This window comes from Papaver somniferum, chromosome 9 (assembly GCF_003573695.1).
Source record: "Papaver somniferum cultivar HN1 chromosome 9, ASM357369v1, whole genome shotgun sequence".
In the NCBI taxonomy this organism is placed as follows: domain Eukaryota; kingdom Viridiplantae; phylum Streptophyta; class Magnoliopsida; order Ranunculales; family Papaveraceae; genus Papaver; species Papaver somniferum.
Window position 1 is genome coordinate 47333172 of NC_039366.1, and position 72089 is coordinate 47405260.

The 72089-nt window shown below is 38.7% G+C and overlaps 4 protein-coding genes across 7 annotated transcripts; 1 reads left to right on the forward strand and 3 right to left on the reverse strand.

Annotated features, from left to right (window-relative positions):
* Positions 1-25521: 25521 nt before the first annotated feature.
* LOC113310524 (auxin response factor 4-like) lies at positions 25522-30550 on the reverse strand. 4 transcript variants are annotated; one of them, XM_026559221.1, is made up of 12 exons: positions 29590-30550; positions 29429-29485; positions 29041-29229; positions 28857-28941; positions 28686-28776; positions 28440-28604; positions 28031-28150; positions 27874-27943; positions 27090-27249; positions 26257-27014; positions 25972-26162; positions 25522-25858 (listed from the first exon to the last, which is right to left on the reverse strand). In XM_026559221.1, exons 1-12 carry the CDS (start codon positions 29929-29931, stop codon positions 25702-25704), a joined length of 2385 nt encoding a protein of 794 aa, XP_026415006.1. In that variant the 5' UTR covers positions 29932-30550; the 3' UTR covers positions 25522-25701. The 4 variants fall into 4 exon arrangements, with proteins under 4 accessions (XP_026415006.1, XP_026415005.1, XP_026415007.1 ...); XM_026559220.1 differs by having other exon boundaries at positions 27874-27949; positions 29590-30549; XM_026559222.1 differs by having other exon boundaries at positions 26257-27008; positions 27874-27949; positions 29590-29931.
* Positions 30551-41072: 10522 nt separating this feature from the next.
* On the reverse strand, positions 41073-42329 carry LOC113311917. The gene has a single exon (XM_026560702.1). The coding sequence runs from the start codon at positions 42327-42329 to the stop codon at positions 41073-41075; it is 1257 nt and encodes a 418-aa protein (XP_026416487.1).
* A 2377-nt stretch (positions 42330-44706) lies between these two features.
* On the forward strand, positions 44707-47605 carry LOC113311918. Its single transcript, XM_026560703.1, has 4 exons — positions 44707-44796; positions 45721-46287; positions 46391-46690; positions 47063-47605. Exons 1-4 carry the CDS (start codon positions 44707-44709, stop codon positions 47603-47605), a joined length of 1500 nt encoding a protein of 499 aa, XP_026416488.1.
* Positions 47606-55035: 7430 nt separating this feature from the next.
* Positions 55036-59625, reverse strand: LOC113311919. The gene is made up of 3 exons (XM_026560704.1): positions 59470-59625; positions 58905-59100; positions 55036-58604 (listed from the first exon to the last, which is right to left on the reverse strand). The coding sequence occupies exons 1-3, from the start codon at positions 59623-59625 to the stop codon at positions 55036-55038; spliced, it is 3921 nt and encodes a 1306-aa protein (XP_026416489.1).
* Between the last annotated feature and the right edge of the window lie 12464 nt (positions 59626-72089).

Genomic DNA, 72089 nt, shown 5'->3' on the forward strand with positions numbered 1-72089 from the left:
TGAGGAGGTGTTTGGAATCAGGACAAGATCCTTGTAAAGCTCTTGACTGAGTCTCCATGGATGGCCAGTAGTACCCCATTCTTTGAAGCTTTCTGTAAAGTGTTACCACTAACGTTTGCCCACAGACTTCTCATGTATGCGCTTGAGTTGTTCTTCCGCTTCGTGCTCCCAAGACATCGTGATAGAGATCCATCAGGGTTTCGATAGTATAGCCTCCATGAAGCAAGAAGTAGTTCTTCAATTCCTTGAGGCTGACTTGGCCTTCTGAAATAGAGCTGCTCAATTCATGAATGATGGGTGCTCGCCAATCGTTCGCTGGAATGTCTTCGATCTGAGTGAGCCAAGTTGAAGATACGTACGCCTTGTACAGTGATCGTTTTCTGTGCTCCTTTCGAATTGCAGCTTGGAGGCGAGAGTTGCTAGGCAATCAACATGCCTATTGTTAGTCCGTCCAGTATGGACGATCGTTGCGTCAGCAAAATAGGTCAACAGTCGCTGAGCTTCGGTTCTGAATGGAGCAAGTGTGATTTCTTTGAGAGAATACGTTCCATTCATCTGGTTGACCAATAATTTTGAATCTCCCCTTATCTCGAGGTGTGTTGCTCCTGCTTGCTTGGCCAAGGATAATCCTAATAGGAAGGCTTCATATTCCGCTGAGTTGTTGGTGCAGTGGAAATCCAACTTGAACGAATGTGAGAAAACTTCACCAGATGGAGACACCAGCACTATGCCCGCTCCTCCGGTGTCACTACTAGGGGTGGCAGATCCATCAAAGTATAGAAGCCATGTTTCTTCCTTGATGACCAAGATGTCTGGGAATTCGCCGGGACTTCTTCATGTATGTTGTTGTGTCTTCCCCTGGAAAAGCAGCGAGCAAGTCTGCGACCGCTTGACCTTTGATGGCTTTAGGTGGCGTGCAAGCTATGTCAAATTCTGACATCTGGAGTAGCCACTTCGCTGGTCTCCTATCAAGGCTGGCTTTGATAGCAAGAACTTTATGGGATCAGCTTTGGAGATGAGTACGACCCTGTTAGATAGTAAGTAATGTCTGAACTTCTGGATTGCATGTACCAATGCCAGGCATGCCCTTTCGGCCTTTGGATATCGGAGTTGAGCATCTCTCATTGTGCGGCTGAAGTAGTAAATCGGTCGTTCGACGCCTTCGTCGTCTTCCTGAGCGAGGAGTGCGCCGATGGCGACGTCACTGGAGGCTTGTAAAGAATCAGAGGTCGTCCCTGCACTGGAGACCTCATGACGGCCGGTGACAATAATATCTGTTGTATTTTATGGAAAGCTTCTTGTTGAACAGCTGTCCAGGTGAAGCTTGCTCCTTTCTTCAGCAGAGGTGTGAACGAAGCAATGAGTTGAGCTAATCCAGGAATGAAGCGTCGAATATAATTTACCTTGCCCATAAAGCTCTGTAGTTCCTTCACGGTACGTGGAGGAGGCATGGTGGTAATAGCTTTTGCCTTGTCGGGGTCGACTTTGATCCCTTCAGCCGTGACCAGGAATTTTCCGGAAGAAACTCCGAATGCGCACTTTAAAGGATTCATTTTTAATTTGTATTCTCTGCACCTTTCAAACACCTGCCTTAGAACTTCGAGATGAGATGCTCGAGTCTTCGATTTTACCACCACATCATCAACATAGTCTTCTACTTGCTTGTGCATCATGTCGTGGAATATGGCAGTCATGGCTCGTTGATAGGTGGCACCAGCATTCTTTAATCCAAAGGGCATCACAGTGTAGTGAAAATTCCCAATGGGAGTACGGAACGCAGTCTTGTTGGCGTCATGTTCATACATCTTGATCTGGTTGTACCCACTATAGCCGTCCATGAATGAGAACATACCGTGACCACTGGTTGCATCGACGAGCATGTCAATGTTGGGTAGAGGAAAATCATCCTTTGGACAACATTTATTCAAGTTCCTGAAGTCGACACAACATCTGATTTGACCATTTTTCTTCTTAACAGGTACCACATTTGCTAGCCACGTTGGATGAAGAATAGGCTTGATGAACCCTGCTGCCAACAGTTTCTGGATTTCGACCTTGATTTGCTCCTCGACTTCGTGTCTAAATTGTCTGGGCGGTTGTTTGACAGCTTTGGAACCAGGGACGATGTGCAGGTGATGGGTGACGAGTTTGTCATCCAGACCCGGCATTTCTTCGTACGTCCAGGCGAAGACATCTTGATATTCTTTCAATAATTTTACCAGCTCGGTCCGCTCCTCTGGTGATAGCGCTGAACTGATCAGGATTGGCCTTGGATCGTCTTCAGTCCCAATGTTGATTGTTTCAAGATCGTCAGTGGTAGAGTCAGTGCGTCCTGTAGTTGTCGTGGGGCATCTTGGACTTCTTCTTCAAGTGATGCTCACTCTGACACGATTCTTCATGGTGGGGAGACTTTTCATCGTTCTCCCCGATTAATTGCTAATCTTTCCGTCGGCGATAAATGACTCTCCCTTCTACGTCTCGATCGGTCGTGAAGTTTGTCCCTGGAGTTGAGACTTGATCATTATGGCGTTTAGTCGGTGTAGTAGGTGACTTGATCATTTTAGCAGCTGAGGATGACGGATCGTTATCAGCCTTCTCGATAGTCTTCCAGCTTGGAAGTGGAGTACTGCGAATCCTGCTTGGAGGTTCCGGGACGCCTTTTTGAGATTCAAGGAACTCAGTATCATAGACGGGAGCATAAGGAGATGATGAAGCCGGAATGCGAACGATCTTGTTGTCGAGCAGGGCCTTCATGCATTGATGGTATGTTGAAGGAACCACCTTGTTATCATGGAGCCATGGGCGTCCCAGTATTATGTGGTAGTCAGGTTCTTGCTCGATCACATGAAACTTTGCTTTCGATCGAATCGGCCCCACCCTCAAATCTATGTATGCATATCCATATGTATGGCTTTGACTTCCTTCAAATCCTGTCATTAGGATGGGATAGCGAACGATTTTACCTTGTGGGAATCTGGCCATCCTGAGAGTCTTCATAGTGACAATGTTGGTGGAAGCACCGGTGTCAACAAGAGCTCTTCTAAATTCGGTGCCTTTGATGAAACCAGTGACATACAATGCTCGGTTGTGTCCTTCATCCGTCATGCGATCTTCTTCTCCAAAAGAGATGTTGTCGATCGAATGCCCAGGCACTAGGGAGACTTCTTCAACTGATGGTGTTGGTGGCGTTATTTGCACGCTGGATGATATCTGGTTGAGTGCTGAAAATGTGTCTGTGCGCTGATCCCTGGAGAAGTGTAGGAGTTCACATAGATTTTCGATCAAATGTGTGACCTCTTGTTCCACTGGCTTCTCGTATGTGGTGAAGCTGTTGATTTGAGGGTTAGATGACGCTTCAGTCCCCGCTGTTGAGGCTTCTGGAGCGGAGATACCGCCTAACTCGGATGTTAATCTGATGAGAAAGTCGAGGATGTGGTTTATAGTCTCCTTCATCAGGTCCATGTTCCTGGTATGGACCTCTAGGATTTTAGCCAACTCTGCCAAAGTCGGGATCCCTCTACCTTCCATGCCGCAGGTGTAACATGAGGAATGTTGTCGTTTGAAATATTCTGATCTGAATTAGTTGAATTAGTCCTAAGACCAACCATCTTGTGAGACTGTTAGATTGCAACCGAGAGATTAATCTCCCACTATGGTCGCCAATCTGTAGATGGGGAAAAACGATTTGCTGGTTTTTAAGGAATTGAGGAGACGACCGTACGGAGGAGACTCCTCGAACCGAGCGAAATGTTAAACCTCACACAGATGCACCGCTGCAAAGTGGGTGCTTTATATTCGAGAGATCAATCTGTAGTACTCCGGCCTAAATCAAGACAATGAACGTTCCAGAGTAAATTCGGTCACAAGAGAGGGTGGGTTGATATGTAGGAGGGAAGCTGAGAAATGTGTGGAATCAATGGTAATCAAAGATTGTGGGTGTGTGAATTCTGAATACGATAAGCTCTGAGTGATTGAAATTGCTCAACTGAGAGTAGTTGCTCAATTGATGAGTTGATGATCTCATGTTGTCAGTTTGACGTGATATTGATGATACTGATGATGCCGATGATTCAATCATGATTCAGAGACTTATTTATATTTCTGGAATTTTAGACACCATGATTCCATGAAGTGTGACAGTTGATGGAATCAAGGAGTGGGGAAGTGGAGATCGTGTTTGAAACCAATTTCTCAACGTGTGGAGACTTGGTCGATTTTCCACCCACTACCTCGTGAATTCCTTCAACTGATTGCACGACTTTCTCACATTCCATCGTGTGTTTGAACACACGTGCCATAGACCGCCAGACCAAAACCCTAAGTGATATCCCCCAAGTGACACGATTGACGTCTCGTGGTTTGTTAGTCAATTGATGACTTCGTGGTTTGATGGGACGATGAGTCCATGTAGTTTCTGAGTTGAACATGATGTTCTGAAACTCATGAATTGAACATGTCATGAGACAGAGGTATAATTCTTACGATGAAGTGAGCAAGTATTGCTCATTTGATGGATCGTTGAATATTGATTGTTGAACCAATATTCCTTGGTTTGAGCAAATATTTATCATCTGAGCAAGTGTTGCTCATGTGATGAATTTTTGAATATTTGATCGTCTGAGCATGTGTTGCTCATCTGATGGATTATTGGCAGCGTACCAAAAATATTAATTAGAATACTGGTTTTTGAACCGAGTATAATTAATAAAATTAATGACCATGAGGCCGTCGTAAAATTACTAAGGTTGGAATCTGGAATGATGATCCTTGGATTCAGAAACCCTAATTTGATCAATTGATGATCAATTCATGGTTCGTCATAAGTTTAACCATGGGATGAAGGAGGGAGCGACTATATGGGACCGTGGATCAACCATGCAGTGTCCATATGCTCACGTGAGAAAACACGAAGAACTCCTGAAGAGTTGACGATTTGTTGGTGGGAGAATGATTAAATGCTGGCTTAATCATTTATTCAAAAATGCTCGTCTGAGCCTTAGGTGAGAAAACCTAATTAATTATGACGAGGCAAGGGACCGACCATGGAGTCATGAAACGAGCCCTGGGTTATCACGTGACTTCCTGACGATCACTTCATGAAAATCCAAAGTGTTTGGAAGAGTTAGCTCAGACTCCCGGTTGTTGATTATTTATTACTAATTGTGGAATTCGGTGGAGAATAATTCACAAAACTGAGCAATAAGATGTTTATTATTAATTCATAAGATCAGCTGAGGATTCGAATACGAATTCAGAATAATAAAGTGAGCATTACCATTCCATGGGATCGTGGATTCGACCATAGAATCGGAGTAAGTAAGATTTATCTATCACCATTTATGAGACCAGTTGTGGATTCGATCACGAAATCGGAGTAATGAGATAATATAGTTATTGCTATTCTATGAGATCAAGTTGTGGATTCGATCATAAAATCATAACAATTGTTTATTGCCATTCCATGGGACCAGTCGTGGATTCGACCATGGAATAGGATCAATTGTTATTGTCATTCCATGGGACCAGTCGTGGATTCGACCATGGAATAAAAGCAATAATAGATTATTCTGGGAATTCAGTAGTGAATGTCACGACAGAATTAATCTTAATTAGAAATAATTAGCTTTGTGGCTCTATACTAGCAGAGCAAGCTGTCTAGGAGCATTAATTATCTCGATATGAGCTTGTCGGTAAGTCATATCCTTTATATAGTCAGGGTAAACTTGTTGTTTGTTCCTGAAGACGTTATCGCTCTATACTAGGAGAGCAAGCTGTCTAGGAGCCGTCCATCTCGTGATACTATATAGAAATAATCACTGAAAGTATTCAGTATTCATGAGATATGTCGTTGTCCAGTCGTGAGCTACATATCTACATGTACTCTGAGAGAAAGTACTCTCCGTTGAGAATTCGATGAGAGACACTGTCTCGATACTCACGTCTGATTGCTGAATCAGAGCTTCGTATGATTATGAGCTTAAGATTTTATCCTTTGTCGAAAATCCACCATCTACAGTTGGGAATTGGCGGAAAACGGTAATGAGACCGAACCAAACTTTCTCAGAGGTCATCGAAAGTACTCGCATCCTTATATTGTACGCCCGTCTACTGTAGAAGTTCCTCCACAACCAGATCCTCCCTCCACTACTCCGGCTGAAAATACTGTACCCGGACTACAAAAGATCCTTACGTTGTTGGTACGTACTTCTTGTTCATTTCCTATTCTTTCAATCTACATCTATGAACTTATATAAGTGTACATACTAAGTACATGTTTAAAAATATGACCACAGCGTCAGCGGATAGGAAATTTGTCAAAGTTCTTTAAGAAAAAGAACAAGAAAGGAGAGCTGTTGACCCAAAAAGAAATGGAGAAAGTCGAGCAAAAGATAGAAAAAATTGAAGATCCAGAGGCAAAAGACTTGTGGGGCGAACGGAAGAAGAGGGTACACAAGAAGCCAAGGACCGAGTAATCGTGTGTTTCTTGTGTAATATTAGTTTGGTCTTGAACAATCTAGTGTTGGTTTATGTTTGTTTGTGTGTCTTGAACAATGTGTTTCTTTGTGTGTCTTGCTAAACTCTTTGCTTGATTTGGTTTATGTTTGATTTGTTTTCATTTTGGAACCTCTTAACTTTGGAGATTGTTTTTTTATACAATCTAGTGTTGTTATTTGATTTACTATGTTGATAAACCAATGTCAAATTACCTTTTTTACAGAGTTTGAATGTGCCAAGATCACATAAATTTCTAAGTTTTTCTTAAGTACCGGCATGGTCGAAAAGCGTAATTCAATGCCGGCACCTTGAATTTTCAAAATCACAAAAATTACAGAGTTTCAGCATTAAAGATTTTTTTTTGGATACTACGCCGGTAGTCTGCAATTTCCAGGTGCAAAATATTTTTGTAAGAGTACCGACACTATTTTTAGTTTAATTTCAATGTCGGCACATTTAATAATTTCTCTGGATATTTTTCTGAATTTCCGGCACCGTTTCAAAAGTTAAGTTCTATGCCGGCACAGGTGTTCCGACGTTGTAATGATGAAACATAATCATGCCGGCATTGCCATCAAAATATGATTTAATATTTACAATTCACACTTCCAAAAAACAAAACAAAATGTTGTGTATTAGTGGACCACATATATCCAAATTACTCATCATCGCTTCCACACGTATGAAGTTGCATATTCTCTTGGAGAGGTTTTTTCGATAAGGCCAACGCATCCCAAAATTGGTGATTCTCCTCATACAATGCAATCCATTCCTTCCAGATATTGGGATCTATATCCTTGTTTTTAATCATCCCACAAACAGGTGGCAATGGAAAATTTTTCTTGAGTTTTAGAATAATGAAATGATTACCGTTCACGAACGCCAAAAAAACTCTTCTCTTCTTAAGGGATCCTTCGCATTTTTGCCACTTTGGTGTAAATGTTACTTCTACGGTGGGGGTAAAATAATGAACAACACAATTAAATGTATCCGCCACTAGATGAGCACAAAGCGGCATTCTCATCCAATATTGAGAAGGAAGGAACTTCATCTCATGCTCGGGCCCTAACACTTGAGCATACATATTATCAAACCCTTCATCATAACCAACCAATTGCTCATAAAAGCTCTTCTTTTTCATAAGTTGTTCGGACATCCTCTTTCTAGCATATCAGCATGGTGTCATCCCTTTACTAACCGTTGTCTCAAAGATTCCTAATTGTTCGGTCACGGCATGATAGCCACAATTTCCATCTCCATCGACATGATCCGTATATACAATATACTCGCGAATAACCTCAGGAAGTTGCTCTACATAAGACTTTATTTTGGTATGGTAATGTTTATAAGTCTTACCTGTTTTGGAATCCTTAAACATCTTCATGTTACCAACTTTTAGCTTAATTATATCCAATCCATCCTCTGCAATCTCTACACTTCCAATATCTTCAGTATGTGATGGGAGTTCGTACTTCCTTGGCCTACCCCTTCGCTTTGGAACCGAAACTACATCAACTTTGGTCGTGACTATGGAGTTGTCACCATCATGTTGTTGTTGACTAGATATGGGTCGCTTATCTTTGCTATCACTTATTTTTGGTGTGGCTACGAAATTTTCACCTTGATTTACTAGACTTGATGTAGGTTCCCTATTCGGCCTTCCCTTTTTGTTTGGCACCGCCGCCTCGTCACCTTGTTGTTCTTTGTCGCTTGATGTTGGCACCTTTGGCGGCCTACCCCTTTTCTTTGGAACCTCCACTACATAGACTATGAGTGTGGCTTCGGAATGCTCACTTTGTTGTTCTTTGTCGCTTGATGTTGGTACCTTTGGCGGCCTAACCGCTTTCTTTAGAACCTCCGCTACATCGACTACGGGTGTGGCTTCGGAATGCTCACCTTGTTGTTCTTTGTCGCTTGATGTTGGCACCTTTGGCGGCCTACCCCTTTTCTTTGGAACCTCCGCTATATCGACTATGGGTGTGGCTTCGGAATGCTCACCTTGTTGTTCTTGTTCAATCGATGTGGGTACCTTCTTCAGCCTACCCCTTTTCTTTGTTACCTCCGATCCATCGGATTTTGGTGTGGATAATGAATCCGTCGTTTGTTGTTGACTTGATAGCGGTTCCTTTCTCGGCCTACCCCTTTTGTTTGCAACCGGCGCTTCCGTGAACCTTGCGTCTGAAATCTCACAAGCGGTTGGATCTCGTTTCTTACTTTCCTCGAGTTCACATTCACGTTGACTCATCTCTTTTAATTCTTTCCTTTGTTTTCACCTTGCCGTTTTGGTTTGTGGTCTTCCGGGAGGATCTCCCTTTGTTGGATCTTCACTTTGTGCGATCCAGGAGAGTAATTAGCCTTAGTTGGCTCAACAAAACTTGCTTGCTAGCCGAGTTGCCACGTGAGTAAGCTTCGTAGAATTCCTTTGCTTCGTTAGTATCCCATGGTGATTATCTGGAAGCTTCCGTTAGGGGATGGGTGAAAGATAGTTGCTTCCAAAACGGATCAATAACCTCAATAGGTATTACTTCTTCATACTTCACAAGCATATGAAGACATGGAAACCACAATGAAGACATGTCGGGACAAATACAAACATCACCCAGTTTTCCGTAGTTTATCTCCTTTTCCATTTCTCTCATCATATGTTTTATTGCCAATGAGAGACATTGAATTCTATTACTTGGAGCAACTTACCATATTGAAGAAATGGAGTCATCCTTTCCATTGAGCTTTTCCCAAAAGCCTGCTTGATCCTATCGATATCAATCTTAAAGTATTGCTCCATTTCCTCGGTGACCGTAACCACGTTTCCTTGGTTAGACTCTATGATACATTTAAATCTCCCATGAGCGGATTCCGCTATACTATTTGCCTCATTCCCGTAGTGTCTATACCAGTTTGTCCATACACGCACAAATTTTTCCTTGAACTTATCCAACCATTGATTCCGAAAATACGAGATGGCAGTGGGATAAACTTCGTTCAAATTGGAAATAAACTTGTCCAATTTCTTTTCGTACATATCCTCGGTAAGAGACCAATAAACTTTCTCCCAATCTCTTAGAAATTCTAACAACTTTTTATGATTTTCATCACGTTCTTTGTCCACTCGCTCTTTGATCTTGCCTCTTTCATCTTCTTCTTCTTCGGGTGATATTTTGTTCGTGCGAACGTCTTCCTCTAGTTGAACAATCATTCTCTTCTAAATATCCGTCTTAGTAGGTTCAAACAAGGCATGATAAGCTTTTATCACATTTTGTCGTATATGATATGTACATAGGAAATTTTGTGCATCCGGGAAGACGTCGGATATTGCGTCATCTTGATCGGTTATGGTGACCCTCGGAAGATGATTTTCCTGGAAGAGTAATTTCAATTGTCGTAATGCCCAAATATAATTGTAATCCCTCTCGTTTTCCATTAAACACCAAGCCAATGTGAATGATACCTTGTCCGATGTTCGCCCCACGATGTTGAACAACGTCATATTGTATTTATTTGTCTTGTAGGTACAATCCATCATAAGAACACCAAAACATGTATGAGCTAATTTTGCAAGCAAAGGATGCGAAATGAATATTTGAAGGGGCTTGTTGTCCGACCCTCTTTTTATGATAGTGTGTAGTTGTGATCCCAAGCAATCTTCTCAAATTCTTGCATAACGTTCCTCCCTTCCCATTCCACCCTTCTAATACTTGCTTGTGCACTATAAATTGTATTTAGAGAAGACACGTTCGTCTCATCCTTTTCCTTGAAGTATCTGAGAATTTGTCTTGGTTTGATACATGCTTTGGTCAATCTCTTTACATCCTCCAATTCATGAGGTTTTAGCTTCGCAACAAGGGAGTGACCAACAAAATCTTTCGGATCCGGGTGATTATGACAGCCGAACCACACCTTACAATCCCATTCATGTCCTTGTCTCTTAATTTGAACACAAGCTTAAAGGGACAATTATCCTTCCTCGTACGAGTCTTGTCTACCCTATTAGTCTTCTTTGGATATACATAACCATTTATCTTGTGGATATTCTTCTCCTTGTATACCCCACTTCTCTCGTAAACCATCTCAAAACGGAACTTTGAACCTTGGGTATTCCTCACCAACACACACATGTTCTTAAGAGCCGTCTCTTTAGCCCAAGCAATTGCTTCCTCTTTAGATTTTATTCTCTACATAAGGACAACATTATAAGGTTCATTGCAAGCAATCCATTAGTAAAGTTCAAGATACTAGGTGAAAAGTATTCTTTAGTAACATACCCGAGGCATTTTATAGTATTCCGACGTATCCCAACCAAACGGTCTTGCATTTTTTGGATCAATATATGTCACAACCTAAGGATCGAATGAAAAGAAAATAAATTAGTTCAAAAAAAAATTAAAACACTATGTCGGACCACAGTTCCGGCATGCTCGACCAATGTTCTGGCATGGTCGAACTGAACCGAAACTGAAAATCAAATTTGAAACTTTTTCCGGCATACAAATTTCATCTGAAATCAACGCCGGAAGAATATGTGTCGTCATTATTGTTATCCATGGTTCCACGCCGGTACCTGTTTCCGGCGTAACCTATAATTCATATACCATGCCGGTATTTAGCTTTGGAAAACACTCCTTCTTGTATGTTTTTTTTTGTAGGTACCGGCATGGTAATGTTATAAATGAACAATGCCGGTGGGTGTGCCGGCATGTTTGTTATCTATGGTTCCATGCCGGTACACGGTTCCGGCGTGGTAGTTAATTAATTTACCATGTCGGTATTTAGCTTTGGAAGACACTGTTTCCTGTATATTTTTCATGCAGTACCGACATGGTAACTTTACAATTAAACTATGCAGGTAGCATATTCCGTAGAATATTTCGTGGAAGGTAAAAAGTAACTTTTGTACCGGTATAGTTTTTTGGTTGAATACTATGTCGGATTGTATTTCAAAAAGGGGGATAACGGGCTGCCGGCATGGTCGTTGTATGAATATTATGCCGGTATTGGTGTTTCCGGCATTGTATTCATACCACGTTCATGCAGGCACCGAGCTTTTTCAGCTGTAAAAATGGTGGATTCAAAGAAAAAAAAATCAATTTTTCAACCTCTTAGCAGCTTTACCTGTGTATTGGGGATACTTGTATGTTGTGCTAGTTTACTTTCTTGTGTAGGCTCTTCAAAAAACTCTCCATGCACGTAAAAATCATCATTCAAGGGTGTTGGCTCAACAAAGATTTGCAATTGTGAGTTGTTGTCATTAGCTGAAGATTCAAGATATGCTCCTTGTTGTAGTTGAGCTAAAGATTCAGTAGCAACAATTCTCTCTTCACAATCATCCTCCATTTTCACCAAAAAAAATTCCCTCTCAAATATTTTTTCCCTCCTTCTACTCTCACCTCACTCACCCAAATACAAACAAAAATACACACTAATCATTTAACAAATACTTAAGATTTTTTCTAATTATAATTAAACACTAAACCTGATTAGTGAGGGGTAGATTAGGAATTAAATAAAATACTTAGATAAGGGGTGACCCTGATTTGATATTTGGATTCAGTTTTTGTCCTCTTCCTCTATCCCCTAATCGCGCGTTCTTTAAATTCCAGTGTACAATCTCAAATTCGAAATGATCCACCCATGCCAAGACTAAGCCTCCAGCTTTGCCTGTTGGATCTATTAGGTATGTGTTCGAGTAATCTGATAAAAGTTTTTAAGGAAGGATTTTTTAGATTTAGTTTCAGGTGTCTAGTTTTCTTACTGCCACACCCGTGTGTTCCAAGATATTATAGTCATATTTATCCGATGTTTTGATTGAAAACAAAAGGGAGGATTATTTTAGATACCTCTCTTTTTCTTTTGTTTGTAAAAATACCCTTAAGGCGTATATTTTAAGTGGAAAATGAAAATGAACTAGTATGTTCTTGACGCGTGAAAACGTCAACCCAACCTCCCACGGAGATTGAATTGACTTGATATAATTTTAAATGTGCCAAAAACTAGACCCTACAAACTTAAAATATACCCCTTAGGGATATTTGTGAATATCAAAGAGGGATATTTATTCAATTTCCACAAAAAGAAAAAAAAAGGCCTAAACACCCCAGCAGGTGTCTCAATTTAATACTTTAACTTGGAGACTTCCATGTGTCTAATCCTAGTAATACAGAAAACAGTAAGTAAAGTAGCTAGGTAAAGCCCACAAAGCAAGAACAATACTCAGTTATTTTTCAGATACTAAAAGTAAAAAATGGATCCTCAAAAGCAGACATAAAATAGGAACGGTATTTTGGGGACCAAACTTTTTTGGGGGACTATTGTTTTATTTTGGGTAAGATATTAGAAGTAAATCTAGGTCACCCCTTATCTAAATATTTATATTAATGCCAAAATTACCCTCCTGATTTTTTTCTATAATGATTAGTTAGTGTGATTATTCATTGATTAAGGTTAAATTAATAGATGATTTTTAAAATAAGTAGAATTATTGAGTGATTAAAGTAATAGAAGAAGAAGAAGATGGAGAAAAATATTATTTTGAGATGGGTGAATATGGAGAAAAAACCATCCTCTGGGTACCGAAGTATGCTTGTAACTTAGTGAGTGTTGCTATAAATGGCCTAAAATATCTTCAAAATCAAAATCGTAACAAAAAATTTCAACCAGGTCAACAAAGTTAGGTTATATTATATGAAGAACAGAAAACCGAACTTTTTGCAAATACAGTTCGGTTAATAAATCCAAAATCACAGGCAACCGAACCAGAGCTTTAATGGAGTTTTTGTTTGTTCGGCTAGCTGATGAAAATCAAATGTAACCGAACTACTATGCTTGAGTTTACAGAGTTTTGTTCGGTTCAGGCGACTCGACCACGTTGTAACCGAACTTTAAACAACAGGATTCGGTAGGTTCGCAAAGTCTCTACGAACCAGTCATTTAGTCGAACCCTTAGTTTTTTCAGGCACTTAAAATCTATAGTTTCGGCATGATCACAACGTTTATAAAACATTGCCGAACTCTACATTCGGTTAACAGAAAAAATTGCGAGTTAACCGAACTCATTATATAGGTTTTCAGAGTAAAGTTCGGTTAGGATTTTTTTTTTTTTTTTTGCGATTAAACAGAACTCAACATTTGGCTATATAGAGAATAGTTCAGTTTTGAAATTATTTTTGCGACTCAACCGAACTCAGGTGCTCGGTTAGGCAAAAAAAAAATCTTAGCCAAAGTGTTCTTCATTTTTAAAAGTTCGGTTGTAAAGCTAAGGTTTTTTTCAAAATTATCCTAACAAAACTTACTACTGTAACCTCCAAATTCAACAAATTTTGATGGCTACGGCTCAAAATTTCAATCAAAAACGAATTAGAAGTAATGGGTTTGTGCGAACTTATGGACAGGTTTGTTTATAAAAAATTGATTAATCGACGACGAAAATTTCAACGACGATGAAAATTTGATGATTTTGATTAGATTTGTATATGATCAGGTTTAGATGATCATAAATTAATGAAGAAGAGAAAAAGAAAATTTGCAGAATAGAGGAAGAAGAAGTTGTAGATTAGTTATAATTTTAATTAGGTAAAAGGGTAAACTAGTCATCTCCACCTTTTAGGACACCCCTTATAATTATAGGAAAGGTGACCTAATCAACTCATGATCCCAAAAAGAAATGTGGTGCCCAAAAAATCATTCTAGAATAGAAACCTTACTTTAAAAGAAAGGATATAGCTCTTTAGCCTCCACAGGTTCGAAAAGACTGTTCAGATTGCGTCAAGAACTAGTTATATACCTTAAGGTAGAGTCTAGATCCTATATACCTCAACAGGTATCTAGTTCTAAGCCGTGATGCGGTAGTTTAAACTCTAAACTGTTGTGTATCTTAAGTTCTTTACATGACAGATAGAATGTACAAACGCCCTCCATAAGAAAGCACAAATTTGTACGCCGTAAGAATTCCCATTATGGGAATTTGCTCAAATGCTCCGCCAAGAATCAAAATGATTCACACCCCATAGCCACCCATGTATAATATAAGGATTATTTATTTTTGAAACAATATGATGGCACATTAAACAACCCAACTTAAACATGATATCAACAGATATTTGAATTGTTTAACTTAAGTGAACAATGATAGGTGCTGCTTCGACAAAGTAAAATTGTAAAGCACGATATACCCACCCCAAGAATTGGCAAAGTTTCGACTTGTTATAGAACTCGTTTACAAACATCAATTCGTAGTTACAGTTGGCGAAGAATCTAGCTGGCCCACTGAAGAAGACTGATAGACGCATTTATGTGTCTAATATAGTTCATTTGTATATATTGTTAGTGCTCGATATCATACTTATTTAGTTATTTTATTTATTTGTAGGTGTTTTTGGAAGAATAAAGCTTTGTGGAAAATTGGCTAAAAATGCGGCATTTGGACCTCCGTTGATAACTACCAGAAGCACCCCAGAAGTATGTTGGAGACACCCCAAAAATACCCCGGAGGAACCCCGAAAAAGTGCGGAAAACATCCCAGAAGAATTGCTAAAGGCATCCTTAAGTTGGATAAGGGGCACCCACTTGATAAGGGGTGACCACTTGCTGTTCGCACCCCATCAGAGGATAGGGGGACACCCTTCTTCTTCACGTTCAAAACAGAAAAATGGCGGGAAATTTGGAGTTCACAGCAGTAAATTAGAGTTTGGATTTTTGACGTGATTTTATGAGATTCAACATTGGATTTCGATTGGGATGGACTCTAATAGACTTAACTGGGCTTCTATGGGCAATTTCCTCGATCCAATTGGGTTGTAATAGCCGGGAGAAGAGATCAAAGTCCAAACAGGATACCGCTTCTCTGTTTAGGGTTCAAGAATTGTTTGAGAGATTTATGGGATATTCTTACGTGAGATACACGTCAAATCAGTTTAGTCCAAGTCATAGAAGAGATTTGTGACGAGAGAATAGCTAACAAAACAGTGGAACGCAACAAAAAGGGAATTATTCTCCCAACTGCCCGTAAAGAATAATGGGAATTTTCAACGATTTCTATCGAGTTTCTAGGGGATTTAAAGCCTATAAATAGTTGGGTTTATGTCATAGAAGGGTTGAAAAAGTTTTGGAGAGAGTTTAGAGGTCAGGAGAGACGAGAGAATCGAGTTACAGAGAGATATTGTTGCTGCTGCTGCCGCCATTGAAGACCTTCAAGAACACGAAGAACAGACAAGCTAAGGCGGTAACAGTCTTAAAAGAGAAACATAGTGTCGTTGTTTCACAGCAACAAAAATATATCGTTTACAGCTACACTTATCTTTGTAACAGTGACGCTGTAACACCGTTACAGCGTTGCAAACTTCTTTTTTACACTATTTCATCAATAAAAACACCTATTAAGTCATGAACACATCTTTTGATTATGTTTTTGGGATGAGGAGCTAAACCTATTAGTCGAGGAAACGGAGGAAGCCATTTTCCCAGATTAATTGGTATAATTCTATTTTTATTATTTATTTGCAATATTTTTTATATGATTATTTGCATGGAATTGAAATAGATAATTTGATTTTTATTGAGTAGTTGTGAATTATTTTGATGAAGCATGCTGGGTTTTTTTAAAACTTTTGATGTTTCATACTCTGTAATTACAATTATTACTTCAAAAATTTATTATAGGCAAATATTAGAATTACTTGAAAAGGAAAAAATTGCATGAATATTGAATATAATTTATCATTTAATGGGACAATGATGGAATCCAGAGTCTTGGTGTTTTTCTCTATAACTTTGAACAACTTTATTTAATTGTCTAGTTTAATTTAAATCTAAAACTTGTTTTCTTCACAAGTCTGAAAAGAACCTTTTTACCACTACTACAATCACTATTTGAAATCCATCAAATTTTTGGCGCCGCCGATGCGGATTTGTGTTTAGGTAGCATTTTTTTTAGATTTATTATTTTTATATTTTATTTGTTCCTTTTACGTTTCTTTGGGTGTGTCTTTGATTTGCAGGTTTGAAGTTGGACTAAGGACTTGGAACAAAGCTTAAAGCTAAAAGATAAGAAAAAGAAGACAAATTTATTAGGATTTAGTTTTATTATTATTTTTTTAATTATTTTTTTAGAATTGTATTAGGAAATTTTTGTAATATTTTTGCACTTTACTTTGGACTGGACTTTGGACATTTATTTTATTTTAAACCCTACGGAAGGGTATCCTTAAATACAAACTGTTTGCAGGGAAGGACGACGATTACGATATCGTCTCGGCCCCTCGGGTTCGCACATGACATAGGAGTCGTGGCCCGAGTCGACTTCAACGGTTCACCCCCGTCTGGTACGGGAGGTAAGTCCAATCGAAACACTCGCGAATCTCCTGCAAGCGGGTTACTGTATTCCTTAAGGTGATTATTGTTTGAGGACGAACCAGACTGTTTTTATATTCCTAGTAAAGGGCAAGGCCTGGCCTAACAAGATAAGGGTTCGGATTTCATCACCGCTCCCTTCTTGCCCGCCTTAGGAAAACGAAACCTAACGCGAACCAAGCTAAAATTGACTAGAAAGAGACCTATAGGGTATCGAGCTTAGGAAATTTCGAAAATATTGGTTACCTTTTAAGCACACTCGAAGTTCTTGACGGTTTCTGCGAGTTGAATGCGTGACTGCGCCGCTTATCGGTGAGGTTTTGGGTATCAAAGCTCCACGAGCTTCCCTCGCCTCGATTCAACTTACTTTAACTCGGATTGATTCCAGAGGGGTTTGCTTAAATTGTAACGAATTCCCTTTCGAGAGATTAGAAGCTGGTCTAGAAACAATCTAAGTGGAGCCATCATGCTTGTTGTTTGCTAGAAATCTTTAGGTTTGTTGTGGTAAAGTCGAGTCAGCCTGCTGTGTGATTGCTAGAACCTTCCTGTTAGGATTTTTATTTCTTTTTGAATTTTTAGTGTATGCCCGATTTTGTTAGGGCTTGGAAAAGAGATACTCTAGGTCGATTGATTAGCGAAAAACCTAGTAGTTCTTCTGATTTAAGCAGGGAGCTCGAAGATTCTTCTTTGAGAGCCCTGTTTTTGGAAACTTCAGTTTTGAGAATCTGTCTCTTGTGAGGAAAGTACCCCTAGTACTTCTGTTGTGCCAGCGATGGCAACTTTGAAAGATTACATGTTCCCAACTAGGACCAACCGAGCTTCATGCATTAAATTGCCAGCCACTACGGCTAATTTCGAGATAAAACCTAGTATTCTTCAGATGATCCCTATATTCTTAGGAAAAGATGATGAGAACCCTTTTTCCATATTAGGGACTTTGAGGAAATCTGTGGGACAATTAGAAAAGACCTTACTGATGAAGTCTTGAAACTTAAGATGTTTCCCTTTTCCTTGAGAGATAAAGCCAAGACCTGGCTGAACAACCTACCATCTGAATCCATTGAAACATGGCAGGAACTTATTGCTGCTTTCTATATGAAATTCTACCCTAAGCATAAAACTGCAGCTGTTAGGCAGAAAATTAGTGCTAGTGTGCAACAAGAGGGAGAGTCTCTTTATAGGTTTTTAGAGCGATTCAATGATCTCCTATCTCAGTGTCCTCACCATGGATTTGATAATATGAAACTCGTACAGATTATTTATGATGGTTTAGACTATTCGACCAAAGCCATGGTTGAGTCTATGTGCGCTGGTGAGTTCACTAGTAAAAATGCTGATGATGCTTTTACCTTCTTAGGAGCTATCGCTGAAAAATCCCAACAGTGGGAATCTTGTGTTGAACCCCCTAAAAGACTCTTGGTCAATAGAAGTAGCACCAATATGGTAGATACGAGTTTTGCGTCAGATGCTAAGTTTGTGCTTTGTCAGAAGGTTAGAAGCTTTGGAAATGGGTCAGTCTAAAAATAGGTCCCTTGTTGAACCTAATAGAGCCTCTCAAGTCTCTAGTTGTGGAATAGAGCCCGATAATTCATTTTGGGAAGGTCAGGTTAGTGAAGAACAAGCCCATGCTGTCTATAACAATGCTAGGTTTGAGAACCGTCAGAAGTTTGACCCATACTCAGAAACCTACAACCCTGGTTGGAGAAACCATCCTAATTTCTCTTGGTCTAAGGGCCAGAGTCAAGGCCAGTCTAGCAATTCTCAGCCTCCCCCAGGTTTTGGTTTTAAGAACTCTTCAGGTCAAACCCAGTTTCAGAACACTTCGAGAAAAAGATCTCTACCTTAGAGAAACTCTCACTATGTTAGCAAATAACCATGAATGCTATCAAAAAACCACATAGCTTTCAACAAGAAACTAGGCAAGATTGAAGAATAATTCCCAGAGTCTTGCCAAATTAGAACTTCAAGTAGGACAAATAGCTAAGTTTATAAGTGAGAGAGAAATGGAAGGTTCCCTAGTCATACTGATCCTAACCCAAAGGAGAGAAATCGTACAATCATGTGAATGCTGTCACAACCCTTAGGAGTGGAAAAAAAGTTGACAACAAGGTTGCCATGCCTGATAGTGAACATGCTGTAGTTCACCCTGCTGAGCCAGAAATGAGAGACTGATAGAGTCTAAAGAGACCAATGAGGGTCCTGTTGAGCCCGGCTTTGTTCCCAGAGCCCCATTCCCACAGCTGCTAGTTCCGACTAAGAGGGAGTCCAACTTTAATGATATATTGGAGGTTTTTAAGCAGGTTAATATCAACCTTCCATTATTAGATGCAATTAGGCAGATTCCCTCTTATGCCAAGTTCCTTAAGGACTTGTGTACGCGAAAGCGTAAGCTCAGTGTCCAGAAGAAAGCCTTCATAGCTAGTCATGTGAGTTCTATTATTCAGAATACCACTACTCCTAAGTATAAAGACCCAGGGTCCCCTACCATTGCTTGTACAATAGGTAAGTACCGTGTTGAGAAAGCTTTGCTTGACTTAGGAGCCAGTGTGAATTTACTTCCATATCATGTGTACCTTAAGCTAGGACTTGGTGAGATGAAACCTACCCAGATGACACTTCAGTTAGCTGATAGGTCCGTTAAAATTCCTCGTGGTGTGATCGAGGATGTTCTCATAGAGGTTGACAAGTTTATTTATCCAGTGGATTTTGTTATCCTAGATACCCAACCTGTCCCTGACCCAGAGAACCAAATACCAGTGATTTTAGGTCGCCCGTTTTTAGCTACATCCAATGCGATCATTAACTGTCGAAATGGTATTATGAATTTGTCTTTTGGTAATATGACTATTGAGCTGAACATTTTTAATATTAGTAAGCTACCCTCTGAACTAGATGACTCGAATATAGAAGAGGTGAACATGATAGGAACATTAGTCGAGGAGTCATTACCAAACACTTTGTTAGAAGATCCATTAGAAAATGCCTAGCTCACTTTGGGATTGATTTTGATGATGATAATGATTAATGAGGTGAATGCTTTGTTAGATTCAACCCCTTTGTTAGATACTAGTAATGGATGGAAACCTAAGTTCGAACCACTACCAGTTTCTAAGTCTACCCTAGTTCCTTCTTTAGAAGAGCCTCCTAAGTTGGACCTAAAACCATTGCCAGATACCCTGAAGTATGTGTTTTTAGGCCCGTCTGAGACTTTACCTGTGATTGTTTCTTCCGACTTGGATAGAGATCAGGAAAGTAGGCTAGTAACCGTCCTTCAAAACAACAAGGAAGCTTTAGGGTGGACCATAGCAGACATTAAGGGTATAAGTCCTACTGTTTGTATGCATCAGATCTATTTAGAGGAAGACACCAAACCTTCTAGGGAGATGCAACGTCGACTAAACCCCAATATGAAAGAAGTAGTTCGAACTGAGGTTCTTAAGCTATTAGATGCAGGCATTATCTACCCTATTTCAGACAGTAAGTGGGTCAGCCCCGTTCAGGTTGTTCCCAAGAAATCTGGTATTACTGTAGTCCAGAATGATAACAATGAGTTAATCCCGACCCGAGTGACCACGGGTTGGCGTGTTTGTATTGACTATAGGAAATTGAACAAGGTCACTAGGAAGGACCACTTTCCCCTTCCCTTCATCGACCAGATGCTAGAGAGATTAGCTGGACATAGTCACTACTGCTTTTTAGATGGCTACTCTGGATATAATCAGATCGTTATTGCCCCAGAAGACCAGGAGAAAACCACTTTTACCTGTCCCTTTGGTACCTTTGCGTATAGACGCATGCCTTTCGGGCTATGTAATGCCCCTGCGACTTTTCAGCGTTGCATGATGAGCATATTTTCTGACATGGTAGAACGGTTCTTAGAGGTCTTTATGGATGATTTTTCAGTGTTTGGTTCGTCTTTCGATGAGTGCTTGCATCATTTGTCATTAGTTTTGACTAGGTGTAAGGAAAAGAATTTAGTGCTTAATTGGGAGAAATGTCACTTTATGGTTCGTTCAGGAATTGTTCTAGGGCATATTGTATCTTCAAAGGGTATAGAGGTGGATAGAGCCAAAGTTGACCTTATTAAAACTTTACCGGTCCCAAAAACCGTAAGAGATATTAGGTCATTCTTAGGGCATGCTGGTTTTTATCGTCGTTTCATTAAGGATTTTAGCTTGATGTCTAGACCTCTTTGCAATTTGCTTGCAAAAGATGTTAAGTTTGTCTTTGATGATGCTTGTTTAGAGGCTTTTGAGAAGCTTAAGTCATTACTCACTACCGCCCCCATAGTCCAGGCACCCAACTGGAACCTACCCTTTGAGATCATGTGTGATGCTTCAGATTATGCTATTGGTGTTGTGCTAGGTCAGCGAGAAAATAAGTTACTTCATGTGATTTACTATGCTAGCAAAACTCTGAATGATGCCCAGTTGAACTATACCACTACCGAGAAGGAACTATTAGCCATTGTGTTTGCCTTAGACAAGTTTAGACCCTATCTCTTAGGTTCTAAGATCATCATATATACTGATCATGCTGCTTTAAAATATCTTTTGTCTAAGAAGGATACTAAACCTAGATTGATTAGGTGGATTCTGTTGTTGCAAGAGTTTTCTCCAGACATTAGAGACAAAAAGGGTGCCGAAAATGTTGTAGCAGATCACTTGTCTAGGCTAGTTGTTAGTTCCCCAGATGATTCCCTTCCTATAAGGGATAGCTTTCCTGATGAACAATTGTTCTTTGTTACCCAATTACCTTGGTATGCGAATATAGTGAACTATCTTGTTACTGGTCGAATGCCCCAACATTGGGGTAAACAAGATCGTTCTAGATTTTTAGCTGAGGTTAAGCACTTCTTTTGGGATGATCCTTATTTGTTTAAGTATTGTCCAGACCAGATTATTAGGAGATGTATACCTGAGAGTGACCAGTCCAGTATTATTTCCTTTTGTCATGATCATGCTTGTGGGGGTCACTTTAGTGCTAAGAAAACTGCTGCTAAGATATTGCAGTGTGGATTCTATTGGCCTTCGTTGTTTAAAGACTCCCACAGTTACTGCGTTACTTGTGAACGATGCCAGAAATTAGGAACCATTTCCCGTAGGAACATGATGCCCTTGAACCCTATTTTAATTGTTGAGGTCTTTGATGTGTGGGGTATTGACTTTATGGGTCCGTTTCCTAATTCTTTTGGTAACCTATACATCCTTGTCGCCGTAGACTATGTCTCTAAGTGGATTGAGGCGGTTGCGTGTAAAACCAATGACCATAGGGTTGTGATTGAGTTCTTGAAAAATAATATACTTACACGTTTTGGTACACCGCGAGCTATAATTAGTGATGGAGGGTCGCACTTTTGTAATGGGACTTTTAGGCTTCTGATGAAGAAATATGGTATTACACATAAGGTAGCTACCCCGTATCATCCACAGACTAGTGGTCAGGTAGAGGTTTCCAATAGGGAGATAAAACGTATATTAGAGAAAACAGTTAATCCTAATCGGAAAGACTGGTCGTCTAGGCTTACTGATGCCTTATGGGCTTACCGTACTGCGTTTAAGACCCCCATTGGAAGTCTCCTTATCGGCGTGTTTATGGCAAGGCATGTCATTACCTGTTGAGTTTAACATAGAGCTTTGGGCTGTTAAGCAGCTAAATTTTTCACTTGACGAGGCAGGAGCCATAGGAACTCCAGCTCATGAGTTGGACGAGATTCGTATAGATGCTTACGATAGTGCGAAGGAGTATAAGAAGAAACTTGTGCAGATAGAAACTATTACGGAAGTCATTTTTCTCCGGTCAAAAAGTTCTTCTGTTGACACTCGTTTGCATCTATCCCGGGAAACTGCGCTCTCGGTGGACCGGTCCTTTTGTGGTCCGTACTGTTTTTCCTCATGGCGCTATTGAGATTGAGACATCATATGGTACTGTTCTTCAAAGGTTAACGGTCAGAGATTGAAGCCCTTTTTAGAGCCTTTCCTACAGGTGATGTTGAGGAGGTCCCTTTGGAGGACCCTGTTTACCCTTGATTGACCATCGAGGCGATTTGTATGTTGTATAATTTTTTATTTTTTTGTCAGTTTTTGGTTTCACTTCACTCAGGTACTATCTTTCCGAACTCTCTCTTTACTATTTCCTCATGTTACTTATATTTTTGGTACTGATCTTTCATGCGAAACATTGAGGACAATGTTAGATTTAAGTTTGGCGGTGGGGTAGAAACTTTTTGTTTTAAATAAACTCCAGAGCCTAGAAATTTATGCATATTAAGGATAGCACTAACCAACCTAAGTGGATGGAAGCATTTTGGTTGTAGGAGTTGAGGAACCAATCTGATTAGATGGAAACATCTAGAAGAGTCTATTCATAAAAGCACAGAGCTCAGATGTTAGAAATAACATGATAGTTTCACCATATCTCGTTGAGTCCTTTTCACTTCTATTTTTATTTTATTTTGTTTTTAAACTATGTTACTCTAAGTGATTAGGTGGGGATCACGATTCAAGTTGTTACCAATGTTAGGGTGAACTAGAGTGATTGAGATATCAAAAAAAAAAAGTTGAATTTTAAAAAAGAGATGAAAAAAAAAATGAGACCAGACCATTTGACCAAAAAGAATAAATTCAATAAAGTCGACCACTGGTACCCTTGTATATGCCAGCTGTGTTGACCTAGAGTTAGGATTATCAAGCATTGGTTCCCTTGTATATGCCAGTTGTGTTGATATTAGTCAGACTAGTATCTCAATCCATTAGGATAGGTTCATTTTGGCGGAGGCCTTCAGACAGATATGGGAAACGCCGTTCACTTAGTAAACATCAGAACCATCTATGTTTTTCTCTATATCCATCTTCTTGATCTATCGATGTGATTAGTTTTGACTCCGGATATTAATGTCCATAGTGCGACTATCTGAGTAGAGCTCTGTCACTTTATATGAATTTTAGTATGCTTGAGTGAAAACTCGTGTACATCAATTGGAATTTCGCATCAGGGTACTTCCTCTTGTAGTCAATAAGTATGACAACCAAGGAGATTCTTTAGTGCCTTCCAAGGTTCGTTGTAGATAGCTAGGATCTGGAGTATTAAGGTTTTGTGGGTATATCTCTTGTAAGCCCTCCCGAGACTATAACTCGGCCACTAGGGCCACCTAGGGGTTTAAAGGCTTATTGCATACGCTAAATGCAATCGACGATGCCTGCGAAAGTGAGTTAGGATTTTATTTTGTAGTTTTGATTTGCTCGGGACTAGCAAATAATAAGTTTGGGGGTATTTGATAGACGCATTTATGTGTCTAATAGCTCATTTGTATATATTGTTAGTGCTCGATATCGTACTTATTTGGTTATTTTATTTATTTGTAGGTGTTTTTGGAAGAATAAAGCTTTGTGGAAAATTGGCTAAAAATGCGGCATTTGGACCTCCGTTGATAACTACCAGAAGCACCCCAGAAGTATGTTGGAGACACCCCAAAAATACCCCGGAGGAACCCCGAAAAAGTGCGGAAAACATCCCAGAAGAATTGCTAAAGGCATCCTTAAGTTGGATAAGGGGCACCCACTTGATAAGGGGTGGCCACTTGTTGTTCGCATCCCATCAGAGGATAGGGGGACACCCTTCTTCTTCACGTTCAAAACAGAAAAATGGCGGGAAATTTGGAGTTCACAGCAGTAAATTAGAGTTTGGATTTTTGACGTGATTTTATGAGATTCAACACTGGATTTCGATTGGCTGGACTCTAATAGACTTAACTGGGCTTCTATGGGCAATTTCCTCGATCCAATTGGGCTGTAATAGCCGGGAGAAGATATCAAAGTCCAAACAGGATACCACTTCTCTGTTTAGGGTTCAAGAATTGTTTGAGAGATTTATGGGATATTCTTACGTGAGATACACGTCAAATCAGTTTAGTCCAAGTCATAGAAGAGATTTGTGACGAGAGAATAGCTAACAAAACAGTGGAACGCAACAAAAAGGGAATTATTCTCCCAACTGCCCGTAAAGAATAATGGGAATTTTCAACGATTTCGATCGAGTTTCTAGGGGATTTAAAGACTATAAATAGTTGGGTTTATGTCATAGAAGGGTTGAAAAAGTTTTGGAGAGAGTTTAGAGGTCAGGAGAGACGAGAGAATCGAGTTACAGAGAGATATTGTTGCTGCTGCTGCCGCCATTGAAGACCTTCAAGAACACGAAGAACAGACAAGCTAAGGCAGTCGTTTTTCAACAGTCTTAAAAGAGAAACAGAGTGTCGTTGTTTTACAGCAACAAAAATATATCGTTTACAGCTACACTTATTTTGTAACAGTGACGCTGTAACACCATTACAGCGTTGCAAACTTCTTTTTTACACTATTTCATCAATAAAAACACCTATTAAGTCATGAACACATCTTTTGATTATGTTTTTGGGATGAGGAGCTAAACCTATTAGCCGAGGCAACGGAGGAAGCCATTGTCCCAGATTAATTGGTATAATTCTATTTTTATTATTTATTGGCAATATTTTTTATATGATTATTTGCATGGAATTGAAATAGATAAATTGATTTTTATTGAGTAGTTGTGAATTATTTTGATGAAGCATGCTGGGTTTTTTTAAAACTTTTGATGTTTCATACTCTGTAATTACAATTATTACTTCAAAAATTTATTATAGGCAAATATTAGAATCACTTGAAAAGGAAAAAATTGCATGAATATTGAATATAATTTATCATTTAATGGGACAATGGTGGAATTCAGAGTCTTGGTGTTTTTCTCTATAACTTTGAACAACTTTATTTAATTGTCTAGTTTAATTTAAATCTAAAACTTGTTTTCTTCACAAGTCTGAAAAGAACCTTTTTACCACTACTACAATCACTATTTGAAATCCATCAAAGACTTGGAAACATCCAAAACTGCCGGAGGTGCCTCTTCTAAGCAACTTTGAGTGTCATCACTGATCATTCCGATTGTCATCTTTTCTACTTCCTCCTGTGTATAGATATGAATCTTGGACACGATGCTACAGAACTCACTGGACAGCACCCAAGTTGAAAAATGATAAAAGAGAAATTGAGAATTTAAAACTGATCATAATGATTAACGTGATCATAAAGTTCAAGTCATTTAGAGGATTTGAAAGCTTACTGCCAAGGATCATCCCCAACAACCATCATATCATTCTCGCTATCTGTATATACAATTTGCCATCCTTTCTCAGGATTACTTAGAAGGCCTTCCATGTTAAATAACTTTTCTAGTTCACTTAGCAGGTCCGTGTAGCTATCCAATCTTGAGAGATCAACAGCTCTTCCCACCAGGTTGCCTTGTTTGTGAACCTTCACTCAGGCTTATTTACAATCAGCAGCACAGCAACAAAGAATGAAATAAGCTTAGACAGTTAATACCAGAGTTGCATCTGATTCAGCTTACCTTAGTACAACTCCTCTTGCTAGAATTTGGCGAGTTTGAGGTTGGAACTTCTCCTGTCAGTGAGAACCCAAAGAGTTTACAAACTTTAGTCCCGTCTTGAAGTTCGTCACTATGACTTCCAAGATTTGTCTCTGCAACAGGTGGGGGAGATACACTGTTTACTGGCCTCTGTTCTTTCACAAGATTTGGGTAACTTGAATTACAGATTTCATCTCCAGTCATAGCAGAGAAACCCGAGAAACTTTGCTGAGTGGAAGACAAGTTGGATTGCATAGGCTCTCTCTGAGAATTTGTCATAAAATCAGGATTTTCTTTGAATTTATCTGTGTACGGCATGAGCATTGCTCTAACATCCGTAGAAGCTAAAGGATAGAAATTTGGGTATGGTCTCTGGTAAGAGTTGAACATTATAGAATGTGGATTGCTCTTGTCAGAACCAATTTGGTTGAAATCAGTTCTTCCATGAACAGAAAGGGAAGGGAAAATTTCTTGACCTTGCAAGACCTGGAATCTTGACGATCCCGAAAAGCCTGTGAAAGTACTCGGTTGCGCGCGGAAACGATCACTAATACCAATCTCTTGAAACCCACTTGATGCGAGGCTTCTGTTAGTAGAGTTGGGCATAGCGAAGTCCACTATTTGGTTTTTACCGTCACCAACATAGAAAGGTGACCTAAGACCTAAATTTTCTTGACCTTGCAAGACCTTAGAGGATCTCCCAGACTCATTGAAACCCAAGAACTCAACACCTCCTGGCCCTACAGGAAATAAGCCAAAACTGAGAGACTACAATATCGCTAAATTAGCTTCGCCAAAATTTAACAGAAAGATACCTGAGACAGGGTGGTCAGGCGATGTTGACTCCAATGTCCGCAGTTTCTTCAGCCTCGGAGCAGACGGGATGCTCAGCACTGGAGCAGACGAGGTGGGTTCAATCTCCCATGGAGAAATTCGGTCAAAATGATCGCCCACAAGGTCATCATCCCACATGACCTGTTGGCCGTCAAAATACGTTGACTTTAGAAGCAAACAATGATTTCCGCACAAGTTCTTACCTTGTTTTAGAGGATAACAAGTAATGAAATGTTGATCATCTAATACCACCTTGCATCATATAAGATGGGCAGTACAGGCATGCTAACTGACATGGGCATCAATTTCATCTGAGTTGTTCTCAAGTTCCTTCTATAGAAGTGATATAATGTATCATTGTGGTTTCACATTTTGCATTTTGTTATCGTCACTATACCTGTTTGCTCTAAAATACTGGAAGGCACTCATTTTCAAACACTACAAGTACTAAGAGAAGCTCAGTGTAATAGAGTATAGTCAGTTTCACATATTGAGTGAATCGAAGGTTTTAAGTAGGAATAAGCACACTGAAAAAGCAAATGGATGAAACTCATTGAAACAGAATCCTGAATCCTCATATAACTAAAACAAAGAATTTTAAAGACAACAAATCAGTGTTATTAATCATGCACAGGAATTGCTGTCAAGCATACGTTGACTAGAAGTAATTGGTCTCACTGAAGTGATTCCTAGAAAATTAAATGTTGCATATGATCATTTTGACCTGAAAATCAAGAATTGAGCACAAATATGCAAGGGATGTACCTTTAAGCATCTCCATTTCGAATCACGCCACCTATAGGGGTCCAAATCACTAACTCCAGTCACTAAACCACTGCACCTGCAAAACATCACTCTCTTCTTGAACAGTGATTTTCAATTAAAAAAAATATATCAAAAGGTGGAAGAAAGTTTAGTGTACCTCCTCTCTGCTGTATCCTCCATCTCAAATCTCATCTTGAATCTCATCCCAACAGCTGCAGGGTGATTGATACTTTTTAAATACTTTTTGTATGGTGTGACAAACTCTGCCGGATTGGCCCTGTATTAAACATGTTTGAACAAGTGAATATGGCATAATCCCGGATGTAATATCAATCTCTCTACCTACCATGCGGAAAAAATGAAAAACGTTGTTCTACGTGTCAAAAGAAAACCTAAGGTTGTTAACATAGCAACATGAGCAAATGTAATAAGAAGAGTTAAATGTCACTCGTCCATACTCACATGAGTCCCACTTATATTAGTATATGCATGTAAGGGAGTGTGTGAGTATTTCATGCTTTGCTTGAACCAGTCAGATGATACAGTATAAAACTATATAAGTATACCTGGGGCTGTGAAAAACATGAAACATGCTCCTGGTGGATACTGCATTAGCCACTGGAGAAAGAATATTGAGATTTGTAATCTGGTCTCCAAGAATTGAATTAGGAATACTGTTTCTAGGTCGACCAGCTCGTCTAATTCCCAACCTCAGTTCTCCGTTTTCTCCTCTACGAATCCACAACATCTCACATGAGGTTCCAGACAAAATTTGAAATAGTTGAGCATAGATTTCAATTAGCCATTTATACCTCAGAAATAGAACTGCATCTCCCGAGACAAGATTCTTCTGGCTTACAAAAATACTCCAGCCAGTAGTAAGTAGATGACGACGTGGCTGACCTGAAAATCCACATTCTATTTGTGTAAGAAATTCACTTCAATGGAGAGAATGTGCTGTACTAATATTTATCAAATCTCACCTCTGAAAATATGCCGAAACCTCCATTGCACACCGTGCAAATCTGTGGCCACAAGTTCCTGAGAGGGTCTTTGCTGTTTGTAATCCTGCAGCACAAAGTACCATCAAGCTCCAACAAAATTGAAAATAAATTTTAACAAATCAGTTATGATAGAGGAGAAATGAAGCACAAATGGAATTCTTACTAAAGGCGGAAAACAGTCTTCTGCGGCTCTTCGAGGCACAGAAAAACCACCATGGGTACTAGTGTCTGAAGCTGTTAAGGTTTTGCAGAACATGTGCGGAGTCGATTTGGACGGTAAATCTCCAACCCCTTCTTCCTCCACTCCCACTTCCTCTTCATGTCCTTTCCCTCCTAAATTTATGTTCCCCGACTTCACGAAACATATATAGATACATTATGCTTCGAAACTGAGTAAAATTAGCTAACGTCCCGCGATATGCCAATACAATAAAGACAGAATTATTAATCAGTAGGCTTTCTTAGTTTCTTGACATTACTGCTATCACTCCATGGCACCAATAAGATTAAGTACATAAGCAACTCTTGAGAAATTTGAATTGCATATATACCTCTGGCTGAGGGAACAGGGTCAACTGTGTGTAGACCTCATCATTCTCCTTGTTGGCCTAACTCCATACACATAGGAAAAGGGAAACAAGCAAACAAGATGAGAGAGTGACACACCAACATGAAACCAACAAATTTTTATAGACAGAAAGTTACAACATACAAGTAATTGCACGTTAACAACTCTGCAGAAGATCTGAGGCTGGAGGCCAAAGCTTGGATTCTCCGAGCATGGAAGGGATGGGGAGGAATTGGCCTGCTCCAAGTGACCTTGTGGGAAGTAGACAACGACACTCCCTTTCTTGGGTAGGGAAGTGAGAGGGCCAGCACAAGCATGCCACAATTCCAAATAGATTGAAGAAGACGCTGAATTAGAAGAACAACATGAAGATGATGAAGACAAAGAGCACCCCCCGCCACCAGCAACACCATCTTTATCATAATCTCCATGATAACTAACAATGTTATCCCCCTCCTTCATATCATGGTTGAGATCAAATTCCATGAATTCCCAGTATTCTTCCCACCCGAAAACAGGGAATTATATATAGAGTGATAGGTATTAGAAGCAAAATAAAATAAACAGTGAATTGCAGACAGCCCAAAGAGCTAAAACACAAGAAAACTGGACGGAAAATCAAAAAGTAGCAAGAAATTCATACTTTTTTAGAGCGACGAAGCTATTACCACTAACTAAAGGTTGACAAGAAACAAAATTGATAAACATGAAAAAAGTGAAATAAGAGTACAAGAAAGAAAAAAAGATGAGAGAAACAAAAAATGATGGAATAGGAAGAAGATCAAATAATAACAAGAAACTCAAAGTATGATTCCACTCCCCCATTTGCAGTAGTGAGCAGAGGAGGGAGCAGTAGTAGCAGACATAGACAATTACAAAGAGAAAGAAAAACACACAAAACAAAAGGCAAAAAGCCAATGTTGATGGTGGGTTGTGAACAGTAAGTAAACACTCTCTCTTATTAAAATTCCACATATACACATTCACATACATGGTTGAGAGAGATAAAGAAAGAAAGAATTGGGTCATGGGTTTGTGGGGGGGACAAACTGAAGACACAGTACAGAACCCACACCCATGTCTTTGCTTTTTTTTTTTTTCTCTTCCTTTTTCTTTCTTTCTTTCTTTCAATCTTTTTTCTTCTTTTCTTTTCAAATTGTAGGCCATCAATAAATATCAGAGAACCCATTATCCACGACCTTAATTAGCCTTCAATGAATGTCTCTACAGTATATATATATATATATATAAAGATAAAAGGAGAGGTAGAGAGAAATACTAATAAGACTGTTCCTTTCAGTTAAATTGTATGTCAGTATTATTACTGACTGAGAACTGTTTGAGAAAATGTCATACAGAGAGAGACAGACTGCTGCATTCATTAACCAACAAAATATAAAGAGAGAGTCGATGATACAGATAGAATGGGAGTGTTGTCAATGTTTTTAAGTTGGCCCCCCTCATCTTTGGCTGCAAATATCAGACGACCATTACCCACATTCGTCTTTTTCTGTTTAACACTCTTTCTCATTCGTCTAATAAAGATTCAATCAAACCTAAAGCAAAACCTCCACAATGATAAATGATAAACCCCCCACCCTTTTCTCTCTACAGAATTTCTGTTCTCTCTTTCTCACTGTACCCATAAGAGAGAGACAGAGAGATTGAGTGATATAACACATAAGGCCTGCGTCTTTGGTGCTGAGCACCCTGATTTTTTTCTGCTCTCTTTTTTTCCTTTTTTCTTCATTACTCGCATCCTCGTTTTGATGCTCCAATAGCAGCAACTATTATATACCCTTTGGTTTATGTTTTTATTACCATATTTGACCTTTACTTTCTACCGCACGGCAGCACGAGTACAAACTAACAAAAGCTGCATCACTGAATCAGCACAGCATCTCCTCTTTTCTCGAGGGGTAAAGCAGGAAAAGACAAACTATGCTCTTTTCCTCTTTCTTGGCGAGGGAATACCAGAATTAACCGTAAAACTAATCAACATTAGTACTCGTATTCACAAGTAATAATAGTCCAACTATAGATTAGTGCTTTTAACTTGTCATTTAGCTCGAAGAGAATTGTTCACATTTTCGTATATAAATTTTTGTAAAAATTAAGGCATACTCATTTATTTTTTTTGAGGCATACTCATCCATTATATTATCTAGGGTAGGTTTATAAGGGGTGTTTAAAGGTAGTGTAATTACCTATATATCCCTAAATAATTTCAATTTGTCATAGTTCCCTTATCCTCAAAAACCTAAAATTAAAAATCAAAATAAACTTTAAACTTAAACATGTAGGACTCCAATTCAGTAAAGAAATTAATCAAACAAAGGAAATACGAATCGAAGTGAGCGATGTTGGAATGCCAAATCCAAATCTCAATTGCTCTTAAATGTATTTTAGAATGTATGCGTAACAAACCCATCTTGTTTTTGATTGATTTTATTTTGTTTGATCGGTAGAATATGATTTCAAAGATGAAATTAGGGTTTTCAAAAGATCAGTTGAGCTGATCTTGCAGTATCAATTTTGAGCCGAACTTAGTGTATGATTTAGAGAAACACTATGTTCGGCTAATGCGACTTTACAATATTTTCAGCCGAACCTCAATTTTCCAGCCGAACCTCAATTTTTCAAGCCGAACCTAGTGGATGATTCAGTTTCTGAGTGAAGTTCGGCTGATAACTTTTGAGACGAACCTCTGTTTTTTTGAAATTATACCTAGGTTCGGCTGACAAGTTATTAGCCGAACCTAGGTATAATTTCAAAAAAAACAGAGGTTCGGCTCAAAAGTTATCAGCCGAACTGTTCATCTGGTCAGCAGATCTGGGTTTAAAAAATTCAACTTTTTGGCAGATTCAACTTATAAAAGGAAATTAAACCTCGATAGAAGTTTACCTCTGATTTGAATCACACATTTTGGTCACTTCTAATCACTAAAATCTCAAAAGTCAAAACCCAAGTTTTTTTTCTTCACTTCTTCTTCCTACTCTCAAAAATCCCAACTCTCTCACATAAATTTGATTTTTCTACTAATTCACCACTAATAATTTAATGTTTAATTAATCCTTAAAATTCATAATTAATCAATTCTAATCATAATCATTTACACTAATTATATAAGGGTAGTTATGCCATTATCAAAAATGGTGGATGAGGGGTAATGTTGTTTTTTATTTAGTGACCCTATTTTGGCATTATCTAGTATGCCTCAAAAAAATCTAGTATGCCTCAAAATATGTTTCAAAATTAAGTTCTCATGTTGGGACTTGGACTAATGAGCTCTAATACAAGAATTTGCAATGTGATAGATGAAATTTAACTCGATTGGCAAAAGACTTTTTTATTCTGAATAAACCTCAAACTGTCTCATACGGTTTCACCATTCAGCTTCTTGAGTATGATAACAGAGAATTTTGTTAAAAAATTTATGGCTAAAATAGATAAAAATCTTATTCAATTTCTCTACACATTGGAAATCCAACTAACATCTAATCTTTCTACACTTGCCAAGAACACTGTAGATGTGGAAAATCCTACAACTACATCCAAAGAAACACATACACACACCTAATTAAGTAAACAAGCAAGAGAGGCACAAGAACACAAGATATACATGGTTCGGTATGATTACCTACGTCCACGGGGGTAAGGGATGATCTTTATTACTTGATTCAATGTTACAAAGGATGTCTCTTCTTACAAGCTCACAAGTCTCACTCTCAAGCTCTTGATATTCTCTCTTCCCTCACTCATTACTTGCCTCTCAACTCTCTACATAGCCCTCTATTTATAGTCGTAAGTGATGATACACTCAAGTTACAGTGTAAGTTGTGGTGCATATTTCTTGATGTCCTTCTCGAGTTAGAAACAGAGTTTGTCCCGAGATTCTGGGCCGAGCATAGAATACCTTCTCATGATGTTCCTTTGCCCGATGTCGTCTACTTAATGAATGATGTCGAGGTCGCCCTTGATATATTTAGCCGAGTCTCACTTTGACCAGATTCTTCTTATCTCTTCAACTACTTCGTCAGTGCATTTATTGCTCTTGTACTCGATGGCCGTCTCTTCAGCCACCTCCGACCTTTACACGTATTGTCTTCACGGGTTCCTTTGGTATCTCTTTTCTCGCGCCAAGGCCAAGTAAGGTGATTTGGTGCTTCGCGGTTCATCTGTTATCGATGCTTCATTACCTAGGATTGTCCCACCTGGATTTGTGGATTATTTACACCTACATTTATGCCCCTTCTTTCACTCGTGTGACCGACATGAGGGGAAGAAACTGCTTCGTCTTCCACGTATGATCCCATGCCGCATTTCACGCCATGTTGTTCCCTACTACCGTCGTCTTTATGACCTGTTTGACCTTCTCCGTCGGTTACCATTGCTGAGGGTATAAATCCGTCCCTTAAACCCTTAGTCCTTCACTTCACCTTTTTCAGAGAACCACCTTCTCTTCCCTCAACTGCAACTCCATTATTTCTTTATTTTCTGATTTTCTTGAGAAACTGAATCATCCTTCGTTCATCTCGCGACTCCCCTTATTGTTGTTGTTGTGTCTTCGCTGATTGTCTTCATATTTTTCAGTCCAAGTTTTGATGTTTCTGTTCTTCAATGGCTTCTTCAACCCCTTCCATGACAGAAAAGAGGTGTGTGAGTTATACCTTTTCTGATGACGATGGCGCTCCTCTTGATTCTTTGTTTCTTATTGACAGTCCTTCTAATCGTGATTCCCATGCCCTTAATTCTATCCTCTCTGATGGTTCTCCTTCATTTTTATGTAGGAATGAAAAAAAAGTTGCCAAGGACTTGACTGATGATCAGTTCATCAAGCAGTTGAAGAATGATTTTGATCTTCACGGTTATGACATCAGGCTCTTGTCGGGCCAAAAAGGCATTCTGAAGAAAAGCGATGTTATGAATTTCCCTCACTCGGCCGAGGCGACCGTCATCACCAAGGATCAATTGGAGCTCGGGCTACTCTTCCCTCTATACAACCCTAGCCTTCCGTTTATGTATGAGGCTCTTTCGAAGCTTCGTCCTTATCGTGCTCAGTGGAATGGCAACATTTTTCGCCTTATAAACGAGTGGGAGAGACGAAGCCGAGGTGAGTGTACTCCTACCGCCTGGTCAACCTATGATCCGTCCGCTGCAGGCGACTATAGTTCTGCCAGTTTTGCTGCCAACTATCGGAGTGGGACTTCCACTAATGGTGACCTCGCCAGTTTTGCTGCTAGTCCTCACCGTAATAAGACTATCCCTGAGGGTTTCAAGAAGCTTCTTTTGGACAAGGACCATGAGGGGAAGACGACTAACAAGCATGCCCGACATACCAGTGATGTAGCTTGGGACCGAGTTCCACTTGCTATTCATGGTCCTCTTCTCAATGGCAAGTTTCCTTCTCCGGCCGAGTCCTACCCATTTTGGGTATTCAATATTGATCGAGTAAGTTGCCTTGTTTTTTTTTGAATTTGTCGGCCCGAGTATCCCGATGGGATATGTTTTGGTTTATTGTTGTTTTGCAGTCTCAGTCTCAAAGTAGTCAATTTAAGGCTTCAGTTTCCAAGAAGAGGGATATGGGTCCTAACACAGAAGTCGAGGGAGAGACAGGGAAGGTAAAAAATATATTGCTCTACCTACAGTACATGTACTTGCCCCTATTTGTTGCCTTGAATGGATCTAACGATGACTCACGTGAAGAAATCGAAAGCTGATCAAGGAGATGTGGAGAGTACTTCAGTGACTGAGGGTGAGGACCCCGACGAGCGGCTTCCCTTGTCTCATTTTCTGAGGAAGTTGTCTCAGAAGTATTATGATGTTTCTTCTACCGTTGTAGGTGGAAAGCCTAGTGGAAGGGGAAAAGAATCGAAAGGCGATGAATGTCCCCCAGGGGAAGTTATGCCACAGCAATCTGCTGGTAGGAGTGTCACCCTCTCCGATGGTGTTGTGTTCCTTGTTTTTGATGGTGAGGACGATGAAGATCTTTTTGAAGAGGAGAACAGTACTGGTGGTGCGCGCGAAAAAGAATATCCGACGCTGGCAGAAGAGTCTGGTGCTGGTGAAGAAAATCTTGGTCCTGAGGGCGTGTTGTTGGAAATTTGTTTCCTGTTATTTCTGCCCCGATCTTGGGTGAGACTACCTTCTTTACTATCTCAGGTCCGATGTGCAATTCTCTAGGGGCTCTTACTTCTCCCGATTTTTCCTTTTTGTCTGATGATCAGATGATCAGTGATGTATCTTTGTACTCTGTCGGTCTGAAGGGCACTTTTGATCATATGGTGAGTTGTGTTTCTTTATTCGTACATTTATAACGTGGGGTGGTTTCTAACGCTCATAACGTTTTCAGGCTGCCAATAAGGAGTTGTTGGATGCTGCTCTTCGGCGAAGGGAGCTGACAGAGAAGGAGAGTCTTCTTCTCCAATTAAAGCAAGAGCAGGATCGAGCCCGAGAGTTAGAGAAACGATTGGCCGAGACTCAAGGTATTTTTTCAAAACTTAAGTAGCTATGATTGATTCTGTAGTGCCAATATCCTGAACTTAGTATTATCTTGTAGTCGAGATGTCTAGTATAGATGCCGATGCAGCTTCTGAATATCGTTTGTTAAAGAGAAAACTGGATATTGAGCCGAGCCATGTTGAGAATCTCCGCCAAAGAATCGTTAACAAGGATGACAAAATTGATCGTCATGAAGCCCAACTTGAGGAGCTCCGAGATAAACTATACCGCTATGAAACCTTTGAATATGTGCCCGAGGAGTTAGATAATATGCGGGAGAGTCTTTCCCGAGCCCAAGGTATTGCCGCCGATAGGGCTCTGTTGGTCGATAACTTGGAAGGCCAGTGTGAACGTTTAAGGCGTCAGAACATGGACTTGCATGCCGATCGTCAGTGCATTCTAGAGGAAAAAGACGTTGCTGATAAGTCCAATCAAGAGTTACAAGGGAGACTTCAAAACTTTAGCCAAGTATCCGAGGAGTTAGAATGGGTTCGGGCTCAGTTGTTGGGTCTGCAGATGGCACATGATCGACAGAAGGCCGATTGGAGTGATCATAAGAAATATTGTCGCACAAACGAGTTTAATGAACAACGTTATCACGAGTTAACTTCCAAGATTTCATCTCTTGAGTGTAGTCTACTTAAGTCTGAGGAAGCCATTAAAGTAGTTTTTCCCTTTCTTGAAGGTGTTGTATCCCTCATGGTGTTGTGCTTGCTCGTGTTTTAATGTTATGATCGATGGTGTCCCTGTTACCAATCATATTTTCTCATTTGCAGTTGAACAAGAAAAAGTGAAGTCGTTGGAGGAGGAAGCTGCTCAGCTAAAGGCGAGGGAGACCCAGCTACTCGGGCAGGTAGTCATTATCGAGGCTGCATCGCTTCAATTGACTCAGGATCTTGCGGATGAGAAAGAGAAGTTCAACACCGAGCTTATCGCCAAGGTCAAAGATGGTGTGAAGGCGGTCATGGATAAGAAGCGAGCCGATGATGCTGCTAAGAAGGCTGGTTCGGGATTAGTTCCGCCAAAGGCCTGAGTAGATCTTTCGTAGTGCTGCGCCACTATTATGCTCCTTATGTCGGGATGTAAATCGTTTGAACATCCTTATTTTTTCTAACATATTCTTTCAAGGGGTGCTGCGTCGCCAACCGGTTTGTTTGATCAGTTTCTGACATTTTTATGCTTGTTGCTACGATTACCTTTCGTTGTTTTGTTATGATATGTCGACGTTTTCCTGCATGACAATGGTTTTAACTAGTTAATATAAAGTCCATTTCTGTCGAACACACTCAACAGGGAGGGTCATCGGGCCCAATGCCATGTCCCGATTGAGGTATCTCATCACCGTCATTTATCTAGTGGTAGGGTATTCGGTCATTCCTAGGTTATATTGGCTCGATATCCCAAGAAGTTATCAATTAACTAGCTTGGGCAAGTGATTTCGCCCACTTGCCATGGGAGAAATGCTGTATGCTCGACTATCGGGTACTTGAGCCCCGACAATCGGCCACTGGTTTCCAATCACCAGGGCCCTTAGACTACCTCGGCACTTGCACACTGCCACTGCCCCGAGTTTGAATAGACCGTCGAGTGTAAGACACCTCGGCACTTGCACATTGTCGTCGCCCCGAGTACGTATGTCCATTCGAGCGTAAGTCACCTCGGCACTTGCACACTGTCGGCGCCCCGAGTACGAATGACCATTAGACGCAATTGTCACATTCCCTACCCCACGTGGATTTTTAAGGAAATAAATGACAGAATATCATACCTGCTTATGCACCTCTCATGGGTGATATACCTTCAGATGTTGAGTGTTCCACGGTCTCGGCTCGGGTGTTCCGTCTGGTTTCAATATCTTATACGCCCCTTCGCCGACTTTTTCCACTATAGTGTAGGGTCCGGCCCATCTTGCCGCCAGTTTCCCACCCTTCTTTTCTCGTTCGTAACTGGGTATCTCATTCAATACCAATTTTTCAGGTTGAAATTCTCTCGGTCGAACTCATTTGTTGTACTCGCGTTGTAATCTCCTTTGGTAGTTCTCCATTTTTTGTAGGGCCATTTCTCTAGTTTCTTCTAAATCATCGAGCTTAGCCAAAATGAGGTCTGCCGAGATATTCCTTCTCCACGCCTTGGTCCTTGTAGTGGGTATCATTGCCTCAGTTGGCAGGATGGCTTCAGTCCCATATGTTAGCATGAAAGGTGATAAGCCGGTTGCATCTCTGAGGGTGGTTATATATGCCCATAGGACATTGTAGAGCTCCTCGCACCACTCTCCATATTCTCCATCCAACTTTTTCTTTAGGTTGTCGGCTATGGTTTTGTTTGTAATCTCAGCTTTCCCATTACTTTGTGGGTAAATAGGTGTAGCCTTGCTTTTGCGGATGTTATAGGTGTTAAATAATAGGTCAATGTTCTTTCCTAGGAGTTGTTGTCCATTGTCCGAGATAATTGCCGCCAGTACGCCAAAATGACAGATAATATGCTCCCAGATGAAGCGAAAGACGTCTTTATCTCGAATGTGCCTTAGTGGTGCCACTTCCACCCATTTGGTGAAGTAGTCAGTAGCCACGATCAAGTATTTTCTCTGCCCCGACCCGACGTGTAAGGGACCCACGATATCGATCCCCCACTTGGCAAAGGGCAAGGGGATGTTTACTGAGTTCAAAGTTATTGCATGTGCATGTATCCTTTTTCCAAATTTTTGGCATTCATCGCAGGTTAATGCCATGTGTTTTGCGTCGTCGTTCATGTATGGCCAGAAATATCCCACGGTCTTAGCTCGGGCTGCCAGGCTTCGACCCGAGCTGTGATTGCCCGCAGCCCCATAATGCAATTCATTCAAGATTGAGTGTCCTTCTTCTTTTCTTAGGCACCTCAATAGTGTTCCTAGGTAGGATTTCCTATATAGAATGCCGTCTCACAATTCGTATGTCGCCGCTTTGCTTTTAACTTTATTGATCTCGGGTCGTCCATTGGGAAATTCTCCCGTCTCCAAATATTGGTGAATGAGCTTGCGCGAATCGTAGTTCTCGTATTTATCAGCTGTAGTTACCGCTAAATATATGCTTTTATTCTACTGGCTCTGGGACAGATGGCATCATGATTCTCATGACTCTGATGCCTTCAATGCTTGAGTCTGTTAGTATGGAGGCGATATACGCCAGTGCATCTGAATGTCGATTGTCTTTCCTACAAATATGTCGGAATTTGATGTTTGGTATCTGGCCAATATAGAATTGGGCGAGCTCCCAATACTTCTGCAATACTGGATCATGTATAGCATACTGCCCAGTGATCTGCCTAATGACTAACTGGGAGTCGCTGGTCAGTCTCACATCGTGGATCCCCATTTTCACTATCATTCGTAAAGCATGTATTACGGCCTCGTACTCGGTGACATTGTTTGTCGCCTTAAACTATAGCCTAAAAGAATGAACCATCTTCTTCCCCTTTGGTGTGGTGAAGACTAGCCCTAGGCCTGACCCATCTTTGTTGGACGACCCGTCGACGAAGACTTCCCATCGCGTTGGGCTGCAAGTTTCAAGGAGGTCGGAGGGATATTCTCGGTCTTCTTCCATGCCCGGGATATCTTCAACTCCTTCCTCATCGTCTAAAGGGAAATCTTCCAGGAAGTCGTCCACTGCTTGTGCCTTTACTGTTGTTCTCATCTCATAGAAGATATCGAATTGCTTGATTTGAGCACTCCATTTAGAAATCCGTCCTGACCTCGCTGCATTGTCGAGCACTGACTCTATGGAAGACTTCGTAAACACTCGAATTCTGTGGGTCTGGAAGTATGTTCGAAGTTTTTGTGTTGCAAATACCAAGGCTAGTATTAACTGCTCAATTCTAGTATAGTTTTTCGCTGCCGGGTTCATGGTTTTTCTTATGAAGTACACAGGCTTCTCCTCGGTCCCCAAACTCTTGACTAAAACTCCGCTTATGGCATAACCTTTTTCCCCGAGAAATAGGGTAAGCACTTCATCGTGCTCGGGTCTTTGCAAAACTTGTAGGCTTGCGAGATGTTGCTTAATCTTTTGGAAGGCATCCTCAAATTCCTTGCTCCATTTAAATTTTTCTCCTTTCTTTAATGTCCCGAATAAATCTTTACATTTATCTGAGGATCGTGAGATGAATCGCCCTAGTACCGCCAAGTTTCCGTTTAGCCATTGGACATCTTTGGTCGTCACCGGGGACGGCATTTCCAACACAGCCGTAATCTTCTCTGGATCGGCTTCTATACCTTTATCAGTGATTATGTATCCCAGAAACTTACTCGAGGTAACCCAAAAGGTGCATTTGGCCGGGTTTACTCGCATCTTATATTTTCTCATGGTTCGAAATATTTCCCTAAGATCATCAATATGATTGTCTGCCACCTTGCTTTTGACTAAAATATCGTCCACATAGACTTCGACGGTGTCGTGTATTTTGTCGTCAAACATGTCCTCCATCAACCTTTGATAAGTGGCACCGACATTCCTCAATCTGAACGACATTTTGGTGTAGCAATATAGCTCTCTAGGTGTGAAGAAAGACGTATGTTCTTGATCCTCGGGAGCTATGGGAATTTGGTTATATCCCGAGTACCCGTCCATCAGTGTTATCGCCTTGTACCCACCTATGGACTCTACCAATTGATCGATGCTGGGGAGGGGAAAACTATCCTTCGGGCAGGCATTATTCAAGTCGCTGAAGTCGATACATATTCTGACCCCTCCATTCCTTTTATGGACTATCACCATATTAGATATCCACTGGGGGTATTGAGTCTTCCGAATGATCCCCGCTATCTGTAGCTTCTTTAACTCGGCCTCTACTGCTGCCTGCAACTCGGGTGCAATCCTCCACATTTTTTGTCGGATCGGTTTGAATTTAGGATATATTCTTAAGTGGTGTGAGCATACTTCTGGTTCAATTCCCTCCATATCATGCATCTGCCAGGCGAACACATCCAGGTGTTCCTTTAACAGGGTTATTAGTTGTTCTGTTTGTTCGTCTGATAATAAGGTTCCAATTTTTACTATCTTAGGTTCCTCCTCGGTCCCTAAGTTGATTTGTCGGGTAGTCTCTAAGGCCGAGAAGTTAGGCTTTGATTCCTCGACCGACGTCGCCTCCTTTGATTGCTACAAAATTTCTTGCTCGCCTGTTTCGTAGGCCGCAATGGCTTGTGAGAGTACCTTCTCTAATTCTTCTGTTGCTTTAGCCTCCTTAGATTTTTTCTTTTCTCGGCGCTGTCTTGACCGCCTTTCCTCATTTTGTTCAATATCCAGCTGCATACATTGTCTTGCAGCCTGTGGAACTCTTAGTACCTCCACAACCCCTCGGTAAGATGGGAACCTTAATTTCTGATGGTATGCCGATGCCACACCTTTGATACCCGCGATCCAAGGTCTGCCAAGGATAGCCTCATAGGGCGATACGACATCCACTACACTAAAGGTGGTAAGTGTGTCCAAGTATCCCTGTCCGTCCGAGATTCTGAGAGTGACCTCCCCCTTTGGCACGATCATTGTACCGTTGAAGCCGTAGATCCGATAAGTTGAAGGGATCAAAACGTCATCTGATAACTCCATCCTCTTGAACGTGTCGTAAAATAGGACCTCGACCGAGCTCCCACTGTCCATCAGTATCCTTTTTACCCCCAACTCCTCGATGAGTAAGGTAACTACTAAGGGATCTCCATGTGCTTGGCCATTCGATGGGACGTCCTTGGCTGAGAAGGTGATCGGATGCATCATCCAGGGTTCCATGGGCAAAGTTTTAGCTACACTAAGGATCTCTTTTCCCGCCCGATCCCTCTTGCAGATTCTAGAAGTGATACTGCCCCCTAAGTCGAATATTTGGGTCGCCGAGTGTGAAATGGTGTTGCGGGTGAACTGAGTTCCTCGGTCGATCCTCACTTGATGTACGGGAGCATCGGGCTGTTGGGTCGATGTCGGCGTTGTCTTAACAAAATATCGTAAGTAGCCATCTCGGATCAAATGTTGAACAATGTCTTTTACCTCTCGGCAGTTATTAGTCGAGTGGCCTCGGTACTGGTGGTAATGACAAAACTCGGGTTGGTTCCTTGTCTCGTCAAACTGGATTCCCCTTGTCTTTGGGTATCTGATGTCGTTTCGCTTTTCTACTTCCTTGAATATTTCCTCTAATGGTGCATTCAGAGGCGTGTACGTCCTTGGTTCATGACGAGGTTTCTTTCCTTTCTCAACCCATTCCTTCTTGCCCGAGCCTTGCTGTGGTGCCATCGGCCTTTTCTCTGATCGTTTTGGGTCTTCTCGAGGAACAGGTTCCACCGACGCACTGGCTTCTTGTACTCCTCTATCCTTCGCTCCCTCTTGTATCTCCTCTAAGGCGATGTAATGCTCTTGCATCTTCCTCATCTCCCTTAATGTCTACGGCTTCTTAGTATACATAGCTATCCAAATAGGGTTGGATTTTCCGAATGAATTTTTGAATCCGAATCGACTGGTACTTTTCCGATATCGGTGCACAGTTTCCTCCATCTGTCCGTTAGAGATCTTAAAGGTTCCCTGAACCTTCGTGCCAGTGTGAACAGTTTGTTCACCCTTGGGAGAGAAATGCTATTATGCATGTATGTTTTGAGAAATGTTTCCACTAGGACGCCATAATTTCCAATGGACTCATCGGGCAAAGTATAGGATCAGTTCTTCGCCTCGCCTTCTAGGCTTGCTGGGAAAGACTTACACATAACCACGTCATAGTTCATGCTGTACATCTTGATGTGCTTTCCTGCGTCACCGGTGCCGTCAAACCTAGATGGGAAGGTTGGAAGTGTACACTTTGGGGGGGGGGGGGTGGTGATCGTTCAAGTTCCTTGGTGAAAGAAGTCTTTTGTGCTTCGCTAATCACCTCTGCCAACTTATCGTCCTCGCCGTCTCCTACCAATTTCTTAACCATCTCCTCAAGTTGCTTGAGCTTAGCCTCCGTCGCCACTTTGGATCTCCCATTATGCACTTCTTCGTCGGTTGAAGAATTCTCGGGTGGACCATACCCGCTTCTCGTTCGGTTGGGGTCGGGTGCGCGTCCTCGGTCTAAGGGCGGTGTTTGAGTTCGTCATGATCGGGTGTGGCTGCTGGAAGCTCCTCGGCTCGATGACTCTCGTGACCCAGATCTCTGATTTCGAAATTGATGTTTTCATGCTCCAACGCCAGGTTTCTTCTCTGTAATTCCCTCATCATATCCTCCTGTCTCCTCTGATTGGCCAGAATTTCCAGCAGTGTCGGGTCGGTGCTCTCGTGACTGGAATGACCATTGCGTTGGTTCCCTACCATATTGGGTGGTGGAACTGGTGGTGCCACAAGAGGAGCTACGGGGGGAGCAGTTGCAATTGGTGGGATGTCTCTGGTGGTGTTACCCAATTCTAGGTGCACTCGCCTAAGCCTCTCGCCTTCTTGTTCCAAAGCCTTCTAATACTCTGCACGTTGCCGAGCTCGTCTACGGTCCTCTCGCATTATTTGTGCTTCCTCGTCTTCCTATGTGTCCGATGCAGTCATTCGGTGTATCATCTCCCCTCATCTCATTTGACTCGGGTCAATTCTTAGTTCTCTCGGGGTGAGTTCATCGTCTTGGCCTAAGTCGACTTCCTCATTAACAGTTGTCATGCCTCCACCTGGTGCCCGGGACTCTCCTTGTTGATGTTGTCAACTGTTTTGTCGAGAGTCCGTTACTCCCTCATGCGTGCTAGTTCCTGTTACAGTTCGATTTCTCAGAATCCTGCCCGTCCCGGAAGTACTTGCCATCGGCTCGTGTCTGATTGATACTCTTCGGCTCTCCCTTCCATACCTACGTCAGAAAAATAGACATCGCCTCACTTTGGACTGTTTTTGAAAAAGTTAAGGATGAAGTACAACAACTTCTGAATTTCAGAAAAATAAAAAGTTCAACCAAGTACGATTCCTTTTTGCTTCATCTTGCTGAACTCAACAAAAAAGGTCGTTTTGACAAATAAGACAATCTTTGGAAATGTTGTTTTGTTATGTCTTTTTCGGTACTTTTATTATGCATTAATCATCATTTGTCCTAATATTTTTTATGCCAGAAATCATTAATTATCCGTACGTTCGGTCGGAAAATTTCTTTGTTGACTAAGATTTGTGGTGATGACCTCCATCAATCGATCTGTCGGTGTCTCAGCAGCACAAGTTGTCCAAACGAGTTTTATCTTCCTTTTGGCTTTTTGATGTTGTTGTAGGGATCTTGTGACAGGGTTAAGATGAGACTATTGTCAAATTACTCATCGCACTCTTTCTAGCCATAGCTTTTGAAAAACCCTAACTCAACGATTTCGAGCTGATTTTACCACTGCTACTGTTGTGATTAAGTTACCCACGACCAGCGAGGTGGTGTTTTTTCTAGATTCTACCAAACATAAAAGATAATTCTTTTGGGATTTTCAAATCCTTCTGATCACTCGTTTCAGTCACAAAAGGAAACACAACCGATCAAAACTTAAGCCTGACTTCTTAATCAGAACTATTTCAAGGGTTTTGACGTAAAGAGAAAGTTTTCAAAAGCATATCTCACAAGCTTGTTTTATAAGAGAATCTTGTAAGATAAAGAGAATTTTGATTAATATGCAACGAGAATCTTGTTTTACAAGAGCATAACAGCTCTGACTGTTGACACAAGTCTAAATCATAACTTTGCAAACTCGACGAAGTTAAATGAAAACGAAAGTAACACACCGAGTTTCGAAAAGGAAAGAGTGTTTCACTTAGCGTCAACTAACATCAAAAGATGTATTTAGGAGCTTGTGAATCTCTCTTTGATGGCTTTGATGCAAGGTATCAAAAGATGTTACACGGTCCCCTTAGTCGGCGTCAGAATGTAAATGTGGAAAATCCTACAACTACATCCAAAGAAACACATACACACACCTAATGAAATAAACAAGCAAGAGAGGCACAAGAACACAAGATATATGTGGTTCGGTATGATTACCTACGTCCAAGGGGGTAAGGGATGATCCTTATTACTTGATTCAAGGTTACAAAGGATGTCTTTTCTTACAAGCTCACAAGTCTCACTCTCAAGCTCTTGATATTCTCTCTTCCCTCACTCATTACTTTCCTCTCAACTCTCTACATATCCCTCTATTTATAGCCGTAAGTGGTGATACACTTAAATTACAATGTAAGTTGTGGTGCATCTTTCTTGATGTCCTTCTCGAGTTAGGAACAGAGTTTGTCCCGAGATTCTGGGCCGAGCCTAGAATACCTTCTCCTAATGTTCCTTTGCCCGATGTCGTCTACTTAATGAATGATGTCGATGTGGCCCTTGATATATTTAGTCGAGTCTCACTTTGACCAGATTCTTCTTATCTCTTCAACTACTTCGTCAGTGCATTTATTTCTCTTATACTGGATAGCCGTCTCTTCAGTCACCTCCGACCTTTACATATATTTTCTTCACGGGTTCCTTTCGTATCTCTTTTCTCGCGCCAAGGTCAAGTAAGGTGATTTGGTGCTTCGCGGTTCATCTGTTATCGATGCTTCATTACCTAGGATTGTCCCACCTGGATTTGTGGATTATTTACACCTACAAACACTTTTAAAATTAGAATTGTTCTGGAAATGGTATTAGACAGGGGGATCCTGTATCCCCTATTTGTTTATTTTGGGCCTTGAAACTTTATCTCGCTTAATAGATAGAGGTGTTAAGCTAGGAACTCTCAAGCCTTTTTTGATTGTGTCTTCCGCTCCTAATATTACTCATTCTTTCTATGCGGATGATAGTATCATTTACTTGCAGGATACTAAGTCTAATGCTGAGAATCTAGCTTCTATCTTGCAGAACTACTGTCAATGGTCTGGTCAACTTATAAATCAGGCTAAATCCATCCTTATGTTAACTCCTAATATCCATAAGAGTCTCATTAGGCATTTTACTAACTGCCTTAAGGTTAAATATCAAGCTGACCTTGGTAAATATTTGGGAGTACCAGTTCAATGGGGTAGAGTCATTGCTTCTACTTTTGCTGACCTTACTGATAAATTTATTAATCGTATGCAGGGTTGGAAATCCACCTCTTTAACTTTTGCCGGTAGAACTACTTTACTTAAAGCTGCTTTGGATCCGGTTTCTAATCACCTTATGACTGTATTGAAACTTCCTATGAAAATCACTAAGCTTTTGAACATATATAAAAGGGAGTTTCTTTGGAAACATAGAAAAGGCGAGAAGAAATTTCATAGCATAGGATGGGACACGGTTTGTCAGCCTGTTGAAAACGGAGGATTAGGAATAAGGGACCTTCACTTGAATAATTTGGCTTTGTTGGCTAGAATGGCCTGGAGAATTCATTCTCAGCAAGAGTCTGTGATTTCCCGTTTATTTTAAAGCCAAATATCACAAGAATAGTACATTTTGGACTTGCTCATCATATCCTTATAACTCTCTTTGTTGGAAAAGTATTTTGCAGGGTCGTGACATCCTCATAGAATCATTGCGTTGGTGTATTGGTAATGGGGAAAACATTAATTTTTGGAATGATCCATGGTTTGACAATCTACCTCTTAGCTCTATAATTGTTGATCAAGCTCACATTGATCATACTCTCCTGGTTAAAGATGTGATAGATAAAAATGGTCCACGGTGGAACTTGTCATTATGTGCTAATGATCTCTCCTCTTCTGTGCAGAAAAAAATTCAGTCTATTGTTATTCCAGTTTCTCCTTTTGCTCAAGACTCTTTAGTCTGGCAGCTTAGTAAGTTTGGTGATGTGACTACCAAGGAAGCTTATAAATGGTTGTTGTCTAATAGGAAATACTTAAACCCTTTTTGCAAAGACTGGAAGTCTATTTGGCATCTACGATGTCCCCAGAAAATTAGGTCTTTTATGTGGCTCGTAGCTCATAATAGGATACCTGTACATGAAACTCTTCATCGTGTCGGCATTGGTGCATCACCTGAATGCCCGTTGTATCACAATCATTTTGAAACTGAGCTTCACCTTTTTTTTCCAATGTCCCGTGGTTAGACCTATCTGGACTACTTTAGCGTGCAAATGGAATTTCAGATTCAGTTACAACCTCTTAGTCTGTCCTGGATTATCCAATTATGTTCTACTAACTTGTCTTTCAATGGATTGCAGGTAGTAACTTTAATCCCGTTTCTTCTGTGGCATATTTGGCTTGCCCGTAATGAACTTGTTTTTAAATCAACTCCTTTTAGGAGTCTTTTTGTGTTAGGAAAGGCGTATCGTGTTGCTGAAGAATATCAATTTAGCATCCTATATCGCGAATGTTCCAAGAATAAACAAGAAATGTTCATCTCTTGGAAACCACTAGCAGCTCCTTATATTAAACTTAACTCCGACGGTGTTGCTTCTTCTCTTGCAGGAGCTGGGGTTGGAGGTGTTATGCGAGACTCTGAAGGTCAGTTCTTAGCCTGTTTTGCGAACCATATATATCGCAATGGTAATATCGTTGCAGAAATTCAGGCAATTAGGCAAGGTCTTCTTTTGGCTATTCAACTCGGCTACTCTTTTGTGGAGGTTGAAAGTGATTCCGCTTATACTGTTCAACTCTGTCGTAAGTTAGTTCCCAGCCCATGGTATCTTAAACATTTGGTTGAGGATATCCATTTTTTGGTAAAGTTTTTTGGCAACGTTGTGTTTACACATATGTATAGATAAGCCAACTGTGTGGCTGATTTTTTGGCTAAGAAAGCAGCACAATGTAATATGAATGATGTATGGATTTCTACTCCTCCATATTTCTTTACATCTGAGCTTTTTGCAAATACTCAGGGGAGGGCCTACCCCCGTTATGTTAGGCCCTAGTTTCTGATAGTTATGCAGTTTACCAAAAAAAAATAGAATTGTTCTGAAAACATGGTATTTTCGTTGGTAGATAAAATATTTAACATGAATTTATAAGAAGACCTTTTGATAAATTATCCATTTAAAATTCTAATCACGTTTTTGGACTTGATTAATTAGCCACTTAAAATCCTAATCGTGCTTCTAGAATTTTATCATATACATATAATGCCATAGCTGGTATGGAGGTCCAAAACTATACCACCACATCATATTTCTTAGCTCGAAATTATATTACTCCCTTCGTTTCTGGAAAATAGTTCAAAGTGAAAAAGTGAAAGTAACACTTTTCCAGAAACGGAGGTAGTACTATATTATTTAAACTATACTCAACGCAAGGAAAACCTTAGTATTATTGTCTCATTTTGAAAACCACCTTCTTTGATTGAATTTTCTTTTTTCCTTTTAGAAATTTTTTATTAATGACAGAAGGTTACAAGCAAAGCCTGGTATAGGCCAACTACTGGCAGTATAAACAAAAATTAAGCATATGCCTTAAAATAGAAGATACATAAGCCTTCTCAAAACACAACTGGAAAAAAACTACCCTAAAAGCACAAGAATGTGGTAAGTACGATCAGTAAATTCAATTCTAGCCGAATCAACAGGCCCAGGGTAGAACATCAACTTTTGATTCTTGATGAACTTTTCTCTAGGCGAAAAAAATCTGCAAAGAATTCAGTTTATGAAACACATGTTTGAAATGAATGGAGACAAGCTTGGTTCTAATACTATCCCACTTGTTCCAGAATATCAAAGGAAGTTTGTGGTGCATAAAAGTTGTAGTGATAGCTTTGGAACCAGACTGAATAATGACCTTTAATATGTTCTCATCAATTGCCCATTCCAGAGCTTTAACATTAGACAAAAATGAAAAAGCGGGGGTCTAACAACCACACCCAATATTTCGTTTAGGCAATCTATATGGACTAACTCCAATATATTTTCAAGAGAATCAACTAGACAGTCAGACTCAATCAAGGAAAATATATCCAAAAGTTATATCTCTGTTTCTCAATGTAATCAGCAAATCAAACAAATAGAAATCCGCAAGCCTGATTATTATGTGAAACAACTTGAACGGCACCAAAGACCAATGCTCAAGTGTCAATCAATTTACATCAACAACCAAAGGTTGCATTATCTAATTGATTGAACTACGCAAAACCTTTAATATTTCAATTATATAGAAAATATAATGCGGAAAAGAAATAACATAGACACCAAAAATTTTGTTAACAAGGGAACCGCAAATGCAGAAAAACCCCGGGACCTAGTCCAGATTTGAACACCACACTGTATTAAGCCGCTACAGACACTAACCTACTACAAGTTAACTTCATACTGGAATGTAGTTGATCACTAACCAATCTCACACTAATTAAGGTACAATCACGTTGCTTACGCCTCTGAATCCCAACAAGACTCCACACACTTGATTCCCTTAGCTGATCTCACCCACAACTAGAGTTGCTAAGACCCAAAGTCGAAGACTTGATAAACAAATCTGTCTCACACAGAAAAGTCTATTGAATAGATACATCTGTCTCCCACATATATACCTACGAGTTTTTTTCCGTCTTTTGATAAATCAAGGTAAACAGGAACCAATTGGTAGACCAGACTTATATTCCCGAAGAACAACCTAGTAATATTAATCACCTCACAATAATCTTAACCGTATGGTAGCGGAACAAGATATTGTGGAATCACAAAGAATGAGACGAAGAGCATTGTGATTACTTTTTATCTTACCTATCGGAGATTGAATCTCGAGCAAATCTTAGAGAAGATAGTACTCAATACGATAGAACAAAGTAAGATCATAACACGCAACTACAGAGAAAATAGTTGGGTCTGGCTTCAGAATCCCAATGAAATCTTTAAGCCGTTAACCTATAATAGTTTTATGAAAAACCTAGGTTAAAGGAGAATCGACTCTAGTCGCAACTAGTATCACACAAGAGGTGTGGGGATTAGGTTTCCCAGTTGCTAGAGTTCTCCCTTATATAGTCTTCAAATCAGGTTTTGCAATCAATGTTACCTTGGTAACAAAGCATTCAATATTCACCATTATATGTAAACTTGATTAGATTCAAGCTAATATATTTCAACTGTTAGATTGTCTTAGCTTGTTACACACAAATGAAATGCACCTTCATTTAGGTATAGGTAACCGTACCTAAACGTGTACACTTAGTTGGCTCAACAATAGTTAACCGAAGTTATCCATATGAATACTTTCATATCAACCTTGTTCATCTTAATCACAACTAGTTCAAAAGACTCAAATGAAACTAGTCATAAAGTTGTTCAATTGTTTATATTCTCATAGAAGTATACAAGACAGTTGGAGCAAAATTGATTTTGATTCACTCGAATCAATTCATAAACATTATAGCCACGATTTGCAAAGATTGCATTCCTTATTATATAAATGTATTTGTTCATTAATAACCGATTTTAAAATTTAAACCACTCATGTATGCAAACGGGTACGCATACCTAAGTTCCAGGACTTGGTCTTGTTCGCTAGTATGAAAACGGGTACGCCTACTGTCGTTCATGGCCGAACTCAGTTGAAATCGGTACGCATACGAGTATGCATACTAAATTCCCAGACTTGGAATATACTTGCAACAGTTAGCATACAAGTACGCATACTGTGTTATATCCAATCAAAGGTTAATCGTTCTAAACTCCCATTTTAATCATTGAAATATTCTTAGAAGACGGGAATAGCTGTCTCACACAAACTATTAGCTTCAAAGAAATTTTCAAGTAATCAAATGATCAATACGAAACATTCCGAGTCTACATCAAATGACTGTCTCACACAAATCTTGTAAGATTTTACCAGGCAATTTTCACATGATCATCTTTTGACTTTCGCCAAGAATAAAAGATGAACTTGGTTAAAGCGAAAGCTAACCAACACATATTTCGAGAAATATGTAAGCGAGTTAAACTCAGCTCGAAATATCAAATGTGTATAAAGTAAAGTCTATATAGTTATACGACTTTTGTCTCAATAGGAGATAGAATATAAATAGACTTCTGAGTGATAGATGAGTTCAAGTATCCACATACCTTTTGTTGATGAAGTTCCACAAGCTCCCCTTAGTAGTTCTTCGTCTTCAATCGATGAACATCGTGAAGTCTAAAGCTCAACTACATATTCTATCCTAATCCGACACATAGCTATAAGTAGACTAGAAATCAAGACTTATAGTTTTGACAACTAAACTTGACAAACAATCTTGAGATAACAACTCTTGCGAGTTCGACCGAGCAGTTCTCTAACAAAAAATATTCGCTATGTAATTGGTAGACACCCCATACCCCCAGATTCTACAGATATAAATTCACCAATATGATTTCAAACAACAAAATTACATCCTGAAAGATCCAGATTACCTCTGGATGCTTCATCAAAGCATACAATAGTAGTCCCATCATTTGGTTGTTGCAACTAAACTTTAATGACTTTGAGAAATTTGATTATCCTATATCGAATCTCAAAAAAAAAATCAAAATCAAAATCTTGGTTTCATAACAATTTAGCCACATTTTGCCTTTCATTCTGATTTCATATTCTTGGGTAATATGAGTGATTTTGTACTTTAATTTCTCACTGTTAGAAACCTAACCTTCAAAAACTACTTTATTTCTCAAAAATCAAATCTCAACTATGAGATTACAAGCAACAACAAACCATGCTTCCTTCAATGACAAAATTGTTGGATCTACTAAAGGATGGGAGAAAATCAAAAGAAGAAAGGCAAAGAAAGAAAACAATTACCTTCAAGCCATCTCCGTAAAATATGACTAAATTCAAAATGGCGTGATGAATGGTCCATTGTATCTTTGCTTCTTTTGGCAAATGTAAGATCTTGAAACCACATTAAAACTGCTATTTTTCAAATTCTCATTAGTGGCACATGTACCACACATTGCAAGAAGTGGAAGGATTTAGACAAAAATTCCGGACGTACCACACTATTTTAGGCGGATGGGTTCTGATAATGTTTACTGCATTAGACATTGCAAAGAAACCATTATGATTATCACCTCAAGATAGCTCTTTGGTCAGTACCAGCATGAATACTTGGCAAATCTTCAGCAGAAAAAAAAAAAAAAGAACTCTTCATGTGTTACCCATTCATTATTAATTATTAATGGAAAATGATATTCAGCTCTCCACTTAGAGCTCTATTCACCACTCAATGCTAGGTGTCACAAGAGTAGTGGTTCAGGGATATTCAGCAAGGACCCACTATTAAGTAAAAGGGTTCACCATGTAGGGCTTAGATGTTGTTGAACTGTGAGTAGAGTGGTGTTTTAGAGATGTGAATAGCACCACCGATTATTAATTGATTGAGCATAATATCCTTGTATTTTTCCATATATTCATCAGAAAATGGGTCAACTGCCCAGAAAGTCTTAAAATCCGGTTCTAATGGACGAGCAAAATATTGAGTTGGGTGAGATGCACAATAATTAATTAAACCTAAAACCGACCAAAATATCCTAATTTTTTTGTATATTACAATCCACCTAGAAATTATCGATGATACCATCACTTGATTCACTTCATTTTCTCCACCAGAAAAACCCATCGACATCACCGCCATCATCAACCTCTTTATTTCTCATCCATCTGTTCTTTCTTCTCACCATTAACTACAACCTCCACCACCATCAACAGTAACTACAACCACCGTCACCGACAGTAACAACCACCATCACCATCTTTCTCCACCGCCACAAACACCAATATCAACATCATGCACCATCATCGACGGTTTTATCTTTCTTTAAATGAACTGATTCACTGAAACTAGGAGAATTAAGATTTTATATTCCACCAATTTCACAAGCCGAGGAGTAAGTTTACTGATCATAGTTTTCCATTTAATTTTATTTTCAGAACTTATCAATTTAAACATGGATGAAATTGGTATCATCTTCTTCTACTTTATTTTCCATCAAATTTTTAGTTTGTCCTAAAACATGCACAAAGTCTTCATAATTGTTAGCATTAGTACACAAGTATGTGATTGAGTATTTGGGATGCTTGTTAACCATGGGTATAACAAATATTCCCCATGAGCTTCCTTCAAATCATCCCTTTTTGTTTTGATGATTTTTGCGCATACATAAATATGATTTGGAACCCTATATTTTTTCTGTTTAATCCTTGCACATGAACGTTGGCTGATTCCTAATGTCATAAATCGTTTATAAAGATCTAAAAGTCTATGCAGTTATCAAAGTTGTGGTAAGTTTTCCGGATGTTAAGTCTTGAATTGTGTTTCTAAACTTGCCTGTTAAATGTTTGTTAAAATGACCCAATGAGCAATATTTTGAAACATCCCATGAAACCTGAACTAGTATGAAACTGATATCATCTTTTTTTAGGTTACTTACAATCATCCATGTTTAAACTAGTATGAAACTGGTATCGTCTTGTTTTAGATTTAGTTAAATTTGTTCTTATCCATTTTAAACTAGTACGAAACTGATATCATCTTGTTTTAGGTTAGGTAAAATTTGTTCTCATCCATTTTTAAACTAGTATGAAATTGGTATCATCTTGTTTTAGATTTGGTTAAATTTGTTGTCATCCATATTTAAACTTGTATGAAACATGTATCATCTTTTTTAGATCATGTTAAATTAGTTCTCATCCATGTTTAAACTGTATGGAATTGGTATCATCATGGTTCCATTTGTTTTTATCCTGGTACAAAGCAGGATGACACAGATTTCATCCTTTTATAGAATCAATTGATATTGTTTTCATCCTTGTTTAACTTAGGATGAACTCAGTTTCATCCTATTTTAGATTGATTTCTAGTAAATGTTTAAGCGATACAAAATGTGATGTGATCATGAGATTGATGTGACTTATATTTATAGGCCCACTAATTTTTTGAAGTTAAATATGAGATAAGTTTCTTTTGCTAAACTTTTCTCTCTTTATTTTATTTTTATTCTTATTTTTTTGTGAACTCTTGGTCTGATTTCAGGGACGCCTATTCCAACTACAACGTAGTAATCAAGGACGTTGTGGATTTCTACACTTCACTTTTTCGTGAACATATATATATATATATATATGACAGACCAAAAGTTGGCAACATTGTTTTTGCTAAAATATAAGAGGAGGAACCTATTGACTTAGAAAAACCAATCGAAGAAGGTGAAGTTACTGATGCTATTAAGGCGCTAGGTGCTGAGAAGGCACCGGGAAAAAACGGATTTTCTATTATTTTTTTGGGCAGATGTTGGACTTTCCTAAAGCAAGATGTGATGGCTACTATTCAAGAGTTTCAAGATGCTGGAAAAATAGATAGTCGACATAATGCAAATCTAGTCACTTTGATTCCAAAGGAGTATGTAATTTATTTTTTTTGTGGAAAACATGTTGGATGAAACCAGATACATGTTTAAGAACATATTACTATTTGTCATAATATGAAGGATGTAACCAGTTTCATCCATGTTTAAACCGTGTTGCACCTAGCTAAATTTATCAGTTAAACCCAATTTTGTCGTAATATGCAGGATGAAACCAGGTTCATCCATGCTTAAATTGTGATGTGCCTAGATTTTTCCAAGTTAAACCATAAAAAGTGAAGATCGTCTACAACTAACATAACAAAAAAGACATTATCATTATCAACAAATGGCTTCTTAACTTCTCATTAAGAACACCATGAGTAGTAACACTTGATCATGCTACTCAGTTAATTACGTAAAATATGGCTTAATCTACCTATATAAAATGCTAAAACTATAAATGAATTTGATTCCAAAGCGGCGGTTTAGGTTCTTCCCCCTCTTCCAATATTTTTCACCTATATAAATAATTAAAAACCCGTTCTTATTTTCTTCTTTCATTTTAAGCAGATTAATTCATTCATGTCTTTTCCACCTTGCTCTTTTCGTATTTTTCTATTTTATAATCACCATCATTCCACATTTGCACTTAAATGAAGTTCATCAAATGGGCAATTCAATCATCATCATTTCACATTATAAAGTAAATGATGATAATTGTAAATGAACTAACATAATCGGTAGCAAATGAAGTTCATTTAACTTCCCGATTACAAAATAGCCCCAAAATGATATTTTACTGAAATCCTTAAATTTTCAAATTCTCTACACAAACATAATCGGTAGTTTCATAATGTTCATAATCTTTTTTTTTTCTAGGAAAGGAAAAATAACATTGATTAAAATAGGTTTACAGCATTTTGGAGAAAGTAGGGAATACTGGATTCATCCCATTCACCTGTAACTTTTTCTATACAACTATACTTAGCATCTAAGTCTGCAATACTATTAAGATTCCTCTTAAGGTGATTATACCTTATAAAATGAATATCTTTTAAAAGAAATAGACAATCATCTAAAACAGAGCAAGAGGACCAAGTAGTCTGTCCTTTGTTATTATTCAGATAAGCCATAACATTCTTGGCATCACTAATTAAGAAAATGTCCTGGTAGTTTTTGGAGAGGATCCATTTAGCTGCCTCCAGAATGGCTAAGCTTTCAGCACCCTTAGGACTAGAAGCAGCACCAGCAACTAGTTTGCAACCCTTGAAAGAACCTGCATGATTCATTGCCACAATGCCAACACCAGAGTTGTTAGTATCCTTGTCAAAAGAAGCATCACAGAAAACAAGTAAGATGTTTTCAGGTATAGTATTAAGAAAATTATCCTCATTGACAACAACAGTTTGAGGATTAGAAATAACAGCATTGACCAAAGAGCTAACAGTCTCATCTGCCAAACTAAGAGCAGTATTGGCAGTGAGTTGAGGGTTCAGGGGCTTGTTGTCAAAAACTTTAGAGCACCTGTCTTTCCAAATGCACCAAGCTGCAGTGAACACAATAGCAGATTTATCTAACAGATTTTTAGTGGAGAGCCATTTAGAAATCCAGTCCTTAATGCTAATGTCACTATTCAAGTCTTGAGCAATAACATGACTGACAACAGGGAGGTTGGACCAGACATTCCTAGCAAAGTTAGAATGAAGAATCATGTGTTCTGGAGTTTCATTGACTCCAGAATTGCAGGATTTGCACCTGTTGTCATGGTTGATGCTACAACTAGAGAGCTTAATGTCTGTGGGAAGAATTTTTTCAACACATTTCCATAAAAAGAGTTGAGTTTTAGGCGAAAGTGGAGTCTTCCAAAGAGCCTTGTGTAATTCTATATCTGGATTGGGTGCAGAATTATGTGGCAACTCATTTGATAATAGCTTATACACAGATTTAGCTGTTAAAATGCCATTATTATTAAAAGGCCAAATGTGAGTATCACATCCAGAGACTGGTATTCTCATCCTACAAATCCTTTGGTTATTTTCACTGGTGAAGAAATCTTCAACTAAGGCAACATTCCAAGTCTTATCCTCATGATTTATGAGGTCAGAAACTTTATAATTAGGATTAGGAAAACTAGAACACAGAGGCAAAGAAGCATTAAGGATCAAATTATCAGAAAAAGCATGAATAGTAGATCCATCCCTTAAATCCCAGAAAGCATGTTGTTTCAGAATATCCAGACCATGACAGATACTTGACCATACCCAGGATCGACTCCATGATTTTTTATAATGAATGGGATGACAGTTTTTGAAATACATGCATTTTAAAATCCTAACCCAAAACTCATTAGGGGAGTGAATTAAAAGCCAGACAGTTTTAGCTAAGAGAGCAAGATTCATTTTTTTAATATTCCTAAAACCTAATCCTCCCTGTAATTTATGAGAACAAACCTTTTCACATTTCTTAAAGTAATAGCCTCTATGACCATCTTTACCCCACCAAAAATCTCTTTGAGATTTCTCCCTTTTATCAACAATGGTGTCAGGAAGAAAAAATGAGTTCATATGATAATTGGAAGTAGACTTTAAATTATGTTGAACAAGGACAGATCTACCAGATTGGGTTAATTGCTTACCCTTCCAATTAGCAACTTTATAATCATGATGATTGTTCAAATGAGACATACACTCAGTCCTATTTCTAGTGACAAACAGTGGGATCCCTAGATATTTTTCATTAAGTTCTATTTTCCTAACATTCATTGATCTGATAAGAGACACACAGTGGTCTGGGAGAACATTCTTGCTAAAGAAACAAGCTGACTTTTCAAAATTAATCATCTGGCCAGAAATACTAGTAAAATCATTGATTAAAGCCATAAGATTAGTAGTTTCAGAATGTGTAGTTTTAGTGAAAAGCAGACAGTCCTGTGCAAAAAGCAGGTGAGATATACTAGGAGCTTCATTAGTGACCTTAAAACCATGGATGAGATTGATGTGCTCAGCATGGATAAGATACCTAGAGAAAGCCTCCATACACAAAATAAACAGATAAGGAGACAAGGGATCACCTTGTCGCAAACCTCTAGTAGGGTTAAAAGAAGGACAAGGTGAACCATTCAGTAAAATAGAAATATTGGTTGTACTAATGCACTGCAAAATCAGTTGACACCAATGATCTGAAAACCCAAACTTTTTAAGCACAACAATTAAGAAAGACCATTCAACTCTATCAAAGGCCTTAGACATATCGAGTTTAAGGCCTATGATACCACATCTGTCTTTCTTTTTCTTCATAGAGTGTAACAACTCATGTGCAATCACCACATTATTTTGTATATTTCTACTAGGTACATAAGCAGCCTGATATGGTGATATAAGTTTGCTCAAAAATGGTTTCATTCTATTCACCAGAATTTTAGATATAATTTTATAATTTGAATTGCAAAGAGAAATGGGCCTAAAGTCAGCAGGGCTTGTAGGCTTATTTACCTTAGGAATTAGAGAAATGAAAGTGTGATTCATTTCTTTCAAAATATGTTTAGAGTGAAAGAAACTTTTGACAGTCTCTAAGACATCATTTTCAAGCAAATTCAGGTTTTGTTTGTAAAGACCTGGTGGAAACCCATCTGGACCAGGGGAAGTCCATGGTTCCATTTGCTTAATTGTATTCCTAACCTCTTCAAGAGTGATGGGACTCAGCAAATGATCATTGTCCTCATCAGTAATACATTTATAAATACAATTCAGAAAATTATTATTCAAGACAGGGTTAGTTGTAGTAGAAATATTCTTGAAATGAGAAACAAGAAGGTCCTCAAAATTACCTCTATCCTCAGACCAGTGTCCATTTGCTAATTTAAGAGAGATGATATGGTTGAAATGTCTCTTTCTATTCACATGAGTGTGGTAGTAAGAGGTATTTCTATCATGATTTTTAATGAAATAAACTCTGGCTTTTTGGGCATAAAAAGATTCTTGATCTTTTTGAGCTAGCTTAAGATTTTGTTCTACTTCCCTTATGGCCTCATTATTTTGAATTGAGTATGGGTTAGTATTCAGATTTGTGAGTTGATCAGTTAAGGAATGAACTTTTTGATCAATATTACCATAATGAGAAATATTCCATTTTTTGAGCTCAAATTTGACATTTCTAAGACAACTGACCATTCTGAAAGCATTGGACCCTCTAACATTAGTTTTATAAGCATACCTGATCACTTGTTGACAAGAGGGATCTTTAAACCAGCATTTAAAATACCTATATGGCCCTTTTCCTTGGTGTTCATTATAGTTAGTAATCAAGAGGATTGGTAAATGATCAGATCCTATGGCATCAATGTGGAACAACTTTGAATGGTTGTAATGATGCAGCCAATGGCCATTTACCAAGGCCCTGCCAAGTCTAGCTTGAACATTGTCAGTACCTTCTTGTCTATTAGACCAAGTAAACTGAGCACCAATGTATCCTAAATCACTCAAGTCAGTATTGTCAATTACTTGTTGAAGGATAGGATATTATGAGGTGGTTGGTCTAGTATTAGAGGACCTTTCATGAGCAAACATAGTTATGTTAAGGTCTCCAACTAAGACCCATGGAAGATCAATAGAATTTCCAATGTCATTAATGTGATTCTATTGTTCTATTTTCTCATCATGGTATGTGGAACCATAAAAAAAAGTAGAGAGGAATTGAGGTTTACTAGGATCAGAAGAGATCATGGTATGGATCATCTTATCCATAGTGTGAAGAATATTAAGAGTGAAACCACTCTTCCATAAAAGGGCAATGCCTCCAGAGAGACCCTTAGAATGACTAATCCAACAGTTAGGGTAGTTTAATCTCTTGAGATATTGACCCATTTTTACAGAGTCATTTTTGGTTTCACTAAGAAAAATGGCATCAGGATTTTGGCCTCTAATTTGGTTCCATAAACTGGTCCTAGTATCAGGGTTGCCAAAGCCCTGGCAGTTCCACGACAAAATTCTCATTATAGAGAAGAAGGTGCACAAACCAATCCGGTTACAGGAATTAAAGAGAATAGCACAATCAGAGCAACTATAATTGTAACAATTGCAAATGAAGGACTCGAAGCTACAAGCAAAAGAACTAGAAAAGACAATCAAATAGACATTAACCACGCTAAGGCTATTGAAGTAATGCGTAAGGGACAGAGCAAAACAATGGGGGATATGCTTGAAATTGTCTAGAAATAAGTAATTAACACAAAATTTGGTACTTATGAAAGAACTACTACTACTGATATGCAAGTCACAGAAGAAAAAACTAAAATTTAGGGATAAAGGAAAAAAGCTAGGGTTTTGTTTAGGTACCTGATTAAGAGATGCAGAGTTTCCATTGTGATTCCATGTCGCAGGCACAGTGTGTTCAGATTCTGCGCTATCAGATGTCATTGAGTGATTATCATTCATTGAATTAGATTGGTATTCCATCCTGTTTCCAGCAGTGAGATCATTATAATCAATCATTTCTTCAGCTCCATTGATTGCACCATGGTAAATAGGATTGTTATGGATTGATGGGGAATTAAGGTTATGGGTAAGCTCGATGTTGATATGGGGATTAATTTGGGATCATTCTTCTCTGGTTCGCTTGTTCTTCCTATGATCTGCATCTTCGATTTCCAAATCTATATTGTCTTCATTACGCACAATGACTGACGGAGTAGTCGAAGTAGAAGCAATATTTGCACCCACGGATGATTCCGCCCCAGTAACCATTATATTATCATCCTCACTAGTGATATAGGCAGCCAATTTTTTTTTACCCTCCTCAGTTCGGCTCCAGATTGGATATTCACTTTCTGTCATGGCTTCCACCTTCTGTTCCATTGCAAGCTTCTTACGTTGCGAATCTATGTGATCAACAACCCAACACTTTTTTCAAATCTCATAAGGCTGCATTTCGAAGTGGTAAATAACCAATTGTTTTTGACCAGTTGGAGTTATGTACCAACCACCCCTTCTGAGAGGTTCAGTGAGCTTGACTTCCACATAGACAGTGCTAGTAACACTGCCTCTCGGTTGTCTTCTTATTCCCTCTGGTGTGACTTTTTTCCCAATATCCTTACAGATCCCAGAGACCAGCCTGTCATTAAGGATGATATTTCCAAGATTTCTTAGTTTAACAGTCCAAGTATGATGCTCAAACTTGTGGTCTTTGATATTTATGTTGGGATCAAACTGAACTAGAGAGCAGATGACCCATAATGTCCCAGGTTTTTGAACTTACTCCCTTGAAAGCATCTTCTCTCTGGAATCTGAAAAGAAACATATTTGTGCCTTTGGTGATGATTTCATATTTGCGATAGCTTCTCCAACGATCGTTGATCTCCTTTTTAATCTCTTCATGATCCAGTGGTTTGTTGAAGATAATTTTTCCAAGCAGATTGAAAGAGAAATCATCAGTATTTTCAACAGGAGCCACAACAGACGCGACTATTCTTCTGATTGGTCTAATAGTAGAAGGACCGGCACCAGTCGTTTGCATATTGTTGAAATTCATGATTTGGTTGTTGTTAGTAGCAGACATTGTTTCACAGTCTTTTTTACTCGTGAGATTGAAGCCTGTAGAATTATTTAGGGTTTTAGGGTTATGCTTATAAGACGGATATCTTATCGGTTTATGGAAATATCTGTATCGATGAGTATCTTTCTGTTTCCATATTTGTTGGGGGTGGAGCAATATATCCGGCTTATTTTCTTTGACTAGAAATTTGAATTTGAAAAGAGATGAAACTTTCCCTCTGAATAAGCTAAAATCTCGGCTAAAGTAAGCAACCGAGTCAACTGAGTTAACTGGTATGGAAAGGGTTTTAGCTATGATGGAATGACGTGCAATCATGATGAAGTTTGGATACTGAAAAGAAAATCCTTATTGATGATATGCTGGGGATAGGAAAACTAGAATCAAGACGACTTGTTTATTTCACACAAGAAGCGATGGTATCACAATAATACCATTGTTATTTGAAGGAAAACACCACTGTGACAAACAGCAGGGATCTGAACTAGTATAATCACGACTGATTACCACCACTGGGAGCGACACGGAAAGACAATGGAAACCTGCAAGAACAGGTTAAAACAACATGATATTAGAACAATGAATGATTTGTAAAAGATAGAGAGATGTAAAAACTTAAGACAACAAAACCTTCAACACCTTCTACAAGCCTGTATGAATTTGAACTTGACTAGAATGAAATAATGCATTACGAAATTAAAAGAAAGACAGAAATCAAAAGAAAATAATCAATTGTAAGAGGATCTGAATAGATAAATCATTGAAGATTCATGAACAAAAAAAAAAAACAAGAACTGAGTTGACTCAGTTTAGTCGCCCATGATGTTCATAATCTACCGATTGTGATAGTAGCCCCAAATTTAAAATTTTCAAAATATCAATGGAATTTTGAATTTCTCTATTTTCACAATCGGTAGTTTCGTGATGTTTATTATCTACCAATGGTGCAATCGGTAGTTTCCTGATGTTCATTATTTAACGATTGTTGTGGTAGCCCCAAATTCAAAATTTTCAAAAACCAATAGAATTTTGAATTTCTGTATTTTCACAATCGGTAGTTTCCTGATGTTCTTTATCTACCAATTGTGGTAGTAGCCCCAAATTCAAAATTTTCAAACACCAATGGAAATTGAATTTCTTTATTTTAACAATTGGTAGACATAGGTGGATTTTATCTACCGATTGTGCTTAAATTTTAGCACAAAAAATTAAAGGTTTTGACGCAAAAATAAGCGGTAGATAAAAATCTATTTTACCTACCGATTATGGTTGATGTTCTTAAGAAAATGAAGAACATCAACCATAATTGGTAGATAAAATTAACTTTATACCTACCGATTATTTTTCTGCAATTGTAAATCTTAGAAAAAATTTCGATCAATTTTTTTGATTTCAAGCAATCAAATCCTAATTTTGGATCACAACTACTATCATTTATCCGTTTTGTTTGTTTAGCTCGATTTTTTTTGTTTTTATGTTCTAAGTTTCAATTTTAAGGTTAATGAATTTTGGTTTATGAAACAATTAATCCTAAAGTTTGATCAACGATATATATTTCGTTTTAATCAAAATTAAAACGATGGAAAAATTTCTATCGGTAGAATAAAGAAGAAGAAGAGGATTGTTATGATTATGAAAATAAAGGATATAGGTTTAGATTTAGTATGAAGGTGGAGGACAATATAGATAATTTCTATTTTTAAGACACCCCATAGCCATCTTCCTTGGATGTGTATTAAAAACGTCACCCCTAATTCTTTCAGGGTCGTCCCTAAAAATGGCAGGTTTATATATAGACATATTATAAACGGGAAAGATACTAAGAAGAAAACTAATAAGAGTTAATCTAGATTGAAAGGATAAAATTTTGCTCATCCAAACTACAAGTTTCTTTTTCAGGTAATCCACAAAAGACCATAGATAAGCAAGTTTGTCTTTTCCTGGAATAAGCATAACACCAAGATATTTTTCAGGAAAAGGAGATATAAGGGATCACCTTGCTTGAGCCCTCCACCAACTCCAAAATTCCCCATAGGCCCTCCATTTACCATAATATAAAATCTAGAAGTGTCGAGCAAAACCATTAATCACTTGCACAATTTAACAGAAAAAACAAATCTTCTTATAACTTCAATAAGATGATGCCAACTAAGAGGGTCATAAGCTTGTGAAATGTCCAGTTTAAGCCTCACATTACATCCTTCACTTTTAATACTTGTTTGAGCATAGCTCGGTCAACCTCGCATACGTTGGTATCCCAAGCATGTTTGTCAATGTTAGTGATCAAAACTATAAGTCTTGATTTCTAGCCTACATAGCTAAGTCTCGAACTAGGATAGAAAAGTGTAGTTGAGCTCAAGGACTTCATAGCGATTCATCATACAACGACGAAGATCTATACAAGGAACCGTGGAACTTCATCAACAAAGAGGTATGTGGATACTTGAAGTTATCTATCACTCGAAAGTCTATCTCTTCTATCTCCTACTTCTTATGAGACAAAAGTCGTATGTTATATAGACTAGATCATACACATTTGACATTTCGAGCTGAGCATTCATCAATTATCTTTTATCTCGAAATCGTGTGTTGGTAAAGCGTTTCGCTTTGATCAAGTTTATCTTCAACTAGTGATGAATGTCATGAAAAGTTTCAATCACTTTGAGAATTGCTCTGACGTGAATCGGTCTGTGAATAACGGCTACATAGAGTCCTCTGAGAATGTCTCAATGATTGAAATGAGAGTTTAGATTACATAACCTTGTATTCCTTGAACCGAAGTTTTCGAACTTTGTTGATCAAGAGAAATCGGGAGGATTGTGGAATTGGCTTGCCAAGTCTGCGAACTTTCGGAAGTTCTCGACCGATAATTTCTACTGGGATTTTCCAAAACTCGTTTGTGTGCTAAGTCCGCGAACTGGCGGAAGTTCTCATCCCGAAAATTTCTGCTGAGTTTGGAAAAACTCAACCGATTAACTTAAGTCCGCGAACTTGTTTGTGAACTTAAGAGGTTATGATCTAAAGATGTGCTCTGAACATGAAACATTAAATTACTAAAGAATGCTTTATGCAAACCGTGGCTATAATGTTCATCAACCGTGGCTAAAGAATGATCTGATCTTGCATCTTCTATCGTACGATTACAATCGATTGATTGACTTGAGATCGTGAGAGTTCTCCGATAGGAAAGATAAAGAAGTCACAAACATCTTCGTCTCACTGTTTGTGATTCCTCGATAATCCGCTTGTGTATTCAGGAAGGATTGTAGAGAGGTGATTGATTAATCTAGGCTGTTCTTCGGGAATATAAGACTGGATTATCAATTGGTTCATGTTACCTTGATTTTATATCTAAGTACGGAACAAAATCTAGGGTTTATCTGTGGGAGACAGATTTATCATCTTATAGACTTTTCTGTGTGAGACAGATATGTTTATTATCAAGTCTGTGATTTTGGGTTACAACAACTCTTGGTTGTGGGTGAGATCAGCTAAGGGAATCAAGTGGCCAGTGTCTTGTTGGGATCATAGGTGTAGGAGTACAACTGTACCTTGGATCGGTGGGAGACTGATTGGGGTTCAACTATAGTCTAGTCCGAAGTTAGTTTGCAGTAGGCTAGTGTCTGTAGCGGCTTAATACAGTGTGTATTCAATCTGGACTAGGTCCCGGGGTTTTTCTGCATTTGCGGTTTCCTCGTTAAAAAAATTCTGGTGTCTGTGTTATTTCTTTTCCGCATTATATTTTATATAATTGAAATAATACAGGTTGTGCGTTCGTGATCATCAATTGGAAATCCAACCTTTGGTTGTTGATTGATATTGATTGATCCTTGGACATTGGTCTTTGGTACCGTCCAAGTATTCCTTGTATTTCATAAAGACTCGCTATTTTTTTTTAGCTTGAGTAAAAATCAAATCAAGAGAGAGATATTAACTCCTTGAGATACTTTTATCTAGATTGAGTCTGACTGTCTAGTTGATTCTCTAGAAAAGTATTTCGGAGTTAGTCCATACAGATTGCTAATCGAAATATTGGGTGGTGTTGTTATACCCCCGTTTTTTCAATTGGTATCAGAGCAGGCAAACACGTTTAAGACCTCATTAGTCTGTGTTTGTAGCGATCTGACTCTATGGACAAGAGTTATATCTCTGATAACGCAACATCATGTCAAGGTTATTCAGATAAGCTTCAGAGATCTGAAACCTTTGAGAAAAACTCCTTCTCGTCTCCTTCTGTCGAATCTGCATTCAACTGGAAAAAATCTCTTGATGAAAAGTTGGATGATCTTTCATATGACAGTGATTCAGAAGAAGAACAGAGCGTTGATGAGGAAGTTTCTCAATACATCATGTTGTTTAATCGTGAATTAAAAGAAACCAAGACAACTTTTTCCCTGAGAAAATTCACGGGTCCTCTCTGTCAAGAAAACAGAAAATTGAGAAAACTCTTCAAGGGTTATGATGGTGGATACAAACTATTACAATCTACCGTTAAAGATCCTGAAGAATAGGTACGCTAAAAAAAATGAATGCGATAATCTTCTTCGTAACCTCGGTGTGTTAAAAAAAAAGGCTTGACGAAACTGAAGCAAGATATGAATCTCCGCGTAAATGGTTCAAGGACAAAGAACATCAGTTTCTTACCAAAGAAAAATCCTTGAAAACTGAACTTGCGGCTGCGCTTGAGAAAGTAAAATCTCTGGATGAAAATCTGAAGAGGTTCAACATTAGCTCTACAAAGCTATCATCTATGATTGGAGCATGTAAAGAACATCGTGATACACGTGGTCTGGGATATAAGGGTATAGACATTCCAAGCACAGGTAAGATCAACTTTGTTAGAGCCGTTAATTATACTTCATGTGAAAGACCTGTGTCAGCTTGCAAGAACAAAGATTCTACTCCAACAAAGTCTGCTAGTAAGAGAACCACTGAATGTAAATCCTTTCACTGCCATTTCTGCGGGAACAAAGGACACTCTGGGCAAAGATGTCGTATTCGGAAAAGGAATGAAAAACTTCGTAACATTCTTGCGTGGATGTCTAAAGAAGTTGTTAAACCTGTATCACAGATTGGAAGAATCAAGGATTCTCGCTATCAAGGGATGAAGTGTGATAAAGTTGATCCTTGCCATGTTCCTTCGAATGATTTCTAAAAAGGAAGAAAAAAGAATGGCAAAAGTCTAACGGATCTGTTAAATCAGTCTGAAAAGAGAAAAAGGAACAGAAGGAAGAAAAGGTCAGGTTCCTCAAATTCTCTCAAAAAGGACTGTGAATCCAAGACTTCCAATTCAGACTTCTTACATGTCAACAATCGTGTCTCTGATCTAAAGATTCACATAAATAGACTAATACGGAATATCAAGAAAACATGGAATGTTGTTAACCCAGGTACCTCTAAATCTTCTCTTGATAATGCTTCTTCAACTAAACCAGGTAGTTTGTTAAATACCGATGGAAAGGAAAAAAAAGAAGTAAACAATGATGAGCAAGATGCTCATCTTATTACACCCTAACATGTTCATGTTGCATCTCTTTTTAATTTTGTCCTGTTAAAAAGGGATGCTCTTGATTCTCAGGGTTTTTTTGTCTTGAGAAAGCTGTCAGGATTGTACTGCATTCGTTGTTACTTTATTCCGTTTGCTCCTTAACATCTTTTTTGGGCTTCCTGGTCTATCATAGGCCCGTTTCTCTAGTACACGCACCAACCCTCATGAACATCATGGTTCCTATGGTTTGAAGGAATTTCTTTTATATATATTGTGTTCCAAAGGTGCAAAAAGATTTTCTAAAAGTCTTTTTGGTGCATAATGAAGGGAAGCAACAAAGTTGATGATGTTGAGCTATGTCCTATTGATATCGCATGCTTTCATGCTCTTGATCATGAAAACAAAGACAAACTTCCAGTTCAGATTTCTTCACAATTTGTAGGAAATCTTCTTGGAGACTTTAAGATCGTTCGCGAACAGCTTGGTATCGCAACATGGAATCTAGACTACCTAAAAGAAGAAGTAAGGAAGGCAACTGAGGAACTCGTTCTTGTTCAATCCCTGGTTGCAGACATGATTTAGCGTTTCGTCTGATCTTGATTATAGTTGTTTACCTAGTATGTCTTCATTTTTGGATTAGTTGGAAGAACAACTAGTGCTTTGAATAGCAATGATTGTGACTACACATAGTTATTTCTGTTTTCATGTTCTTATGTTATTTTTTAGGTTTATTGGTATCAAATTCTAAAAGTATGTGGAGGATGATGTTTATTGCAGTATTTTAATGGTTTGTGATATTGCAATATTTTTATGGGATATGTATTGTTTACGTCCGTGAACTTGAAGGTCCCATATTGCAGTCAAAAGTAAAGTCGTTCATATATCGGTGTTCATATTGATGAAAGGACGAATGGACTTTTGATATATACAAAATTTAAGTCTATGTAATCATAAATTTGATGGAAAATAGGATAAAGTCTATTCTGTCGTTATGATGGAAAATAGAATAGATCCTTGTATGTTATCCACGGTATTGATCCTCATTGATTCATTTTATTATGTTTTACCGTGAAGGCTCTATTGTGTGTCGTATGTTGAGCACCTTACAACTAAGTCGATTTACCTTGGTTTTGTTGGTTGTTCCATAAGATACTATATGTCGAGCATTAAGAACTAAATTAATCAACTAGTTTGGTTATTTATTTTGTACTCCATAAGTTTTCCTTCTTATGTCGAGTACATGTACGGTTAAGGTTATCATATTCTATGATGAACTTAGTCGGGGTTCCATAAGTTCTTTTATGTTGAGCCCAAAATAATTAAATTGATTACTTCGGTGATTAGTTTGGTTATTTGTATTCCAATTAGATTAATTATAGGTTCTCTTGTAATTAATCTAGTTGAGTTTTCACATATTCCACAAGTTCTTGTGTTGAGTATATGAAAAGCTACATTATCATGTTCTTTGGTTAATGTAGTCATATATTCCGTAAGATTTTCCTTATGTTGAGTATTTGAACGGTTAAGTTAGTCATCTCCGTGTGATTGACTTAGTCGTAGCTCCGTGAGTTTACTTATGTTGAGCACTTTCAATTAAATCAATCACATTTGTGGTTTGATTTAGTTGCGTATTCCAATTGAATTAATCATGGGTTTACTTTTGATTAATTTGGTTGAGCTTTGGATATAGAAAATCATTCCTATGGTTTTTGGTGCCCAATATAAAATCCTTCTTTTCTTTCGAAATTAAGGTCGCTCTTGTTGTTCTCTCGGGAATGACATCAAATGGGGGAGAGTTCCTTTGAACTTGTGCTTAATGGTAATATCTTGCGGGGGTGCGGCTGTGAAATTTTATAGGGGTTATCTTGTATCTTAAAACTCCTTGATGAATGATGTTAGCTTTGGCTATTAGATTGCATCTAAATTAAGTTGGTATGTATTTTTCTTTTGGTCATGAAATGTCTCTTGTGGAAATTTCATTATGATCCCATTCTTGTACCTTTGCCAATTTTATTGACAAAAAGGGGGAGAAATATTGTAGTTCACACTACAAATACATACATATGGTTTTCGGATCATTGTGTAAGGGGGAGTGGTTTACATGATCGAGATGGAGTATTGACTAAGGGGGAGTGATACATATCTCCGTAGTATTATTGTTAAAGTTGTGATACAATTGGACTTTGATGTTGTATAATAATAGTATGACACTGTATAATAATGATCGAGAATCTCGATTTCTCTCATTGTTATAGCTACGGATCTTCAACAACGATGGTGCTAAACTTACAACCTTTGGGATCATTGGAGTACTTGGAAGGACGAAGATTTCAAGGAACGTTGAAGATTAGACTATGGAATAGGAGCCACTAAAGTTTATCTTTTTTGTATTCCATATGTATTAATAATTTTGTCACTAAAATTGACAAAGGGGGAGATTGTGAGAGCATAGATCGTTCAACCTCGCATGCGTTTCTATCTCAAGCATGTTTGTCAATGTTAGTGATCAAAATTATAAGTATTGATTTCTAGCCTACATAGCTAAGTCTCGGACTAGAATAGAAAAGTGTAGTTGAGCTCAAGGACTTCATGGAGATTCATCATACAACAACGAAGATCTATACAAGGAACCGTGGAACTTCATCAACTAAAAGGTACGTGGAGACTTGAACTTATCTATCACTCAAAAGTCTATCTCTTCTATCTCCTACTTCTTATGAGACAAAAGTCGTATGCTATATAGACTACATCATACACATTTGACATTTCGAGCTGAGCATTCATTGCATATCTTTTATCTCGAAATCGTGTGTTGGTAAAGCGTTTCTCTTTGATCAAGTTTATCTTCACCTAGTGACGAAAGTCATGAAAAGTTTCAATCACTTTGAGAATTACTCTGACGTGAATCGGTCTGTGAATAATGGTTACATAGCGTCCTCTAATAATGTCTCAATGATTGAAATGAGAGTTTAGATTACATAACCATGTATTCCTTGAACCGAAGTTTTCGAACTTTGTTGATCAAGAGAAATCGGGAGGATTGTGGAATTGGCTTGCCAAGTCCGCGAACTGTCGGAAGCTCTAGACCGAGAATTTCTGTTGGGATTTTCCAGAACTCGATTGTGTGCTAAGTCCGCGAACTCAGTCTGCGAACCCAGCCCGTGAACTGGCGGAAGTTCTCATCCCGAGAATTTCTGCTGAGTTTGGAAAACTCAACCGATTAACTTAAGTCCGCGAAATTGTTTGTGAACTTAAGAGGTTATGATCTAAAGATGTGCTCTGAACATGAAACATTAAATTACTAAGGAATGCTTTATGCAAACCATGGCTATAATGTTCATGGGACGATTCAATCGAATCGAATCATCTTTGTTTCAATTATGTCTTGAGTAGTTACATAAGATCTCATAGCAATTGAACAACTCTTTAACCAGTTCATTTGAGTCAATTGAACTAGTTATGGTGAAGAAGAACAAAGTTAATATGAAATGCTCATATGGTTAATCTTTTGGGTTACTATGTTGAACCAACATACACGTACACGTTTGGGCATGGTTTTCACGAACCCAGTAAACGTCTACCCAAGTGTGTTTGACAAGCTAAGTTTTCGATCTAACGGTGAATAAGGATTGCTTTGTAACTAAGGCAAAACCCTGATTTAAAGGTTATATAAAGGAGACATCTAGCATTGTGCAAAACTACTCCCCACACGTCTGTGTGCTACTAGTGCCCCCGCTAGAGTCGATCTCCATTAAACTTTGATTTTCTTCTCTAAAATCAGGTTAACGACTTAAAAACTTCATTGGAATTGTGAAGCCAGGCCGATTCTACTTTATCGTAGTTGTGTGATCTGATCTTGCATCTTCTATCGTATGATTACAATCGATTGATTGACTTGAGATCGTGAGAGTTCTCCGATAGGAAAGATAAAGAAGTCACAAACATCTTCGTCTCACTGTTTGTGATTCCTCGACAATCCGCTTGTGCAGTCAAGAAGGATTGTGGAGAGGTGATTGATTAATCTAGGTTGTTCTTCGGGAATATAAGACCGGATTATGAATTGGTTCATGTTACCTTGATTTTATATCTAAAGACGGAACAAAACCTAGGGTTTATCTGTGGGAGACAGATTTATCCTCTTATAGACTTTTCTGTGTGAGACAAATCTGTTTATTATCAAGTCTGTGATTTTGGGTTACAACAACTCTTGGTTGTGGGTGAGATCATCTAAGGGAATCAAGTGGCCAGTATCCTGTTGGGATCAGAGGCGTAGGAGTACAATTGTACCTTGTATCGGTGGGAGATTGATTGGGGTTCAACTATAGTCCAGTCCGAAGTTAGTTTGCAGTAGGCTAGTGTCTGTAGCGGCTTAATACAGTGTGTATTCAATCTGGACTAGATCCCGGGGGTTTTCTGCATTTGCGGTTTCCTCGTTAACAAAATTCTGGTGTATGTGTTATTTCTTTTCCACATTATATTTTATATAATTGAAATAATACAGTTTTTGCGTTCGTGATCATATATTAGAAACCCAACCTTTGGTTGTTGATTGATATTGATTGATCCTTGGACATTGGTCTTTGGTACCATCCAAGTATTCTTTGTATTTGATAAAGACTCGCTATTGTTTTTTAGCTTGAGTAAAAATAAAATCAAGAGAGAGATATTAACTCCTTGAGATACTTTTATCTAGATTGAGTCTGACTGTCTAGTTGATTCTCTAGCAAAGTATTTCGGAGTTAGTCCATATAGATTGCTAATCGAAATATTGGGTGGTGTTGTCAGACCCTCGCTTTTTCAATACTCATTTTATTCACTAATTTAGAAGAAAAAAGAATTTGTTCATGGATATATCTTCTTTTAATGAAGGTACACTATTGATGAGAAACAATCTTGTGCTTAAAACTACTTAATATTATGGTCATAATCTTATGATTTTAAAACAAAAGTTACTACTTAATATTATGGTCATAATCTTTGTTATGATTTTAAAGCTACTGAATTGAATTGCCTTTTTAACACATTTTGTTTAGGAAGCAAAACCAGAAATTTTGAATTAAGGCCTCTAGATATTAGATTGAATTCCCAATGGTACCTGATAGTTGCGAACAAAACTGGACTTATAATGTTCCATGTAACTCTGTAAAAGGCACCAGAAAAACCATCAAGGTGCACCTTCAGGATTTAAATCAATAATTGGAGCTTTAATATCATCATCAATTGGTAAGGATTCCAACATAGCATTATCAAAATCTGTAATAACTTGTGGCACAACATCAAGAATATAATCAGAGAAAACCACCTGTTGATCAATTATAATATTGGCAATATAATATGTTGATCAGTTACAATAGAATCAGAATTGCCTTGGAGTTCTGCAATTACATTTGTATATAGATTGCTCACTTGATAGAATTCTGCAATTGCATTTGTATTTTTGACTCAATGTAGTACTATAATTCTGAGCAGGAAAATCATATTGATCTCTTGCAGTAACAACATTATCGAGAACACTTATGTCATAGGGATTAGTATCAGAGAGCGCATTAGTCTCACGAACTTTATCTTCAACTTCTTTCAATTTCATACTAACATCCCCAAACACCTCCCAATTCCACTTCTTTAAAATCAACTTTAATCTATTTAGTTTATTCATGAAAAATGAAAATGGGATTACCTGAAATCTGTTCATTCCAAAAATCTTCCATTAATTTCATAAAACTATGATGTGGTAACCATATTTTCTAAAATTTAAAGGAAATATTATTTGGTTTAGGGATAATAGTGCCTGACCGAATTAATGGTCTATGATCTGAAATCCCTCTAGCTACCACTTGGAAATGCCAACCTCCATATTTCTTCAACCATTTCAGATTAAACAAAACTCTGTCAAGATCACAGAAAATTCTCCTCTTACCA

Excerpts from the sequence above, each read along its gene's own strand:
- LOC113310524 (XM_026559220.1), bottom strand. The coding sequence starts at position 29,931 with ATGGAATTTGATCTCAACCATGATATGAAGGAGGGGGATAACATTGTT. Across the intron at positions 27,950-28,030 it reads GAGGATACAGCAGAGAGGAG|GTGCAGTGGTTTAGTGACTG; the intron begins GTACACTAAACT and ends GATGTTTTGCAG. Across the intron at positions 25,859-25,971 it reads GTTGGGGATGATCCTTGGCA|TGAGTTCTGTAGCATCGTGT; the intron begins GTAAGCTTTCAA and ends GGTGCTGTCCAG.
- LOC113311917 (XM_026560702.1), bottom strand. The coding sequence starts at position 42,329 with ATGAGGAAGATGCAAGAGCATTACATCGCCTTAGAGGAGATACAAGAG.
- LOC113311918 (XM_026560703.1), top strand. The coding sequence starts at position 44,707 with ATGTATTTAGGAGCTTGTGAATCTCTCTTTGATGGCTTTGATGCAAGG. Across the intron at positions 46,288-46,390 it reads TTCATTCTCAGCAAGAGTCT|GGTCGTGACATCCTCATAGA; the intron begins GTGATTTCCCGT and ends AGTATTTTGCAG. Across the intron at positions 46,691-47,062 it reads AGCTTAGTAAGTTTGGTGAT|GTAGTAACTTTAATCCCGTT; the intron begins GTGACTACCAAG and ends AATGGATTGCAG.
- LOC113311919 (XM_026560704.1), bottom strand. The coding sequence starts at position 59,625 with ATGATTGATTATAATGATCTCACTGCTGGAAACAGGATGGAATACCAA. Across the intron at positions 59,101-59,469 it reads ACTCTGCATCTCTTAATCAG|GGCTTTGGCAACCCTGATAC; the intron begins GTACCTAAACAA and ends TGGAACTGCCAG. Across the intron at positions 58,605-58,904 it reads TGCCCTTTTATGGAAGAGTG|GATACATTGGTGCTCAGTTT; the intron begins GTTTCACTCTTA and ends TGAGTGATTTAG.